The sequence below is a fragment of the Lactuca serriola genome, chromosome 5, assembly GCF_051521515.1.
Source record: "Lactuca serriola cultivar US96UC23 chromosome 5, Lser_US96UC23_V15, whole genome shotgun sequence".
Taxonomy (NCBI): Eukaryota; Viridiplantae; Streptophyta; class Magnoliopsida; order Asterales; family Asteraceae; genus Lactuca; species Lactuca serriola.
In genome coordinates, this window is record NC_136412.1 from 91,233,784 (window position 1) to 91,305,872 (window position 72,089).

The 72,089-nt window shown below is 37.9% G+C and overlaps 1 protein-coding gene and 1 long non-coding RNA gene across 2 annotated transcripts; both read right to left on the reverse strand.

The window, feature by feature from the left end:
• Positions 1-31,065: 31,065 nt before the first annotated feature.
• LOC145052766 (uncharacterized) lies at positions 31,066-33,717 on the reverse strand. The gene is made up of 2 exons (XR_013684168.1): positions 33,365-33,717; positions 31,066-32,099 (listed from the first exon to the last, which is right to left on the reverse strand). It is a non-coding gene; the product is annotated as an uncharacterized LOC145052766 (long non-coding RNA).
• Positions 33,718-37,208: 3,491 nt separating this feature from the next.
• On the reverse strand, positions 37,209-39,816 carry LOC145052767 (stress regulated protein). The gene is made up of 7 exons (XM_079000647.1): positions 39,273-39,816; positions 38,902-39,120; positions 38,723-38,809; positions 38,473-38,619; positions 38,265-38,291; positions 38,063-38,158; positions 37,209-37,552 (listed from the first exon to the last, which is right to left on the reverse strand). Exons 1-7 carry the CDS (start codon positions 39,558-39,560, stop codon positions 37,343-37,345), a joined length of 1,074 nt encoding a protein of 357 aa, XP_078856773.1. The 5' UTR covers positions 39,561-39,816; the 3' UTR covers positions 37,209-37,342.
• Positions 39,817-72,089: the final 32,273 nt, after the last annotated feature.

A 72,089-nucleotide genomic window follows, 5' to 3' on the forward strand; every position in this document is an offset into this window, starting at 1 on the left:
ACTTTCAAATCCATCTCCTCTAAAATCGGACAACAAAATTCCTAATATTGTTCTCCTTTAAACGTGGATAGAAGAACCCTCATCGACCCTAATCAGAGTTGTCCCTGATGCACACCATTGGAGCTGGAATCACTAATTTGATCTTAGTCGATCTCAGAGAAGAAATTTGAGGTGAAGAAACACGATGGGGAAGAAGCGTGAAGTGAACAGATTGAAAATTCTACACGAAGTGAAGTATTTGCGATGTCGTGTCGTCTCTGATTTGTGGAAGATAAGAAAGATGGGTTGAAGATGAAGGGTGGGGAAGAATATATGAATAGAAAAGGTCGTGTGTATGTATGAGAGAGAGAAAGAGAGAGAGAGAGAGAGAGAGAGAGCGAAATAGTACGGTAGGGGTGGGGGTGATAAATTCTTTTTCTTAATCAAAATAGCATTAAAATACTTGTAGAAAAATGAAAAAATAAATCAAAAGGGCATAACCGTCTTTTTAAGTTTTTTGGACCAAAAACCTAGAAAAACCTTGATTTTGGACCTTTCCTACAAGTTGAAAACTTTTTGGACCCTATCCAAAGTTTTTTGAATACCACAAGGAACAAATTTGCAGTTTTGTCTAGAATTAAACATATCCAAAAAAAATATTGATTTATATACAAATAAACATATTAGCTTAGGAAATCAATATTATCTTAAATTTTTTAAATAAAAGCAAAAATCATTAACCATCTCCAAATCCAAAAATAGGTAAATCTAATTTGAATGTTAATTACATTAAAAAACGGTTGTTATGGTCACTAGACTAAAGTCAACATCCTGGCCAAAGTCAACTTCCAGTTGACTCGACTCGCCGAATTGGCCCGCTAACTCGCCGATTCCATGTTCTTTCACCTGTCCCCAACTTGAATCTATTCGTCGAGTCTAGCAAGAACTCGATGAGCTCTCCTTCAATCATATCATTGGGACAATCTTCAACTGACTTGCCGAGTTCCTCCTTAAACTCGTTGAGTTCATCTTCATCCTATGAGTGTGTCTAGTCTGTGACTCGTCGAGTTGTATGAACAACTTGTCAAGTCCATCTTCATGAGTTAGGAGATTGCCTTGGACTCGCCGAGTACATTCATACACTCGTCGAGTCCCATGGTTTCCAGGTCCATAACTATGTCTATCTTACTGAGTCCTTCCTCTGGGCTCAGCTAAATCCCTTCTAAACTAAACTGGATTCCTTCGAATCATAAAAGGTTGGAAAACCAAACTCCAACACCCCGATTCCCAAGAACGACTTGCCGATTCGACTAATGTCCATGTCCAAAACTCGATTTCTGTTGTGCAAAGCTCATTCAAAAGGTAGATTTGTGCTCCTAAAGTCGATATAACACGTAAAGTCATGAACTTTACGTCCATGCATGGAACTTTATGCTCAAAATACCCAAAAATGAGGTCTATAAGATGCATAGGGCCATCATGGCCATAAGGCTTGCATATTTATGCCATGTACTCCTCCCTAGAACCTAGATATGAGATATGAACCACTTGGGACGTCCCAACATCAAGGACCAAGGTTTTTGAGCCAAAACCCTCTTAATATGGGGACAAATTGATCTAAGAGAAAGAAGACCAAGTTGTAAGCTTTATTACCAGAAAAGATGGCAAATGGGGTGTAGCTCCTGGATCTACTCCTTCTCCCTTGAATCTTCTATCTTCCACTTCTTGCACTAGCATCAAGATACAACAAACAACACTCAAAACAACCAAGAAAGCTCAAGTTCACTTATGGAGGATTAGGGTTTCGGGTGTAATGCTCTGGAGGTGATGGAGGCTGCGGTGGAAGCCTCAAAAGTTGTTTAAATAGGGTGCAAACCCTCCAATTTAGGGTTTCACCTAGACAGCTCCTACTCGCCGAGTCGGTCTTCCAACTCGTCGAGTATGTCACTTAATCATCCGACCCAGAGTTGATCCTACTCGACGAGTTGAGCCCCCAACTCCCCGAGTCCACGAGTAAAATATGAAATTTGACTTGAATTTAAGTGCATACCTGAGACCGGGTGTTACAAACCAGGTCACTAAGCATAACATAAACTCATCCTAACTACCAGGATGCAAACCAATAAACATATCATGCCATAACTAGATATAATCCATAAAGGGTTGGCCTTGGTGCCTTAGACCCTGTTGATATAGTGAGGATAACTCACCTTGCAAGTAGTGCTAAAATACTGTAAATCTCTTACTGATGTCTCGCCGGGAATCCCAAACTATTACACAATTAACACCAAATTAATACCCAAAATAACCTTCTTAACTAAATGTCCACACCATTCATTAAGTCCATTCTCTTTATTGGGTCAAGCCCCAAATACCCAATCCTTGACTTGAAAGTCCATAAATAAAGCCCATTATTGGCCCAATTTACTAAATTGGGCCTAACTCTGATGATCCATTATCACTACTGGGCCCACAATAACTTAATTACAAAGTCCAACAAAGGCCCAATTCCATTTAGTCCATAACCAACCCAAAATCCAAAGCCCATTTGATAAAGGCCCAACAGAGGACGTATGCGGGGCGTGCACAGGGTGTACTCAACAGATGTTGACCACCATCGGGGTGGTTGACCTAGTACGCTGGACGTACTAGATTTACGTTGGGCTTACTCAACAGTTTGCCAAACTTTAGATCCAAAGACCTAACATGTCTAGTATCCATAAAGTCATGAATTTTATAACTTTGGATGTCCACAAAGTTCTTAATTCAAGGTCTTAATCCATTAAGACCTAATTTCTCTTTGCATGCGACACATTCAGCTATTGGGACCTCATTTTTATCACTCAAGGTCCCTTCGAGAGTCTAGAAGGACAACCCTTTTCGTCTATATCACAACATGCACAACCTTATGGCTTTTGTGACAAGAAATGCTCCTAATAAGTTAAAATGATGAGATCTAGGCATATATGCATAATGTTTGGAACTTTATACCTTTTTAATCTTCTTGAGCACAAGCTAACTTCATATCTACGAGCTTGATCTTCTTCTCCAACACATTGATGCAATACTCTCCACTTAAAGCACTCAAGAACACACCAAATAAGCATAAACACACAAAGGAAAGGCTAGGGTTTGGGGAGGACGAATGTAAGCTGTGGAGGCTGAGGTAAGGGAGGTTTTGATGCTCATAATGTTGTTTATATAGGCCCTAAACCCTAAATATTAGGGTTTTCCCCCTGACATTAGTATGCCCAGCGTACTAAGGCGGACTTAGTACACTTAGTGTACTCTTATGTATGCGCATCGTACTCCCTCTTGGCCCAATGTTTACAAACTTTGGCCCTTAAACTTATCTTGGCTCTTCACATCTGACCCCAAGGACTACAAATGACAAGGAGATGATACAAGAGGGTTCGGGAATACCTGCCAAATCTCAAGATGTTACAAATATTGCATAATAATTATTAAAAAAAAATATGGTTATTGGTATTATTGAAATGTGTAAAAGATAAATTAAATTCAATAAATATCAATAATCGTTAAAAGGACCTTTTTGTAGACAACATTTTTTGTTTTATTAGTTGAACGAAATTCCTCGTCACATATGAGTACCTTCAAAATCATAGATAATTAGATTAGTGCAATTTGATGAAATATTGATGGGTAAAACATTAGGGACAAGACTTTTAGCTTCTTCTCTTTTAAGAAGATGAATCGTCACTTGAATCCATCGCTTTGTTTTACTGTTAATGTTACTTATATATATATATATATATATATATATATATATATATATATATATATATATATATATATATATATATATATATGTAACATCCCGAGATTCTAAAGGTAATTTCGAACCTTCTTTTAGCATCATTTGTCAGTTATAGCTCTTGGGTTTGAGAATGAAGAGCCAAGATAAGTTTCAGGGCCAAGTTTGCAAATTTGGGCCAAAAAGGGAGTATGTTGCACGTACATAAGAGCACACTAAGCGTACTAAGGTCCGTCTTAGTACGTTGGGCGTACATTGGTGTACGTTGGGCGTACTAAGTCAGGAACGAAACCCTAATATTTAGGGTTTGGGGCCTATATAAGCAACATAGTGAGCACCAATACCCCTCTTACCTTAGCCTCCACAGATCAAACTCATCTTTCCCAAACCCTGGCCTTCCCTTTTGTGTGTTTAAGCTCATTTTTGTGTTCTTAAGTGCTTTAAAAGGAAATCATTGCATCAAAGAGTTTAAGGAAGATACCAAGCTTGTAGATCTGAAGTTAGCTTGTGCACTAGAAGCTCCAGAAGGTATCAAGTTCCAAACTTTATGCTTATATGATTAGATCTCTCTATTTTGCTTTAAAAGGCCCATTTATTGTCCCAAAAACCACAAGGTGGTGCATGTTGTGTTTTGGACGCAAAGGACTGTACTTCCGGACTCTTGAAGGGACCTTGAATGATAAAAATAAGGCCCCATTAGCTGAATGTTTCCCATGCATGGAAAGATAAGGTCTTAATGGATTAAGACCAAGTATTAAGAACCTTATGGACGTCCAAAGTGAAAAGTTCACGACTTTATGGATCCTAGGCATGCTAGGTCTCTGGATCTGAAGTTTAGGCTTAAGTGCTTAAGCCATTAAGCACTTAATAAGGTTTTGGCAAACTGTCCAGTACGCCCAGCGTAAATCCAGCTTGCCCAGTGTACTGGGTCAACCACCCCGATGGTGATCAATGTTTCGATGATGTCACACCCCAAAACCAAGAACGGCGGAAACGTTCTGGAGCGGAGGACGTCATGTATAGTATCACAACAATGTAAAGTAGTAAACAAGCAACAACATCATCCATCGAATTAATAATATAATTATTATACAAGTGTGTTCTGTCAAATTTTGATAAACACTAAAGCATAAATCAAAATGAAAGATGAGACTTCAACGAGCTCCATCTTCCCTATTCCTTGCATCGGTACCTGTCTATGATGACCTGAGGATACAAGTAATTTATAAAGCGAGTATCAGCTTTGAAGCTGGTGAGATCATAAGTATTTTAGTGTCTTAATTTGTATGTAAGAATTTGTAAGTTTATGAACGGTAAGTAAGGAAAATGTATATGAAGTGTAAGTATTGAAAATGTATATGAACTGTAATGTAAAAATGTTTATAAAACAACTGTAAACGTTTGAAAAACCCTAGAAATCCCTATGATTCCTACTATTATATAAAGTGTGTCTTCTACCAAGACCTAACTGTTCTCAATGTAGTCTTCTACTAAGACTTAACTGTTCTAAATGTTCGTTTCTTGTAAAAGTGTGTAATTTTCCCAAGTGTAACTATCATTTACAAAATATAGTTTTTACATTTAATTTTTAAGTGAAATGATCACTAAAATGTGAAAAGGGGAAATTAATGTAGTACTGTAGTGTTTTATTATAGGAACTACTGTTGTACTAACTACCTTAAACTGGATTTATATTAAGGCATCATGTGATTAATTGCACCATACTATCGACTGGTAACAACGACATACGAATGGTCGTAAAACGGAATGACGTTTGGCACCTGCAGACCTGCAGGTCCGGCTGTAGCTAGCAGCAAGGTGTAGGATAGTCAATCCAGTATAGATCTATATGCAAACTCACGCTCTCCCTTCAAGAGACTCTGGCTACAACTCGGGCCATGACATTTAAGGCATGCTCCGATACATATCACAAAAATTAACGTATCCATATATATGTAATGTAATGAACTGTTCTAGCTGTAATGTACGTGCTCTCTACCTAGCAAGTATAGTAATGTACTTGTTCTAGTATCGTTGTATATGTTCTCTTTCTAGTATAGTTGTATATGTTCTCTTTCTAGTATAGTTGTATATGTTCTCTCCTAATATAGTTGTATATGTTCTTCTCTAGTATAGTTGTATATGTTCTTCTCTAGTATAGTTGTATATATTCTCATAGTAGTAAGTATTGACTCATGAATGAACTGACTCATAGTATGATATTGTGTTCTAGTAATAGTTCTAGTATCTTGCTAAACCACCCCAATGGTAGTTTACTAGTAATCTAACTGGTACGTATGAACATGGATGTATACCCTTGCTACCCAAGGGCATGGGATGAACTGGAAATGGCCTTTATGACTATATATGTACATATGTTATATAAATAATATTTAAACGACCCTCGGACGAGTACCCGATATCCCACCAGACCATATCTCAAGCGCGAAAAGGAAATAGGGTGGATAGCCTTCCTAAGTCTTTTAAACATTTCTTATATAACTATACATATAGAGGCATGCAATTTATAATATAAAAGCATAAATAAGTTTTGTAAAACCTTTGAACATAATTATTATCTTAAGAGAAGATCGAGTTGATGTCAATCGATAAAACGATTTGAAGTGAAAATAGTTTGAAGTAAAACGATTTGGTAATAGCTTGGAGTAAAACGGATCGAAGTAAAATGGTTTGAAAAGGGTCATACAGTGTGTAATGATTAGTTTAATAAGGATTTTTAAACATATAAAACATTTAAGAAAATCATTTGTAGAATTTGTTTGGTAAAACGGTTAATGTATAGTAAATCATTTGAATGTTGCATATTAATCACATGTGATTGATATCATAACTAGCATAATTCTACTTGTTAATTGCATGTGATTGATACAATCATTAGCATGATTTAGCTTGTATCCCCCCCCCCCCCATAAAACATTTTAAAGCAATTAAAACATTGATTAAGGGGGTATGAACTCACCTCTAGTGAGTGGTTTCGATGACAAAGTTGGATGAATTGCTAAGTGTGAAGTGGTGACTTTGAGTACACACGCGAATCCTATTTAGCATTTATTGTACATATATGAATATAATTAGTGTTATGAACGACTAATTAATGTATTGGGACCACTTTAGGGACTAGTGAACACTTATATTGAAGTGTTACAACCATAAATGATTGTACGAAGGGTTAAAAGGCTATACAAGGGAATGCATGGCAAAAATATACACTATATGTGTGTGTGCGGCCAGGTGTGCTGGCAGCACATGTGTGCGGCCATGTGTGCGGCCAGGTGTGCTGCCAGAAACATGGTGTTCTTGGTGTTTTTGGTGTTCTTGGTACCTTTTATAAAGATCTTCAAAGAGAATGGATGATACTTGAGAGGATTTCGAGTTCTATGCTTGAAGAAGTGAAAGAAGTGTTCAAAATGATTCAAGTGTGGTATATAAAGGTGGAGTGTGCGGTTGGGAAGGGTGTGAGGCCGCAAACATGAGTGTGTGGCCGCACACTCCATGTGTTGGAGTGTTTGGCCTGGTTTTGATTCTTACACTTCGAGTTAACCCCTTTCAACACTCCTACCTTGATTTTATCACGTTTAGAACGCTTCAATAGACTCTAAATGGTACTACTATATAGTAAAATGGGTCTAATATTGATATGAATTGAAGGATGTACGCGAGAAGTTTTTCGGGTTGTCACATCATCCCCCCGTTAAAGCGAATTTCGTCCCGAAATTAGAATCTAGACAAGGAAGTAGGTACGAATGATCGAGTCATGAGGAGGAAATTTTCTAATCGATTGGTTCTAGCGCTCCTAAGTGAAATTGGGTTCTCGGTTGGCATTCCAACGAACCTTCACTAACTGGCGACGGCGTTGCTTCCTCCGCTTGACCTCTCGGTCGAGGGTCACTACGGTTCTAACATGAAGGCAAGGATCTCGACGAGTGGACTTACAAGAGTCCTAACGGAAAGGTATGGTTTCATGATCGAGAAGCTAAGAGTATAATGTACATTACTGAGTTCGCGGAGTAGGTCTAGTTTGTGCGAGGCACAGGACCGATTCTGATAAGAATCTCAGAGGTCCTAACTATATTGGATTTAGCTTTCCACGCGATACGAAGCGTATTAAGCCATTCCCAGAGTGAGTTCTCCTAAAGAACTTGGTCACTCACTTGGAATTCCAAAGGTTCCTTTTCTTGCTTAACTTCCCAGTCAAAGGCCACCCCTTGCTAGGTCAAAGTCGTAAAGGTTTCTGTAATTTGTGAGGGATTCTGAATGAACTATGACAGTAGGTCTGTAAGACCTAGAATTTGGCGAAAGACTGTCGGCATCTCTGGTGTCGACAAATGCTCAACGGTTTTGACAAATTGAAAAAGTACTCAAAATTTCCCACATTACTATCAGTGTATCATAGAAATTCGACTCTTCAATTTCAAAACTCGTGCCTAGAGAACTTCGCTAAAATTTCCTCTATAGGAAATGTTTCCATGGGTTTTCTTCTTACTACGAGGGTAGATAAGTAAGTCATTACATGGAGAAATGACGAAATGATCCACGAAAGAAAGACGTACCCTACTCATTTAGCTCATGAAAGCTATGGGCGTATTGGTCCTATCCGAAAGGTATCACTACGGACTCGAAGTGTCCGCATCGAATTCGGAAGATAGTCTTCCGAACATCCTTCCCTAACACTCGAACTAATGATATTTGGATCTCAGATCCATTTCTGAAAGTAATTCTTTCCTTGCATTTGCTCAACCATTTCATCTATGTGAGACAGAGATAACGATTTCTAATGAAAATCTTGACGGAGTCCTCGATATCTGAGGCACATACGATGCAATTCGTCGATCTCTGGGAGAATAAGACTGGGGGTTCTCTAGGGTGAGAAGCCTAGTCTTCTTATTCTATCGTTGTGCAGTTCGTTAAGTTGTTTGTACTGTTCTGGTATCTTTGTAGGTGTTTAGACTATAGGGCGATCTGTTTACAAGAGTCATACTGGGTTCTAAGTTTGTTCACATGACGATGCGATTACTCGTAGGCTTAGGCAGTTCTCCGTCCTGAAGTTCATATTAGAATTCATACCTGGTTTCACAATCACAATTTCGTGTATACGAGTCATATATAATTAAGATTGAAAAGGTAGTCGAATAACTGATTCTTCTTTAAGCTCACATCCCATCGGGGAAAAAGAAGTTAAAGTGGAATCATCAATTCTAAACCTGTAGAACCTTGATTATATATCACTCTTATGCATACATTCCTCAGTGATAGATCAATCGTATAAATCCTTGGATTGAACCTGACGTACTGCACGAGTGGTACTTCGGGGATTTCTTCAGAAAGAAATTAACTAAGAGGTACTCCTGGCATGAGTACTTCGGTGCTTTGATATGACGGCTTCACTGGAAAAGTGATCTAGCAGAAAGAGATGTACGTATGAAGCCGTTTTTGGTGAGGATCAAATTGAATCGAGTCGTATGATAATGTCGGAATCATACAGAAACTTTAAAGACATTAGATTTGAACATAAGGCGTTTACAGACAAAACATAATCGTGCAACCATGAACAGAGTTACAGTACTTTAGATTTTCTACAGGACTATTGCTGCGAATAAGGTATACTACAAAAGAAAAGTATACGCAGCACGAGAATCCCTACACAGACAGGATCTCGCCAAAAGGTATTACTTTAGTTGCACTAGTTTTGGATAGTTTATAAGTCTATTACAACGAAACGCCTAAATTACATTAACGATGGTTCCAGAGTAGGCTCTCCTGCGGCTGTGATCCTGAGGATCTTCCCATCTGCACCCGAGTTCTTTGCTATCGGGCAATCTTTCTTGAATTGTCCAATTTCACCGCATTGGTGACAAATCAGGACAGCACCAACTTTGGTAGTAGAAGTTGTGACAACCCGAAATTTCCTTTTGTACGAACATCATCTATTCAATAGAAGCTAGTCCAGTTTCAGTGATTTTCATACTTTTCCGAACAAGTTTGTGTACATTAGGGTTTATGTTTAAGGAGATATCAGGAGAGTGGATGCTCCTAGTTTTGTGAAATTTGAGCATTCCAAGTTTGATAATGTTACAGTCCAATATCAGGAATAAAAATATTTTCTGCCAAAATATTCCAGGACTATAAATAGTTTTCTGAATTAAATTAATTCATTATTCACAATTCCAAATAAAGAAAAGCCATATTCTCTCTGATGGATCTTCGGGTTTTCATCCCAGATTGTGAGTCTACTTTACTAAATGTGTTTCAATACTTGTTAGATGCTTTATAACATCAATTAAATGTTTAGATTGCAAGATCCGGGAGTTTACCGCCCAAGAACGTTCTTGGGGAGTAAACTCCAAAATGGAACTTTAAGGCTTCCTAGTCCCATCCCCTTGATAGGCAACTTATTAAGGACCTAGTATATGATCATAAGAGACTAGAAAGCATCCAAAATCAACAAGTAATAGGAGTTTACGGCCAAGGACTTTTCTTGGGCCGTAAACCCCTTTTCAAGGGCTAAATGTGCCATAAACTACCCCTAAAGCTTAAGGACCTTAACCCTCAAATGCTTGTACCTATTTTGGACATCAAAACACTTCAAAATCATAAGTTATAGGAGTTTACAGCCAAGAACATCTATTGGGTCGTAAACCCCTTTTTCTAGGGTAAAAAGCACTCCAAACACCCCTAAGGCCTTAGGACAATTACCCTTGAACACCTAGGACTTGAATGGGGATTTAACTACATCAAAACCATCCCTAAAAGGGAGTTTACGACCAAGGAACATCTCTTGGGCCGTAAACTCCAAGTGAAGGCATAAATGTGTGCCTCTTGTCCCCTTTAGCCTTAGATAAAATCATGGAAGCTATCCTAGATGTGCAAGTGCCTCAAATGAATTAAAAGCCATCACCCCATAGGAGTTTACGGTCGTAAACTCTAGGGTATATGGACTATAGGCCGTAAACTCCCCTATGGAGCATTCTAGGGCCTTAAACTACTTCATGTATTATTCCAACAAAGCTAGGAGTGTTCTAGGACCAAAATAACACCTTAAAACACCCAAAACCACCAAGTGAGGAGTTCACTGCCATAAACCCATGAGTTTACGGCCGTAAACTCCAAAGGGTGGGGTTTGTTGGGTGGTGAACTCTTATGCAAGGTCATTTGATGCTTCAAACCCTTTTGCCTTGTCCCGTAGCAACCTAGATGCAACCATTAGGATCTTTAACACTTATGAAAAGTGTTTGCATGTTCCTAAGTGTCTTAACTTATTTGTTAAGTTATTATTTGGCTAATTAGTTATATATATGCTTATTATATGTTAACTAGGCTTGTGCGTGTAAACAAGTCTCCGTTTGCCACCTAGCACGGTATCCGACACTGCAATTCGTACAGCTCACCACAAGTGAGTTCATACCCCCTTTAATCAACCTTTGAAATGATTTTAAATGTTTTAAATACTTTATGGGGGGAATACAAGTCAAATACTTATAGTTATTGCTTCAATCACATGTGATTGCATTTAATCACATGTGATTAATAACTAGGAAAACAATGATTTTTACCACTGTTCAAACTGTTTATCAAACTGCTTTACTTTGAAATGTTTTACAAACTCTTTTACTATCCAAACTTATTTACAAACTGCGATTCAAACAAATGTTTCTTATACTTAAAATTGTTTTATCAACTTATGCCTCCAAATTGTTTTATAGATTGACATCAAGTCGATCTTCTCTTGAAATTATATTTATGTTTAAAACTTCTTATGAAAACTTATTTATTCTTTTATATATTCAATTGCATGCCCATATATGTATAGATGTATAAATAATGTTTAAAGGACTTAGGAAGGCCATCCGCCCTATTTCCTTTTCGCGCCTTGAGATGTGGTCTGGTGGGATTTCGGGTGACCATCCGAAGGTCGTTTCAATATTAGTTATATATCATATATACATATATAGACATAAAAGTACTTCCATATTCATACATGTCAGTATATCAATAGTTAGTTACCATCGGGGTAACACAGGATCATATACAGCTATACTAGAAACATGAACATATACAGCTATACTAGAAACATGAACATATACAGCTATATTACGAGAACATATACAACTATACTAGAACTAGAAATATTACATTACATATACGAGAATACATTAACAATTGTGATCCACTGTATCGGAGCATGCCTTAAATGTCATGTCCCGAGTTGTAGCCAGAATTCTCTTGGAGGGAGAGCGTGAGTTTGCGTATAGATCTATACTGGATTGACTATCCTACACCTTGCTACTAGCTACAGCCGGACCTGCAGGTCTGCGGGTGCCAAACGTCATTCCGTTATTACGACCATTCGTATGTCGTTGTTACCAGTCGATAGCATGGTGCAATTTATCACATTTTACCTTAATATAAATCCGGTTTAAGGTAGTTAGTACAACAGTAGTTCATATTATACAAAACTACAGTACTACAATAATTTACCCATTACATATTTGAGTGATAACCTCACTTAAACAATAATGTACCAACTATATTTTATTAAATGATAGTTACACTTGGTAAATTACTCACTTTTACAACAAACGAGCGTACAAAACAGTTAAGCCTTGGTAGAAGGCTACTTTAATAGAAAATATAGGTTTTTCTGAGAGATCAAACTTTTACAAACACTTACATACATTTTACAAACTTATACTTGAGACACGTTCAAACGATTTTGACAACAAACATTGACACTAAAATACTTATGAACTCACCAGCTTAATGCTGATAAACTCTTTCAAAATAACTTGTATTCTCAGGTCATCAGTAGACAGGTACCGAGGCCAGCTTTTGAGAAGATGGAGCGTATTCAAGACTCATCTCATATTATTTTGTTTTACATTATTTTGGTGTTTATAACTGTACAGAACACTCTTGTATTAAAATTATATATTTAATGCAATGGATGATGTTGTTTGCTTATTTACATTTACTGTGTTGTGATACTATACATGACGTCCTCCGCCCCAGAACGTTTCCGCCATTCTTGGTTTTGGGGTGTGACAGATTGGTATCAGAGCATTGTTTATAGTGAATCAAGTATATCAACCCATAAAAGATATACTAAACTATAAACCCAAAAGGGATTAAAACACTCTGACCAAGAGTCTATACTTTAAATAATAAAATATTTAATTAAGTATACTAGTCTACATTCATACTAAAATCGGTGTCACAATGACAAGAACAAAACTATTACGATTGTTAAATATCACAAGTGAGCTCGGGGATGTATGGTCAATCCTGGGAATGGCATAGCCTGATCAACTATACTGGTCCTAGGAGTGATTAGCATATGCCCTAGAATGGTTGTGATATGTTAACAAGTCTAAAAACTTACCAACAATACCACAAGAAGATCAGTAGAACTTAAACTTAAAATACAATAGGTGTATTTTGTGCTACTAGTTACACGTATACTATATCCTTATACCTCTCTTCTCGCGTAGATCTAAATGGTTGGATTCCATCACGGCGACCCGTACTTTCCAAATGAAGGCAATGCAGGGTGGATTGATGAAGAGCCCGAAGATGAGCATCCAATCCCTTTGGATGATCACCTCGCAGAAGGCTTTTCTGATGGATCTGACTCCTAGCCTGAAGTCAACCACCTACCGCTTGTAGGTCAAGCCCCGAACAACAACCCTCGACCAGCTTTTCCAGGTCCTACACCCATGTGGGCAAACAACCTGAACCGCTGGAGTGATGAACAGGTTCAACCCTTACCATACTTTGGGGACCGAACCTTTTACAACGTCAGCGATGGTGGCTCGGCTGACAGAGCTCTGCCTGTCATATCCACAGAATAGCTCGTAATGTCGAGCAAGGTCGAGCAGCAATCGACCGGTTCATGGAGATTGATGCCAATTCAGGTGTCAACACAGTCCGCATCCGCCGTCTTGAAGAAGACATGGAACGGACCCGGAGAACCAACGAAACCCTGCAGCAACAACTGGCTGCCGCCCGTACTGAAGTCTTAGAACTTCGAGCTCGTCAGAGAGCTTAGGACCGACACCTTCAAGAGGTGTTTCGCCAAGTGTCCGACCTCAGGGCTCGCCCGAGGAATTCCCATCGCCATTAGATGATGTCTAGTACATCTCTGTCTTTTGATTTAGGGATTAGCCTTTAAACATCTGTGCTCTAAGTAGCACTTGTCTGTAAAATATTCCTAACTTTCGATACTCTAACTAGGAATCTAGGACTGTCAGTCTTATCCTTTTGGTATGATGCAAGACCTACTGTTAGGTCGATTTTCCTTGAACTTATTACATCAGTAATACCCGTACTATTGAAATCTATCTAATCTGTGGGAAAAATTTGTACACTTGTGTATTCCTACTAATATTTCTTTTTGAGATTTCAAACACTCATTCAACTGTTGGGCTATGGTTAGTTAGTCCATGTGTCACTCTCACGTTGCTTACAAATTGATTCTTACCATCTTTCTCATCTTTATAAACTTATAGCTGAAAGATGCCTCCTCGCAAGACTCCCAGGAATAGGAATAATCCTGCACCTCCACCGCCTCCAGTCATCGATACTGCAGCCCTGAATGCTGCCGTAGCTGCAGCAGTGGCAACTGCCATGGCTCAGTATCACTCATCAGATGCTAGCAGAGGTGGAACCCCTGTTGAATCTATTCCAGTCGAAATCCATGTGCGCTCGAGAGGGTGCTCTTACAAGGATTTCACAAACTGCAAGTCGAAGCCTTTCTATGGCACCGGCGGAGTCATTGCTCTCTCGCAATGGTTCGAGAAGACTGAATTAGTCTTCGAAATCTGTTCATGCCCTGATGCGTGCAAAGTGAAATATGCCGCATGCACCTTTTGAGGGAAAAGCCCTAACGTGGTGGAACGGCCACGTTAAAGCCCTAACTCTCGTCGTGGCTAACGACATGGGCTGGGAAACGATGAAGGACCTCATGACTGAGGAATACTGCCCGAGGGGCGAAGTCCAGAAGTTGGAACATGAACTCTGGAACCTGACCATGAAGGGCACCAATGTGATCGTTTACACTGCCCGATTTAGCGAACCGGTGTCCCTATGCCCCAATATGGTTCCCACTGAAGGGAAAAAGATCGAACGGTACGTATGGGGGCTAGTGCCTCCGTACCAGGGGAATGTCTTAGCATCCAACCCTGCTACCTTCGACAGTGCCAAGCATTTGGCACAAAGACTCATTGACCATGGAGTCAAAACCCCTGCAACCACAACCACCCTAGCCATTCCAGAACCCTCCAAACCCGCTGACACTAAGCGGAAATTCTGGGGTGAAAAGAAGAAGCAACAAGCTGCCAAAAAGCAGCAAATTGTGGCAATGCATGCCGCAATAACCCCTGCTACTCCTACTACTGCTCCGGTGAGTCGGTATGTTGGAAGTTTGCCCAAGTGCAACAAATGCAACTACCACCACAACGGCCCCTGCCGTGAGATGCAGTGCTCAAACTGCAACAGAAAAGGACACACCGTCCGTTTCTGTAAGTTCCTGGCACAACCTATCAACCAATTCCCTGGCTCCGGCGCGAGCCCAACTTGCTATGGATGTGGCGGAGCAGGCCACTATAAGAGGGACTGCCCCAAAGCAAAGAATGTTGGTGAAGCAGGAAGGGTACTAGCTATAGGCCACGGGGAAGCAGTTGCCGACCCGACCATGGTGACTGGTACGTTCCTCCTTGATAACTCCTATGCATGCATTCTGTTCGATAGTGGAGCGGAGCGAAGCTTCGTAAACCACAAATTTGCTCGCATGCTTAAGCAACAACCACACGCACTTAACGAACAATTCACAGTAGAAATGGCCAATGGGAAAACTGAAAGTACAAATAGCATATACTTAGGGTGTACCCTAACTTTAGATAACCAATCATTCCCAATCGACCTTATGCCGGTCTCATTAAAAAGCTTCGACGTTATTATCGGCATGGATTGGTTAAGTCTTCATCGCGCCGACATCATGTGCTACGAGAAAGCAGTCTGTCTAAACCTCCCGTCTAATGAAACTCTTATAGTTTACGGCGACAAACCTGGGCGAGTCTTCGCATTATATCAAGTATTCAAGCACAGAAATATCTGTGCAAAGAATACCACGCATTCCTTGCTCACGTCGTCGACACGAACCTAGAAACGAAAGAACTAAAGAACATCCCAGTAGTGAGCGACTTCCCCGACATTTTCCCAGAAGAACTACCCGGGTTACCTCCGCAACGACAAGTCGAGTTCGGAATCGACTTAGTCCCAGGAGCTACCCCAGTAGCCAAGTCGCCCTACCGTTTAGCACCAGCTGAGATGCAGGAACTCTCTGGTCAACTTAACGAACTGCTCAGCAAGGGCTTTATAAGACCAAGTTTCTCACCTTGGGGAGCACCGGTCTTGTTCGTTAAAAAGAAAGACGGATCATTCCGTATGTGTATTGACTATAGAGAACTCAACAAATTGACGATCAAAAATCGTTATCCTCTGCCACGCATAGATGATCTATTCGACCAACTGCAAGGGGCGAACTATTTTTCCAAGATTGATCTGAGGTCCGGATATCACCAGTTACGAGTGCTAGAGGAGGATGTGCCGAAGACAGCCTTCCAAACTCGTTACGGACACTACGAGTTCGTGGTGATGCCATTCGGATTGACCAATGCGCCTGCAGTCTTCATGGATCTGATGAATAGAGTATGTCGACCTTACTTGGATCAGTTCGTCATCGTCATCATTGACGACATCCTGATCTACTCCAGAAGTAAGAAAGAGCATGGCGATCACCTGCGACAAGTTCTAGAAACATTACGAAAAGAGAAACTTTATGCGAAGTTCTCGAAATGTGAATTTTGGATCCAAAGAGTCGAATTCTTAGGACACGTGGTAAGCGAAGAGGGAATCCACGTGGATCCATCCAAAATAAAACCCATTGAGAACTGGTCAGCACCAAAGACGCCTACAGAAATTCGTCAATTTCTAGGTCTCGCTGGCTACTACCGCAGGTTCATTCAGAACTTCTCCCGAATAGCGAAACCTCTTACGACCCTGACCCAGAAAGGCGTGGCCTTTGACTGGGAAGAGAAGCAAGAAAGAGTGTTCCAAACGCTCAAACGAGCCTTGTGCACCGCACCAATACTATCCCTTCCATAAGGAATAGAAGACTTCGTAGTCTATTGCGATTCATCAAATCAAGGACTCGGATGTGTTCTGATGCAGCGAGGTAAGGTCATCGCCTACGCCTCGAGACAGTTGAAGACACATGAGGTTAACTACACGACCCACGATCTTGAACTAGGAGCAGTAGTGTTTGCTCTGAAGATCTGGAGACATTACTTGTATGGAACGAAGAGCACTATCTTTACCGACCACAAAAGTTTACAACATATTTTCGATCAGAAGGAGCTCAACATGAGACAACGATGGTGGGTCGAGCTACTCAGTGATTACGAATGCGATATTCGTTATCATCCGGGTAAAGCCAACGTAGTAGCAGACGCCCTAAGTCGGAAGGAATATTCTGGTCGCAAATTCAAGTCCTTATCGATAACCATCTATTCACACCTGACTAAGCAAATTCAGGCGGCCCAACTTGAGGCCATGAAACCTGAAAATGTGTCGAGTGAATCCCTTAGGGGAATGGACAAGAACTTCGAAGCCAAGGGTGACGGAGCTTTATATTTCATGAACTGGATCTGGACACCGAAACACGGTGGTTTCCGAGACTTGGTCATGACCGAGGCGCACAACATTCGGTAATCCGTCCACCCAGGTTCAGATAAGATGTATCTGGATCTTAAAAAGCTATACTGGTGGCCTAATATGAAAGCAGAGATTGCTACCTTCGTAAGTAAATGCCTTACTTGCGCAAAGGTTAAAGTCGAGTACCAGAAGCCCTCTGGTTTACTGCAACAACCAGAGATTCCAGAGTGGAAGTGGGAGCGGATCACTATGGATTTCATAACCAAGTTGCCCAAGACAACGGGTGGACTTGACACCATATGGGTCATCGTTGATAGATTGACCAAGTCTGCACACTTCCTACCTATCAAAGAAACCGATAAGATGGACAAACTTTCGAGAACATACATTAGGGAAATTGTACGGCTACATGGTGTACCTATTTCCATTATCTCCGATAGAGATAGTAGGTTCACCTCAAGATTTTGGCAATCACTACAACATTCCCTAGGAACAAGGCTGGATATGAGCACAGCCTACCATCCACAGACCGACGGACAGAGTGAGAGGACCATCCAAACACTGGAAGATATGTTGCGAGCCTGTGTGATTGATTTTGGGAAGGAATGGGATACTCATTTACCCCTTGTCGAATTTTCCTATAATAACAGTTATCACACGAGCATCAAGGCTGCTCCATTCGAAGCTCTCTACGGTCGAAAGTGCAGATCCCCTCTGTGCTGGGCTGAGGTGAGTGATACCCAATTAGCAAGAGGGCAAGCTTCCGACAGTACTCTCACCGGTCCGGAAATCATTCGGGAAACGACAGAGAAAATCGTTCAGATCCGTGAACGATTGAAAGCCTCTAGAGACCGACAGAAGAGCTACGCCGATAAACGAAGAAAACCTTTGGAATTTCAGGTGGGAGATCGAGTCCTTCTCAAAGTCTCACCCTGGAAAGGCTTGATACGCTTCGGCAAGCGTGGGAAGCTTAATCCAAGGTACATAGGGCCTTTCGAGATTCTTGCAAGAGTCGGCCCCGTAGCTTACAAACTCGACCTACCCGACACACTTCGTAACGTACATTCTACATTCCACGTATCTAACTTGAAAAAGTGTCTGTCCGACGAGACTCTTGTAATCCCACTCGACGAGATCGAGATCAACGAGAGCCTCAACTTTGTGGAAGAACCTGTAGAGATCATGGGCCGTGAGGTCAAGCAGACGAAACAAATTCGTATCCCTATCGTGAAGGTTCGCTGGAACGCCAAGCGAGGACTGGAATTCACTTGGGAACGCGAGGATCAGATGAAGCTGAAATACCCTCATCTTTTCGCTTAATTGTTTGTAACTCTTATTTGCTTAAATTCTAATTTCGGGAGGAAATTCCCTCTAACAGGGGGATGATGTGACAACCCGAAATTTCCTTTTGTACGAACATCATCTATTCAATAGAAGCTAGTCCAGTTTCAGTGATTTTCATACTTTTCCGAACAAGTTTGTGTACATTAGGAGAGTGGATGCTCCTGGTTTTGTGAAATTTGAGCATTCCAAGTTTCATAATGTTACAGTCCAATATCAGGAATAAAAATATTTTCTGCCAAAATATTCCAGGACTATAAATAGTTTTCTGAATTAAATTAATTCATTATTCACAATTCCAAATAGAGAAAAGCCATATTCTCTCTGACGGATCTTCGGGTTTTCATCCCAGATTTTGAGTCTACTTTACTAAATGTGTTTCAATACTTTTTAGATGCTTTATAACATCAATTACATGTTTAGATTGCAAGATCCGGGAGTTTACCGCCCAAGAACGTTCTTGGGGAGTAAACTCCAAAATGGAACTTTAAGGCTTCCTAGTCCCATCCCCTTGATAGGCAACTTATTAAGGACCTAGTATATGATCATAAAAGACTAGAAAGCATCCAAAATCAACAAGTAATAGGAGTTTACGGCCAAGGACTTTTCTTGGGCCGTAAACCCCTTTTCAAGGGCTAAATGTGCCATAAACTACCCCTAAAGCTTAAGGACCTTAACCCTCAAATGCTTGTACCTATTTTGGACATCAAAACACTTCAAAATCATAAGTTATAGGAGTTTACGGCCAAGAACATCTCTTGGGCCGTAAACCCCTTTTTCTAGGGTAAAAAGCACTCCAAACACCCCTAAGGCCTTAGGACAATTACCCTTGAACACCTAGGACTTGAATGGGGATTTAACTACATCAAAACCATCCCTAAAAGGGAGTTTACGACCAAGGAACATCTCTTGGGCCGTAAACTCCAAGTGAAGGCATAAATGTGTGCCTCTTGTCCCCTTTAGCCTTAGATAAAATCATGGAAGCTATCCTAGATGTGCAAGTGCCTCAAATGAATTAAAAGCCATCACCCCATAGGAGTTTACGGCCGTAAACTCTAGGGTATATGGACTATAGGCTGTAAACTCCCCTATGGAGCATTCTAGGGCCTTAAACTACTTCATGTATTATTCCAACAAAGCTAGGAGTGTTCTAGGACCAAAATAACACCTTAAAACACCCAAAACCACCAAGTGAGGAGTTCACGGCCATAAAACCATGATTTTACGGCCGTAAACTCCAAAGGGTGGGGTTTTTTGGGTGGTGAACTCTTATGCAACGTCATTTGATGCTTCAAACCCTTTTGCCTTGTCTGGTAGCAACCTAGATGCAACCATTAGGACCTTTAACACTTATGAAAAGTGTTTGCATGTTCCTAAGTGTCTTAACTTATTTGTTAAGTTATTATTTGGCTAATTAGTTATATATATGCTTATTATATGTTAACTAGGCTTGTGTGTGTAAACAAGTCTCTGTTTGCCACCTAGCACGGTATCCGACACTGCAATTCGTACAGCTCACCACAAGTGAGTTCATACCCCCTTTAATCAACCTTTGAAATGATTTTAAATGTTTTAAATACTTTATGGGGGGGAATACAAGTCAAATACTTATAGTTATTGCTTCAATCACATGTGATTGCATTTAATCACATGTGATTAATAACTAGGAAAACAACGATTTTTACCACTGTTCAAACTGTTTATCAAACTGCTTTACTTTGAAATGTTTTACAAACTCTTTTACTATCCAAACTTATTTACAAACTGCGATTCAAACAAATGTTTCTTATACTTAAAACTGTTTTATCAACTTATGCCTCCAAATTGTTTTATAGATTGACATCAAGTCGATCTTCTCTTGAAATTATATTTATGTTTAAAATGTCTTATGAAAACTTATTTATGCTTTTATATATTCAATTGCATGCCCATATATGTATAGATGTATAAATAATGTTTAAAGGACTTAGGAAGGCCATCTGCCCTATTTCCTTTTCACGCCTTGAGATGTGGTCTGGTGGGATTTCGGGTGACCATCCGAAGGTCGTTTCAATATTAGTTATATATCATATATACATATATAGACATAAAAGTACTTCCATATTCATACATGTCAGTATATCAATAGTTAGTTACCATCGGGGTAACACAGGATCATATACAGCTATACTAGAAACATGAACATATACAGCTATACTAGAAACATGAACATATACAGCTATATTACGAGAACATATACAACTATACTAGAACTAGAAACATTACATTACATATACGAGAATATGTTAACAATTGTGATCCACTGTATCGGAGCATGCCTTAAATGTCATGTCCCGAGTTGTAGCCAGAATTCTCTTGGAGGGAGAGCGTGAGTTTGCGTATAGATCTATACTGGATTGACTATCCTACACCTTGCTACTAGCTACAGCCGGACCTGCAGGTCTGCGGGTGCCAAACGTCATTCCGTTATTACGACCATTCGTATGTCGTTGTTACCAGTCGATAGCATGGTGCAATTTATCACATTTTACCTTAATATAAATCCGGTTTAAGGTAGTTAGTACAACAGTAGTTCATATTATACAAAACTACAGTACTACAATAATTTACCCATTACATATTTTAGTGATAACCTCACTTAAACAATAATGTACCAACTATATTTTATTAAATGATAGTTACACTTGGTAAATTACTCACTTTTACAACAAACGAGCGTACAAAACAGTTAAGCCTTGGTAGAAGGCTACTTTAATAGAAAATATAGGTTTTTCTGAGAGATCAAACTTTTACAAACACTTACATACATTTTACAAACTTATACTTGAGACACGTTCAAACGATTTTGACAACAAACATTGACACTAAAATACTTATGAACTCACCAGCTTAATGCTGATAAACTCTTTCAAAATAACTTGTATTCTCAGGTCATCAGTAGACAGGTACCGAGGCCAGCTTTTGAGAAGATGGAGCGTATTCAAGACTCATCTCATATTATTTTGTTTTACATTATTTTGGTGTCTATAACTGTACAGAACACTCTTGTATTAAAATTATATATTTAATGCAATGGATGATGTTGTTTGCTTATTTACATTTACTGTGTTGTGATACTATACATGACGTCCTCCGCCCCAGAATGTTTCCGCCGTTCTTGGTTTTGGGGTGTGACAGAAGTGAAGTGTCGATTAGGAGTTATGTGGACACGGGTTCTTTCCTTGAATTCCTTTTTTGGGCAATCTCTTTTATAATGCCCAAACTCACCACAATTATAGCAAACTAGGCTTGCCACAGTGGTGGAGGTAGTTCTACAGAAACGAGCAATGTGCCCTATCTTGTTGCAATTATCACATTGCAAGGCTCGACACATTCCCTCGTGGTGGTAGTTGCACCGGTCGCACTTCGGGAGTGTTCCTTTGTATGGTCTTCTCGGTACGGGGATGGCAGAGGTTTCCACTTGTTGTTGTTGCATGGCAAGTTTTCGGGGTTTCTTGCGTTCTTTCTGGGCTTGACGCTTCCGTTTCTTGTTCTTTGATTTTTGGCTTTGCGGGCCTGTGGCCATTACCGTTTGATGACTTCCTGGATGGATACCACGATTGGAAACTTCATTCCCATCAACAACATTGATTGTGCTGATAGTGCTACGGTGCGCAAGGACAGCTGTCACGGCAGCCATCATGGCAGTTGTAACTGTGGTTTGAAAGGTAGCGGCGCCCATAGGAAAGGCGGAGGTTTCGTCGTTTGACTGATTGCTTCCGGATGACGACATGATTCTGTAACACGAAAGATAAGGATTTTGTGAGCGATTCTGGTTGACCCTAGGGGTACTTCGATTTTTCAAGTAAAGAGTAAGACTATGTTCTCGGAAGTTTGACCTACATCCCTATGATGCAGTCCTAGTAATGGAATGGAAGTAAGTTCGTAGAATGGTCTCAAGACGTTTTTCGTTCAAGTCGAGGTATCGTGGGTTGGTGAATAACAAGATCCAACCACTAAAAGAGACTTGGAATGTCTCCGGAGCTAAATTACTATAGTCCAATGACTTGACTAAAGCATGATTCAGATAGACTCCAATGAAAGTATGATAAAAGTACTTGAATGAAGAATGACACAGAAGTTAGCCGACTGTCAAAATCTTTGATATTCATGACGTAAAAGTTCGTGAAAATGACCTTGTAAAGGTCTTACATCATGTCCACAGAAGATAGTTCCTGACAGCATAATGACCTAACCAAAAGTACTTACAGTACAAGATAATTTCATAGAAAAGGCCACATCGGGCAAAGACAGAAAACGATTACTTCCTAACAAGGAAAGTAAGGTAAAGCATCTACTCCTGGTGACGGTCATCCCTCTGGTGAACTCTCAGTTCAGCCAGTTGACATTCCTCATCAAGTAGGTGTCTTTCGTACACCCTCTGGCGTACTCGGAGTTCTATGACTTCGGCTCGTGATTCAGCTAGTGCTTGCAGTAGGGTTTCATGGTTTCTCTCTGCTCTCACGCGAGCATCTTCTAGACTAATGGTGCGGAGGGTATGCATTCTCGTATCGGCGACATCTTCGGTAATCTGATGTAGGGCTGTCCTGCCTTGAGTCTCATTTCGGGCCACTCTACGGACCAAGATTGGCAAGACTCTATCTGCTGGGCCCCCATTGCTCAAGTCGTAAAAGCTTCGGTCGCCATTAAATGGCATGGTTTGATCTTGTCCTTGGCTTGATGTTTCCAAGCATTCCACCCACTCAGGCGTCGGGCCATGAAAAGTAGGACGAGGGTTAGGAATTTGAAAGGGAGCTGCTTGGGGTAGGTTCTCAACCTCTGGTTCGGAATTAGCATCGTCCGAAAGGTTTTCATCATGGTGATCATTCAAAGGGATAGGATGATCATTCTCTGGTTCTTCTCCAAACCAACCAGCTATGACCTCACTCAGAAGGTACTGGTTGCCGTGTGGATGGAGTCCAGCCATGTTATCTATGCGAGAATTGGGGTAAGAAATAATTATTAGACGAACTATCTAGATAATTATTTAGAAAATCTTCATCAGTTACATCGCTATTTGTGAAGTGCATACCAGTTATATGTAATCGAAACAGGATAGGCCTTCGAATAAGTGACATTAACTCCATATTCACACAGAATAGGGGTGAATTAAATTTTCACAAATTCTAACTCTATAACATCCTAATTACATATAGCCTTAGTGTATCCACTTAGCAACTATCAACTTAGTAATGAAGATCTCGTTTTAGTTCTCAAGTATAACGTACTTATAGTAACACCAAATACTCCTATAGTATTTTAAGTTTAATGTTATGTTCTATTGTTCTCATTGTGGTAGGGTTGGTAAGATTTTAGCATTGTTGCAACCACACAATTGAACTTAGGCACATGCTAGTCAACCCTCGGATAATATAGGTGATCAGGCTATATCTTCCCAGTTTTGACCATATGTCTCTAAGCCCACTTGTGTTGCCCAACAATCGTAATTCTTTTGTACTGTCCTAGTGACACTGATTTTAGTATGAATGCAGCACGTATACTTAATTAAATATTTTATTATTTAAAGTATAAACTCTTGGTCACAGTATTTTTAATCCCTTATGTATTTATAGTTAGTATATCTTTTATGGGTTGATATACTTAATTCACTATAAACAATGCTCTGATACCAATCTGTCACACCCCAAAACCAAGAACGGCGGAAACGTTCTGGGGCGGAGGACGTCATGTACAGTATCACAACAATGTAAAGTAGTAAACAAGCAACAACATCATCCATTGCATTAATAATATCATTATTATACAAGTGTGTTCTGTCAAATTTTGATAAACACTAAAGCATAAATCAAAATGAAAGATGAGACTTCAACGAGCTCCATCTTCCCTATTCCTTGCATCGGTACCTGTCTATGATGACCTGAGGATACAAGTAATTTATAAAGCGAGTATCAGCTTTGAAGCTGGTGAGATCATAAGTATTTTAGTGTCTTAATTTGTATGTAAGAATTTGTAAGTTTATGAACTGTAAGTAAGGAAAATGTATATGAATTGTAAGTATTGAAAATGTATATGAACTGTAAATGTAAAAATGTTTGTAAAACAACTGTAAACGTTTGAAAAACCCTAGAAATCCCTATGATTCCTACTATTATATAAAGTGTGTCTTCTACCAAGACCTAACTGTTCTCAATGTAGTCTTCTACTAAGACTTAACTGTTCTAAATGTTCGTTTCTTGTAAAAGTGTGTAATTTTCCCAAGTGTAACTATCATTTACAAAATATAGTTTTTACATTTAATGTTTAAGTGAAATGATCACTAAAATGTGAAAAGGGGAAATTAATGTAGTACTGTAGTGTTGTATTATAGGAACTACTGTTGTACTAACTACCTTAAACTGGATTTATATTAAGGCATCATATGATTAATTGCACCATACTATCGACTGGTAACAACGACATACGAATGGTCGTAAAACGGAATCACGTTTGGCACCCGCAGACCTGCAGGTCCGGCTGTAGCTAGCAGCAAGGTGTAGGATAGTCAATCCAGTATAGATATATACGCAAACTCACGCTCTCCCTTCAAGAGACTCTAGCTACAACTCGGGCCATGACATTTAAGGCATGCTCCGATACATATCACAAAAATTAACGTATTCATATATATGTAATGTAATGAGCTGTTCTAGCTGTAATGTATGTGCTCTCTACCTAGCAAGTATAGTAATGTACTCGTTCAAGTATCGTTGTATATGTTCTCTTTCTAGTATAGTTGTATATGTTCTCTTTCTAATATAGTTGTATATGTTCTCTCCTAGTATGGTTGTATATGTTCTTCTCTAGTATAATTGTATGTGTTCTTCTCTAGTATAGTTGTATATGTTCTCATAGTGGTAAGTATTGACTCATGAATGAACTGACTCATAGTATGATATTGTGTTCTAGTAATAGTTCTAGTATCTTGCTAAACCACCCCAATGGTAGTTTACTAGTAATCTAACTGGTACGTATGAACATGGATGTATACCCTTGCTACCCAAGGGCATGGGATGAACTGGAAATGGCCTTTATGACTATATATGTACATATGTTATATAAATAATATTTAAACGACCCTCGGACGAGTACCCGATATCCCACCAGACCATATCTCAAGCGCGAAAAGGAAATAGGGTGGATAGCCTTCCTAAGTCTTTTAAACATTTCTTATATAACTATACATATAGAGGCATGCAATTTATAATATAAAAGCATAAATAAGTTTTGTAAAACCTTTGAACATAATTATTATCTTAAGAGAAGATCGACTTGATGTCAATCGATAAAATGATTTGAAGTGAAAACAGTTTGAAGTAAAACGATTTGGTAATAGCTTGGAGTAAAACGGATCGGAGTAAAATGTTTGAAAAGGGTCATACAGTGTGTAATGATTAGTTTAATAAGGATTTTCAAACATACAAAACATTTAAGAAAATCATTTGTAGAATTTGTTTGGTAAAACGGTTAATGTATAGTAAATCATTTGAATGCTGCATATTAATCACATGTGATTGATATCATAACTAGCATAAATCTACTTGTTAATCGCATGTGATGATACAATAATTAGCATGATTTAGCTTGTATCCCCCCCCCCCCCATAAAACATTTAAAAGCAATTAAAACATTGATTAAGGGGGTATGAACTCACCTGTAGTGAGTGGTTCTGATGACAAAGTTGGATGAATTGCTAAGTGTCAAGTGGTGACTTTGAGTACACACGCGAATCCTATTTAGCATTTATTGTACATATATGAATATAATTAGTGTTATGAATGACTAATTAATGTATTGGGACCACTTTAGGGACTAGTGAACACTTATATTGAAGTGTTACAACCATAAATGACTGTACGAATGGTTAAAAGGCTATACAAGGGAGTGTATGGCAAAAATACACACTATATGTGTGTGTGCGGCCAGGTGTGCGGCCAGGTGTGCTGCCAGCACATGTGTGCGGCCAGGTGTGCCGCCAGAAGCGTGTGTGCTGCCAGAAACATGGTGTTCTTGGTGTTCTTGGTACCTTTTATGAAGATCTTCAAAGAGAATGGATGATACTTGAGAGGATTTCGAGTTCTATGCTTGAAGAAGTGAAAGAAGTGTTCAAAATGATTCAAGTGTGGTATATAAAGGTGGATTGTGCGTTTGGGAAGGGTGTGAGGCCGCAAACATGAGTGTGTGGCCGCACACTCAAGTGTGTGGCCGCACACTCCATATGTTGGAGTGTTTGGCCCGGTTTTGATTCTTACACTTTGAGTTAACCCCTTTCAACACTCCTACCTTGATTTTATCACATTTAGAACGCTTCAGTAGACTCTAAATGGTACTACTATATAGTAAAATGGGTCTAATATTGATATGAATTGAAGGATGTACGCGAGAAGTTTTTCGGGTTGTCACAGATGAGTACGCCCCGCGTACCTACTATGTTGGGCTTTTGGCAAAAGGGCTTTGGGTTTGGGCTGGTTACGAACTAAATGAGATTAGGCCTTTGCTGGACTTTGTAAATAAGATGTTTTCGGCCAGTGAGTGATAGTGGATCATGGGGTTAGGCCCAATTAAGAGGTTGGGCCCACTTTAGTAAATTGGGCCAATAATGGCCTTTATATATGTAGTTTCAAGTCAAGGACTTGGTATTGGGCCTTGGCCCAAAAAATAGAATGGACTTAATGAGGAATGTGGACATTTAGTCAAGGGAGTTATGTTTGGTATTAACCTAGTATTCATTATGTGACAGTTCGGAATTCCTGGTGAGACAGCAGTCAAAGAGTTACAACATTTCAGCACTACTAGCTAAGTGAGTTGTCCTCACTATATCAACAGGGTCTAAGGCACCAATGTCGACCCTTATTGGATTTGCATTCAGGTTTATTGCATGATATGTTGTTGAGTACATCGTGGTAGTTAGGATGGTTGTTATGTTAGTGATTAGTGAGATCAGTATCCTGGGTATATGATGGTTTCCATGATTAGTGATCTGTTAGATCTGTATGCTTAATTGTTTATATGTATGTGCACATGTTTATTGGTTTGGGGGAAAGGGTTGAGGTAGGTCCTGATGTGTGCAGTAGGCCAAGACACCCTGGGCGGACCGGGTAGACTACAGGCCTGGGCCAAGTAAAAATCTAGTCAGGCCAAAGGCCCATCGAGCGGTCCAAATAGGCTGAAGGCCCCAAAGATGGCGGTCTAGATGTGTCGATGGCTCGGAGAGTGGTCCAGATAGACCGATGACTGGGATTCAGTCCAGTCAGACTGTTTGCTCTTTATGCATGTTGTATTTGTATTTGATATGGTTATATTTGAATGACGTTGGTATTTTGGGGGAACTAACTAAGCTTTTGGGATTACAGTTTCAGTTTATTGTTTCAGGTACTTCTGGTGATCGCGGGAAGGCGAAGGCATGATCGTACCGCTCCTCCTGCTGTTATGATTTTATGATTTGATGTTGGGATACTTTGATAATTATTATTTTAAAAAACAAACTTTGTAATGTTAAATGGTTTTAAATGGTTTGAAAAAGTTTAAATTTGGCATGAATTTTATGGGTGTTATTATATATATATATATATATATATATATATATATATATATATATATATATATATATATATATATATATATTGTGTGTGCATATTGTAAGTTTTATTATTTTATATGAGGAATGTAATAACTATAATGGGGCAACATTATCTAAGAAATGAATGCTTAAAACATTTTTAGAGGGAAATAATCAGGTTCATCAAAAAAAATTATATAAGGAAAATATAACTTTAGATTGGGTGAAATTATGGATAAAATTACTGACGAATATTATTTTGGAGGGATGTATATTTTGTAAGGTATAATACTGTGACAAAATTTGAAATTTATAAAGTTTATTGTTACTATATAAAGATAAAAGAAAGTAGGCTGGTATGTTATAAAATAAATTAATCATTGTGTTTTAGTGTTAATGTTGCTAATACAATCGAATATATATATATATATATATATATATATATATATATATATATATATATATATATATATATATATATATAGTCATATTGGTAAGTTTTATTATTTTATATGAGGAAAATAATAATTATAATGGGGCAACATTATCTAAAAATAAATGCTTGAAATATTTTTGAAGGGAAAAAATCGGGATCATTAAAAAAATTTATACATGGAAATTACAAATTTAAATAGGGTGAAATTATGAATGAAATTAATGACCATTAAGTTGGTAGGTTACGATTGAATCTGATTTTATAAAGTTTAAATTTGATAAAGGAAACGAATAAGTTATCAAAATAATTTTTTATGGATATAAGGAAAATACAAATTTAAATTTGATAAAGAAACATGTAAGAAATAAATGTTTGAAATATTTTTGGAGGAAAAATCGGATTCATTAAAAAAAATTAGATAACGAAAATACAAATTTAAATTGAGTGAAATATAGATGAAATTAATGACGATTAAATTGGTAGGTTACGATCGGAATCTGATTTTAGAAAGTTTGAATTTGATAAAAAAAAATTGTAAGTCGTCAAAATATAAAATTTTAAACGTGGGGGAACATATAAAAAATACATATAAAGTTATAAAAAGCCAACACAATAAAAAAAAATAAGATACACCAACATAAAAAAATATATCCTAATAAATAAGAATAATTTTGTCAGATATAATTTTCTCATTCATTTTACCACATGACAATTTTTGTATTTTTGAATTAACTATTTTTCACTTTTCATTATTCTATGTTTTTCAATTATTTAAAAATGTTATTTAATTATATTTTTATACAAGCATAAACATTCTAATTAGACGTTTCCTTCCATAATAAGGTTACTTAATTTAAAATATATATTGACAATCAATATACCGATTAAGTCATAGAGTATAGTTTATGGAATATTAAATGTTATATGGATTTAATTTTAGTATTAAATATTGACAACTATTTCATTTATTAAAATAAAGTCATAGGGTTTTCGGTTTCTCGTGATTTTCGAGATATGACATTTTAAAGACATTGACAGATTAGGGGAAAATATTGAAATAACAACTTTGGCTTTTTAAATAAAAAACCACATATGCACATTGCTATTAACTAAATATGTTATAAACAAAATAGAATTGCGATGCACTTGGTATCCACTGAACACGGCTACAACTCAAAAGAAATTTAGGAATTTCAAATCAAAACATTATAGATTAAAGCCAAAGTATATTGCTATTAACTAAAGCTGTTAAAAACCAAAAGTTATCAGCAAATATGTCAAATTAATAATAGTATAGTTATTGATAATTAAAAACACGAAAGGGTAAATGGTAGTTTTCAATCATCAACTACCGTGCAATCAAAACAATCATAGTAAAATTTAATTACAAAAGGCACACATATAGTTAATAAAAAGTCACTATGCTTTTCTCATGGGCATTTTATCAAATGCAAGGTTAAAAAGACAAAAATAAAAGATTAAAAAAATAATACTAAAAATTATAATCAAAATTATTCATGCATTCAAAGATCACAGTCAAATACAACACCAGTGAGAATCAAAAAATCGAATACAATTAATAAAAATTAAGAACATCATATTCAAAAGGGAATCTGAATGGCGAACGTGATGCTGCAAAAGGGTAATGTGATTCGAACGTGATGTTGCAAAGGATCGACGATATCCTGTAATCTTGTCGATAAGTTTCATATAATAGATGTGAATTGAAAGAATATACGAAAAATTGACAGCTAAGAACGTGATTTTAATTAAGAATGAACAAAATTTACTTTCAAAAATTATGATGAGGTTTAAATGAGTTAAATACATTCCTTTTATAAATCACGTTAACATTATATCAGTTAGTGAAGTTTTCAAATTTAGTTAATATTAATTTAATTTAATTTAATTTTAAGATGACATCATCAAAATGATCCAATGGTTGAAATTAATCAAGTAAACACAATGAATGGCCTTGATTGTTGAAATTAATCAAGTATAATATTGATAATTAAAAATGCTAAAGGGTGAATGGTATTTTTCAGTCATCAACTACCGTGCAATCCAAACAATCTTAGAAAAATTTAACTACGTAAGACACACATACATACATACAATTAATCAAAAGTCATTGTGCTTTTCTCATAGGATTTTATTCAAACGTGTAGAGTGCAACATCAAGTGCAAGGTTAAAAAGACAAAAGTAAAAGATTGAAAAATTAATACTAACATTTATAATCAAGATTATTCATGCATTTAAAGATCACAGTAAAATACAAAACTAATGTGAATCAAAAAATCGAATACAATTAATAAAAATTAAGAACATCATATTAAAGAAGGAACCCAGATGACGAACGTGATGCTACAATGGGTGATGTTGTTCGAACATGATTCTGCGAAGGGTCTAAAGGAAACATAATGTACGGAGAACAACACATGATTTATACATAACTTTTAACAATGATTATGGAAATGATATCCAGTTTCGAATTCTTTGATTCTTTGACATTGAACAACAATATCCTATAATCTTGTAGATACGTTTCATATAATAGATGTGAATCTACCTCTTCTAATAAACAAAACCCTTAAATGCCACATGTCCCCCTTATAGCTATGCTATTTGACACGTGTCATTTTTTTGTGAATTCTCAAATTTTTGTTTGTTTTCTCTTGTGGTCGATAAAACATCTTTGATTTAAATTTAAAAAAAAAAAACACAAACTACTATCCTAATCGAAAAAACTGGAAAGTATCATCTAAAAATGCTGAAAATTCTCTTGGATTTTAATGTACCCCTACAATTTAGGGATACATTTACCTATTTACCTTATTTACCAGATCCTATTTTTAAATTACATTTCTAATACATGCCAAACCCTACCTTGAAGATCATACTACACTACTTTTCTTTCTCATGATCATCACAACGAATTCTACAATTTTGCAATAGAGACTAAAGAAAATTCAGGTTAGTTCATCTCAATCAACACTAATCATCATATGTTTTTGTTACAACTATTTTATTTGAATGATTGAACCATTTCTTAAAACTTTTGTGTTTGACATTATTATAATCTCAAACAAGGTTGCTGTTTTCACAGATTTTCCAAGTTTATAAATCTGTCAATGTAGCAACCTTCTTTGATCATCTTAAATAAAAAAATATGCATGCAACCGAAATTCTCATTGAACCCTTTTTATAGTTGACGAAATCCATTGATTTTTTTTCCTTGATTTTCCTGCAATCATAGTATTCATTTGTTTAGGTTTATTCGATGGGAATTAATAGAATTGAACTTTCAATTTCTATCAAATATAGCATCCTACTTTCAATTTTTGTCAAACATGAAAATATATGAAAACTACTAACATGGTTATTATATATTGTTTAACATTTATACAAGTAGGATCAATTATATATTGGGATTAATGTGTAATTCATTTTCTTTTTTACAAGTTCTAACACCAAACCATTTATTACAAGTTAGATCATTCTGTAAATTTACTTTAAGAGCAACCAAATGTGACTTTTTATTTACACATGGATTATTGATTTCATTTGTTTACCTATCGCTAACATCCAAGGAATGCCATTTATGATACCTTTTTAAATCTTTTTCTGTTTATACAAGGACCATTATGTAAATTTATTTTACCAGGGACCATTTCTAAACTTTGTTTACCTTTTTGTTAATCTTTACTTTTTACAATTCCATTAATACCCTTTGTCTACCATAATATAGCATTTTAGTTTTCAGTTATTTACCTGTTATAGCATGCTTCTTTGATAGAATACCATTTATGATACTTTTTTTAAACATTTGTTTGCTAGAACTTCTTATACATGGAAAATTATGTAAATTAATTTTACTTTGGCTATATTAGTAAATTGAATTTTTCTTTCAAACAAGTAATTATAACAAAACAGTTAGCATTTCATTTTCTGTCAAATTTCTATAAAATAGCTATATAAATTTTGAATCACACTTTGCACTTTCTGTTTTATGGTTGTTGATAGCATTTAACTTTTGTTTTTTGTCAAATTTAGCATCTTACTTAGTTCCTATTTTTCTAATTTTCCTGTTTAGGTTATGTTTTATCATTGTTTAAATCCATTACTATTGTAAAATTTTACATCCATATTTTTTTAATAAACAGTTAACAATTTCAGAATTTTGACTTCTTTTCCTACCATTTTTACCTATTTTTACAAAATTTTACAAATCCAACTTAAGGGCCTCTTTCTAATAAGGATACATTTGGTATATTAGTAAATTGAAGTTTTCTTTCAAATAAATAAGTATAAGAAAACAGTTAGCATTTAATTTTTTATAAAATGCTCGTATACATTTTGAATTTTTCGCAAGAATCAAGATTGCGTGTACAAAACCAAGATTTAATTTTGCATCAAAATCAAAATTGAAACAATAAATACTACTTGTGTAACCAATTCCATCGCTTTACCCTGTGCATCTTCTACAAAAAAGAAAGCTACTGATTTTACCTGTTGTTCATCGTGGCCCAACTTCATCAGTTGAATCATAACCCATCAGTAGCGACAATTCATAGAAAAATCAGTTGTAAGGTCGCCACTGTCCACCATTTTTTCTTCATAACATTTTCTAGGGAGTTTGATCTCCTCCCATGTATCCTTCTTCCCTAATCTCTATTTACACAGTTTGTGAGGATGCTACAACACCAAGGCCGATAAGATCACCGACACTCAAAATGTAGAAATCGAATATGGATTTGGCCATTTGGTGTATGCGACAAGCCAAAGATAAGTGATAACCAGATGCGTGAATGTCGGGCTGGAAGAGTGAAACTGGATACACATACATTTTTAGGGTTATAGTCTTGAAGGGGTAAAAATGTAATTTGAAATGTGTTATGGATTATGCCTTTTTATTTACAAGTTAAATCTTTAAAAATAAGGCTTTAGCTATGAACCGGAAAAATAGCTATATAAATTTTGCAATTACATAAAAATCACTTTTTTCAAAAATAGAAATTAGTTAAAATGTTATTTAGTTGACTATAATCAATTTTAATAAATTTAAAATTTTAAGGTTGGATATGTTTTCTGCTTTGGAACTAAAAACATTAAATGTAGGTACTTTTTTATTAAACCATGTAAATACTCACATGGGTATAAAAACAAATTTTCTCATGTACAAAATATAAATATTAATATAAAAATTTTACATGATTCACGATTAACATGTTGTGCGGCAAAAAAATACAACTAATTACTTATAATTAATTAATAATAGATACTAAATGTGTTTAATGATGATTTGTTGATATATGTTTTTAAAATATAAAAATTTACATGATATACCTAATTGTTCAAGAAATTATATGGGAGGGTTAATATATATATATTAACCAAGGAACCAATTACAAAAACATTAAATACAGCATCTATGAACCATAAATACATATTTTTACATATGGTTATGTACTTTCAAGTTTAGTTACAATCCAAAATAAGATTGTATTTTTTTGACATTTTTTATTTGTTTTGTCCATATAATAATTTTAAATATATCACCCTTGGTTTTAGGGATGTCAACGGGGGCAAACGGGACGGGGATTGCATCACCCGCCTCCACCCCCGAAATTTTCCAGTTCCCCCGCCCCCGCCCCCGAAATTTCTAGCCTCCCCATCCCCGCCCTCGCCCCGGAATCCCAGGATTACCCCCGCCCCCATTTCCCCGCCCCCGTTTGGGTTGACTTTTTTTTTTTTTTTTTTTTTTGCGAACGAAGGTGTTGGTTATGCTAAAAGAAGTTATTTTTTGAGCTAAAAGAAACCATTTTGGATAAAAAATAGTTATTTATAGCATAAGTTTATATATTTAAAATAAAAATATTATAACATCTTAAAAATGTTATACTATAAGCTTAAAAACATGATGTTTAATTGAATTTTGGAAGTTCAAAATCATTGCTATTATTTATTATATTTTTATAATTAATATATATCAGCATAAATAATATATTAACGGGGTCCCCATTGGGGGTTCGGGACGGGACTACCCACCCCCGCCCGCGCCCCCGAAACTAAAACGGGGGTTAACATTGCCCCCGCCCCCGCCCCCGTCCCCGATTTTTTAAACAAATATTCCCCATTCGGGATCGGGGCCCCACGGGTTCGGGGTCCCACGGGACTTTTTGACATCCCTACTTGGTTTCTACGGGTTATAACCTAGTTGAAAGAATATACGAAATATGTCAGCTAAGAATGCGATTTTAATTAGGGATGAATGAAATTTACTTTCAAAAATTATGATGAAGTTTAAATGAGTTAAATACATTCCTTTTATTAAATCAATTAGTCAAGCTTTCAAATTTAGTTAGTATTAATTTTATTTTATTTTATTTTAAGATGGCATCATTTTGATCAAAATAATCCAATGGTTGAAATTAATCAAGAAAATACAATAAATGACCCTGTTTGTTGAATGTGATGTTATTAGACTTCTCTTTTAATATATATATATATATATATATATATATATATATATATATATATATATATATATATATATATATATATATATATATATATATATATATATATATATGGGTCCTACTAATTGGACCCTAGATTTTCTTAGGAGACCCTCTCATTAATAATTTTTTAGGTATAAATTTCCATGTATTTATAATATCAATAGTTTGTATGATTACTAAAAGCTATTTGTTCTTTTGAAACTCGTACCTATCATTTAATTACTATCATCTTTTTATTTATTATATATTTTATTCTTTTATAATTAAATAATAATATAACATGCTAACGTTTTCTATATATTTTAACATTTTCTATATTTTAATATTTTTATAAACCAAAAAATAAAAACAAAATGATATTAAATATTTAAATGAAAATAAGTATTATTAATAGAAAATTTAGTGACGATACATATATCTATAACGACCATTGTTTCATGTATGTACACAACCATACATCAATCTATAATAAAAATTTACACACCAAAGTCTCATTCTTCCATTTTATTTAAAAACAGAAAAAATAATTAATTTTTTTTATTTAAAATATTTTATTTTATAGATTTGAAAAAAACAAATATATTTTTATTTTGATATTTTTTTCTATAAACAAATCTTTATATTGAACTTTTTATTATGTAATGATTAGTTTTATTTAAAGTGAAAAAATAAAATAATCATGAGGGGTCTAATATTATGTAACGGTAATTAACAAAAATATAATTATTTTTTAATGATTAGTTTATTTTAGGAAAAGAAAGTTAAAGTAATTAATAGGGGTCTTTTAAGAATATATAAAGAGGGTCCAAATAGTTGGACCCTATATATATATATATATATATATATATATATATATATATATATATATATATATATATATATATATATATATATATATATATATATATATATAGGTTCAAATGAGAACCAAAAAATGTTAAGAACCGTAAGAAACTTTAATTTTATATGTTTATAAATATCTGAAATTAGAGGTTTTTAAGGTTCTTAACCTTTTTTGGTTCTCATTTGAACCACTCATTATATATATATATATATATATATATATATATATATATATATATATATATATATATATATATATATCTTCCTCGTTAATAAATGGAGATTTTTTTTTGCCACATGTCAATCTCTCATGAGTTTTGATACTTGTCATTTTGTAGTATTTTTAAAATAAATATTATCCACTTGTCAGTTTTTAATTTGTTTCAATTTTTAAAATTAAACTCATATACTTATATATGTAAAGTATTAAATATCATATATATGATATTAAATTGCAATAAATACGTTTCTTTTTTCCTTATTTTAAAATTATACATTAAAAAATATTTTTTGTTTACATTTTAATGTTTAATCTTTTTTTAAATCAACCCGTGTATTACACGGGTTTCACACCTACTATATATATATATATATATATATATATATATATATATATATATATATATATATATATATATATATATATAGGATTAGTTTATTTTGTTTTCACTATCTATTGTGTGCATCTATCATTGATTCTGGACCAATCATTTTAGTTATTTAAAAAAAGTAATTAATGTATATTACATGTTGAAGGTATAATGGATATTAATAACATCTTCAGCATCTAATATGAATTAATTATTTCCGAGAAATAACTAAAATGATCGGTTCAGATTGTTTCCGTTTTATGTTTGCGCCAAAGAAAATTTCAAACCAAATAAACCTACAAACCATAAACCTAACCATTGTACACCCCTATGCTATTTTCTTTTAAACTAAAAATCCTACCAAATATTTTCTGATCACCTAATCTAACAAAAATCACAAATTCAAAAGTCGTGATTTGCATTTTTAAGTATCCTCACTCGCTTTCTTCTAGTGAGCTATAATGTATACGTTACAAGTATATAAACATAGAAATATATATAATTATATACACTTGAACAAATATTTCATCTTTTCAAGAAATCCTCAAGTCAATTTCATCAATGTTTTTCTCTATGACATCAATGCAAGACCCTACGGATTTCCCCGCTGACATGGCGTTCGCGAGATGAGTTCGTGCTCTTTCGTGGCGGCGTAAAATTAGGATGGTGTTGAGTACCGCCCATCTCACTTGAGAATCCGCCTTCTTTTGAGTGAATCCCAAGCTGTTTAACAGCTTATCCAACTATAATACATAAAATGTTGTCTCAATAAATAACCTTTAAAAAACATATTTGATCAAAAAACAAAATTGCTATTTGAAATTCTTTTTCTTTTATAAATAACTGAATAAAATATAGAGTAAATTACACGAATGGTCCCTATGGTTTGGGGTAATTTGCACGCTTGGTCCCTAACTTATTTTTTTAACTCGGAAAGTCCCTACTGTTTGTTTTTGTTACGTGTTTGGTCTCTATCTTACCTAAAAAGACTATTATTTAAATAAAGAAAAATTGTGGGGTAGGTAGGGTAAGGCGAGGGGGTTGGTTTGGGGGTTTGTTTATCTAAATAAATTAAAAAATCAAAGGCAAAATAGTTTTTTTTAGGTAATACAGGGACCAAGCACGTAACAAAAACAAATAATAGGGACCTTTCGAGTTAAAAAGATAAGTTAGGGACCAAAAGTGCAAATTACCCTAAACCATAGGGATCATTTGTGTAATTTACTCTAAAATATAATTCAACAAAAGTTTACCGTGTTAACATCAGAAAGACCTCCTTCAGCATAACCATAAAGAAGGTATTCAGTTGCAACTCCTGCTAACGCTATACATGAAAACCTGTTCAACATCTGAAAACCAATAATAGATTATTTTTTAAAAAAAAAAATTATTTATATCCTGTTCAAATAAAAAAATTTATAATTTAGAAATTGGAAAACGTAATATTCGTTGTACCTTGGCTGATACTCTTCCTGCACTTATCTGCACATACAAATTTCCACCAATCAAAACCAATTCAACACTGGACTCTTTTAGAAAGAAACCTACAGAAATAAACAAAAACACATTGCTAATTCTTGAATTTAGACCTTATTTCAACAGTTTTAATCTACAAAAATTTGAATTTAGGAAGTGTGATAAGAAGAATTATATGAAAGCTTACTTCTTCAGTAAACTCAAAATCAACAAAAACAGTCCCTGCTTGAACATTGAGTGATCCTTCCCGCTGAAAAGCTTCCAAACTTGATAGTGTATATCCCTTTGGAAGTATTCCCAATAAATAAGCAATCAAGAAATGTCCAGCTTCATGCTACAAGAACAAAATCCTCAAAATGGTTATCTCTCAACAACACAAATTTGATAAAAAAAAAAAATGTGTGTGTGTGTATGAGAGAGAGAGAGAGAGGAATTACTTGAATAACTCTGTTGTGATACTTTTGACTAATGTTATGGCCAATAGTATCAAGAACTAGACTGCTAAATCCTCCAGCAAAACCCACCTATCAACAATCAATTGCATTAGGATTTAGGACTAATGTCAATTAAAGTAAATTTAAAATTAATATATATTGCAAGATTTTGGAATAGATACCGAATCAAGTGTCCAAAGGAAAAAGATTCCCAATGAGAAATATAAGAGCTCTTCTGGGCCTAAATCAAACAAATTCCAAGCAGAAATGAACCCTAACAAAGCAGCAATCTGTAGATTTCTTTCTATAGTACCCAGAGTGTTGTCTTTTGGGGATAAAAGAGCTGAAGTCTCTATGCCATTGAGTTTTAATTCGTTTAAGCTGTATAGCCTCTGGGGTACCTGTATTAAATCTTCTTATTCAGTCATCAAGAATTCAACTCTACAAGGTGAAAAACATACTGTTACTAAAAGTTGATCTGTAAATCGATGAGTTAATTTGAAGATTGTATATGGATTTGTTTAAATTTCACGGATTTCAGGTAGGTTTTTACCTGCTGAGCAGCACCAAAGCATCTCAAACCGCCTGGTTTAGACTGCAAATCCTTAACCAGAGAGAGTGCAGCTCTATCATCGCCTTTATTGAGCTCCTTATCCACTTGTTCCAATAACGCCCTTCTCAATTCGCCATTAACACCAGCTTCTGATGATGATGATAAGCTCTTTACATTATGATTATATCTCTGTCTTGAAATTGAAGTTGTTGTTCCCCATAATCTCCACTTTAAACTCCATTCTGGGGCTGTGGTGTTGAATGTGGATAACAGCAGACCGCCATTCATAACCCTAACTGAAACAATGCTCGGCTGAACTCAATCCTCACAAGATTACGTCGATGATGCTTATAAGCTTTGTAACACACAAGAAAAATGTACAACAACCAATCCTCGAGAATTTTTGAGAGAATTCCTATGGTTTTCCAATCATGAACGATTGACTGGTAGTCGTGTCGAAAATTGGACTGTGAACGCTTGGGTATTGCTTTGCGTTCTCACCTTGGCAGGCTTCCTGAACCACGAACCACTTGTATTTCTCTAATTTTGGGATATCGACTGATTTTGAGATTACGATAGGTTTGGTTATTATTTTCGTTTTCAATTTTAGGAAAAATTAAATAAGTTTTTTGTTAGAAAAATTAAAAAGCTTGGTCAAAATTTATTTATTCTTTATTTTCTGTTTTACAAAGTTAGAAAACTTCTCTAAATATGTATTTTTTATCGGAATATTTCCATGGTGGTAAGATGGTTGTGATCAAGGTAAAATGGTGATGGTTGAAAAGTTGGTGATGATGAGGACAATGTTGGTGATGGGGCAAGGATGGAGCAATAGTGGTGATGATGGTGATGACGTTGATGGTGTAGCAGCGGTGATGGTGGGGTTGGTGAAGATGGTGATTGTGTTGATGGTGTAGCAGTGTGATAAGTTAAAACTAACTTGAAGATCGATTAGATCTATAAAACAGGTAAAGAAATAAACGAATAAACAGCAAGAACACAAGAATGGATCAAAAGATGTCGAATGATTAATAAACAATCCTCAGAAGAGCTCGATAAAGAACTTCTACTGTAGAGGATTTAGGGTTTACAAGAACGATGAAGAAAATCTTTAAAGCTATCGTAATTGCTATCAATCGTTAACCTAATATGCATGCAAGCACATTATTATATACTAAACCCTATCAGCTCACGGTTAGACAGGCCCAAACCGGAGTACAAAACATGGACTATTAATCGAGCCCAATGGACACAATACATTAAAAATGCTACGCTATGCTACCCAACAATCTCCCCCTTTGCGTCAAATTGGAGCGAGATCACTTTGTCTTCTTACTTGGGCCAGCAGCAGCAGCAGGAACCTTCTTCTTTACAGTCTCAAACAGACGAGAGATAAGGGCGAGGATCGTCTGTCTGAATCGGATGTACCATTGTATCATATCGTCAAAATATTTGATATCATCCGCTGTATTTTCTTTGCACCTGTGGATGATCCCCAGCACATGCTCAAGACAAGCAGTGGTATAAAGATGTTTATCAGCTAAGGCAAAGAGACATTTCTGTCCTTCACTCCTAGTGAACATGACGGAGTTTCGCCTCGGGTCAATTTTTCCCATCTTCATCTGGTTTAGATCACTGGCTGAGCCAACAGGAGAGATCTTCGGTTTCTTCTTGAAGACAGTTGCAATCTCCTGATCCATCAGGGCGACCTCCATGATATAGCACACCAACATCCTCTTGAGATGGTCAATGATCGGACCATATTCAGCTTCATTAGTCAGAAGGATGTTGTGCAGAACAATCCAATCATGGGGGTTGAGGTTCGGTAGATCTGCTAAAGAGATGGCATGTTCGGTTTTTGCAGACCCTCTGAGCACTTTGAACCGAACGTTGATAAATCTCCCTTCAGTATATGGCTTCAGAACCCGAACGTTGATGATCTTCTGAGCGCTCCAGGTTTGGTACTGGGGTTGAGCGGCCTTCAGATAGAACTCAATCAATTCCCGATCAACCTCCGGATAAGGATGAGGGAACTCAGCAACGTTGGCGAAGGCGTGAAAGATGAACGCCTTTCGGGTTAAGGGCATGTCGAACTGAGAGTCGACGGAGTTGTAGCAGTCAAAGGAGATTACCGGTTCAAGCCATAAGATACTCGGAGTATCGATTGCCTCCTTTATCATCCTCTCTCGAGTCCAAGCAGGAAACAGAGTTTTCCTACTCTCGAGGAGGTCGTGGGCTTCTTTCTTTTTGCGTTCAGCTTCTTCAGCTTCTCTCGCCACACGAACATTATCGTCTTCAGCATTGCGTCGACTTTTGCGTTTCAGCAAGTCGGCAATGGTTTCGTTGTCTTCTTCCTCTTCTTCCTCAGTAATTTTCTTGCCTTTGTCCTTCACACCCGAACCAGAGGCTTGGCCTGTAGGAGGAGGTTCGGTTGTGTGAGTTGCCTTTGAGGAATGAGGTGGTTGCGATCCGGACTCCTTTTCTCCCCCTTGTTTCGGAGTGGACACGAAACTGGGTAGCCCTTCAATTTTACTTAGCAGATCCAGGGCAGGAGCAAGTTTCTCTGCAAGGGTACGCCTCACAGAATGGTTCAGGATCGGATCGTGCGCTTCAAGGATGTTGGATATAGCTGAGTGTACATCCGAAACACAAGTCCTGATTACCTCCCGTTCGGATCGAAGAGTGTCAAGTTGTTGTTGAGAATTGGAGAGTTGAGCACTCTTCACCTTTAGGGCAGTGGTCTTCTTTGCTAGAACGTCCATCAACGAGTTTTCAGCGGCCAGATCCTCTTGGAGTTTAGAGAGGCGCTCGTCGATAGAGGCACGAAGGGCAGAGTTGTCGTCACAGAGCGATTGGCGAAGTGTGGCAAATGACTTCAACTCCGTGGAGACAAACGTGGCCAACTGTTGAACAATTGGTTCCAACGTTGTCTTGGTAGCAGTGGCACTCTCCTGCAAAGATTGTAACAGGGTAGAGGCGTCAGAGAATAGTTTATCGACTTTTTCGGTCGCAGCCTCACAAGCTTTTGTCGAGGCATCTATGGCGGCGGTGGCAGAAGCGACCGAATCTTGCTGAGCCCTAGAGAAGGCATCAACAATCTTCTGAAGAGCGGCTTCAGAGAGAGATGATTGAGAGTTGGAGGAAGAAGCAATGAGCAAGTCGACCTTCTCATGGAGCTCCTTAAGGTGCTTCTTTGTTACCGGAGCATCCTCATCATCGTCGCTTTGCACTTGAAACGGACTGTAATAGACCGAATCAAATGTCATGTGTTCCCCGCCTAGGAAAGGGTTATCTCCGTCAGAGGCATGACCGGGAGATGGTGGTGGTGGTGAAGTTGGTGGTGTTGTGGTATGAGTAGGTTCAGGTTGAGTTTGAGCGGGTGTAGGTTCAGGTTGTTGTTGAGTGAGGGTAGGTTCGGGTGGTTGTTGGGTTTCGGTTGTGTGTATGGGTTTGGTTGTTGGCGGTGGTTCAGTTGCATCGGTATGAACCCCCGTATCAGATACGTTGGTTGTAACCTTTGCAGTAGATGTTGTTGTTGCATCGGTGAAAATGGGTGGTGGCATAGGGAATGAGGTTTTTGGAATGTTGGTAAAGGGGTTTATGGTGGGAATGGAAGTAGGAATTGTTTGAGTAGGAGAGGGAAGTGGAGAGGTATGGATTTGCATATCAAGGGTAGGTGATCTGGGTGGTGTGTTGCCCCTTGGAGGTGTGTTGCCTCTTGGAGAGTCGTTAGCCGAATCCGAACTCTCACCCTCCGACTCACTTGAAGAGGAAGCAATAATGAGCTTTCGCTTTGGTTGAGCCTTTCGCCTCTTCTGCTGCGGGGACTGAGCAGCTTTAGTAGCTTTCCTCTTTTTAGGAGAAGGGCCTTTAGCCTCTTTCGCCACCTGTTTGCCTTTATCTGCCTTTTTGCTTCTCGGAGCAGGCTTATCGGCATCGTGAATGGACTTTAGCATCTCCGACGTGAGATCCCTCGGACCAGACTTCTTGAACTCCTTGTAGGTCCGGATGATCCTGCTGTCAGCTGGAACATCAGCGTACATGGCCTCCGGAATGGAACCATTGAAAGGGAATTTCGAAGCATCTGAAACGATGATCTTCGTGGTATGAAATGTACCAATCGAAGACATCGGTTCGCCAGCGACAGTGGGAATGCTGTACTTGTCCATAACCCACTTCGTTATCAGGGTCCAAAACCTTGCATACGACACCTCAGAATGCCGTGAAGAAGAAGATAAACTTTGGATGAGTTGTTGCCAGAGAACCAACCCATAGTCGACGTTGACGCCGTTGTAAACTCCGTACAGAATGGACAGGAATAGTCGACTGGAGCCATCTGAACCTGAGCTCCTTTCTGAAAGACCCTTGAAAAGCACAGTGAACAATCCGTTCCACTGTGGCGGTAAACAAGACTTTTTGAACTTTGCGACGGAGGTGAGCGCCTCCGTGTACCCCATATTGTAGAACATATTGAAGAGGTGCCCCATCGGAATTGTCTCCGGATTAACCCTTGAAGGGTCAGCTTCAAACCCTAGCAGAGAACAAAAGCGTTGCTTGGAGATGGACGCTTTGTGATGAGAAACTTCGAAGAAGATCCTATCAACCACTTTATCGTAATGGGCAGTCGCATAGATCTTCGATAAGAACTCCATGGGCACTGATTCCACCCTAGAAAGTGCAGGTGCAATCGGCGAATACTTCAAGCATTCGATGATTGGGAACATGTAGGAGTCATAGACATGAGGGGTTAAATCGATTACGAGACACTGTTGAGGGCGAATGGGAAGAATGTGGGAAGTGGCATGCACAGATGATGAATCGGCCATTGTTGAAGAGAGTGAAGAAGATGATGAACAGTAAGGGTTTAGGAAATTCTTTTGCTTTGGGAATTTTGATTGTAGTAAAGAGGTAAATGGTAGATGCTAACGCCTTTTTATACTGGGGTTTAAGGAGAGAGAAGGATCTTCCCAAATCATCTATCGAAATACCAAGAGTTTTTCGGAGTGACTGATGCGTGACAGTTGTGGAACCGATGATCACGCATGAGAGAGAGTGTCAGATTCCGAAGAACACGCCTCCCATCAAGCGCCGTTTCTGATAACCCGTTTCAAATTCACACGCGCCTTTCTGTGCCAGAGAGGAACCGTTTCAAATTCGCACACGCGTCTGCGACGTCAGTTAGAGATTAGACGCTTCAAATTCGCACGCTTTCCCTGTTCCGCCGTTTGAAATCAAATCAATTAATCTCCCGCCTGAGTCAGCAACTTTTCATCTTATCCCTTTAATATGTAATGACATCCTTTGAATAACACGCCCACGTGGATTAATATTGACCACATCTTATAATTAATTACCAATCCAAAGAAAAAGCCTGTAATTATTAGTACCAGAATTTTGGGAAATCAAAGATTTTCGTGCTAAGGGTGTAAAAAGAAAAGAAATAAAGCAAATCTTTTTAGGAATAATTGTGATGTCAATAAAGACACGAAACAAATGATCCCGAGCACGAATCTCTTCCTTCAAAGTCAAGAGAGACCTTAAAGTGTTAGTGTGGTTTCCCGTTGAATAACGATCAAACACTTATTAAGAAGTGTTGAAAGGCTTCTTTTAATTAGGCTCCTTAGGGTGGCTTTAGCTTTGATTCAACAGTTCTAATCTTGAAATAAGATAGAAAGTGAACAAAGTACTTGTGAGACCGGTGTAGTCTGTTGAACAAGTAGGTAGGAAATGATTTTAAAGTGGCTTGGAAAATATAAAATCTCAAAAAAATAAAACTGGATCCCAAGGGAAGAAATGTTATGGTGTTTAACAATTTCATAGGAATCACACAAAAGAAAAACTTGAGATTTCATGAGGATACGTCCGTCAATTCATTAGTGAAAACTTGAGCAAATTAATTGTTCACCGTCAATTCAGATTTGGTATTGAATTTTGGGTTTCACTCAGCTCGTAGTGGCACGAAACTAAGATCATAAACACAGTTTTTGAGTAACCATAAACCTCAGTGGTAATTTCTGAGAGTCTCAAGGGTTACGTTGATGAAACGAATTTAATGGAGAAATATAATGGAGATGGTGTAAGAAAGAAAAGTACCTCTGCTGTGAAAAGTAGGACCAAGCAGAAAACTCTTATCTCATGTGAGAAGAGAGTTAGGTAGCTCACGATTAGAATAAGAGAGTAGTAGCCTAATTGGGAGGACAAGGTTTGTGTATACCAAGTCATTAAGGCTATTATTCAGAATCTGATGAGGCTTTAGGCACATACAACAGCATGCTTCTAGGGACACTTAACTAATCCAACAAATATTTCCCCATAAACGAACGAACACACATGTAAAAATTAAAGACAAAAAGCAAATGAAGAACAAAATATTTTTGGAGTTTTGATATATATAAAAAAAAATGATAAATAATAAGAAAAATAAGACTAAGAAAGAAAATAAAAGATTAAAAAAAATTTTGGAAAAGAAAAGAAAAAAAACTTTGGAACCGAACCCGAGCGTTCGGTTGGTTTCGGTTTTGAAAAAATTTTGAAAAACCGAACCCGAGCGTTCGGTTGGTTTCGGTTTTGAAAATTTTAAAAAAACCGAACCCGAGCGTTCGGTTGGTTTCGGTTTTGAAAAATTTTGAAAAACCGAACCCGAGCGTTCGGTTGGTTTCGGTTTTGAAAAATTTTGAAAAACCAAGGAATTTAGACTTTCAAAAAAGGAAATACTTATGACAATAAGATAAACGACTTTGTACATGAAATTTACAACCAAGAAAACTACCTTTGAAATGATGAGCGAGTGCAGATGATTTAACTGAACCCGAACGTTCGGTCTATTTCAATTCTGACGTTTGAGTTTGAGAGGCAGTTTGTGGTACTGACTTTGATTCCATCATACCTAGCCCTTGTAGTATTTTGTTGAATGACGCTTCAGGAAGAGCTTTGGTAAAGACATCAGCCAATTGATCAGTGGTTCTAACAAAGTGTACTTCAACGTTTCCATCTTCCACATGATCTTTGATGAAGTGATACCTCAGTGCTATGTGCTTGGTCTTGGAGTGTTGCACTGGGTTATGACAGATCCTAATTGCACTTTCAGAGTCACAATATAGTGGGATCTTTTTCATATTGAGTCCATAGTCTCGGAGTTGACTCTGGATCCAAATCACTTGAGAGGTACAGGATGCGGCTGCAATGTATTCTGCTTCAGCTGTAGACAAAGACACGCACGTTTGTTTCTTTGACTTCCAGCTAACCAACTTCCCATCAAGGAATTGGCAGCCGCCAGTGGTGCTTTTCCTGTCGAGTCCACAACCTCCAAGGTCTGCATCTGAGTAGGCTTGAACGAAGAAGCCTGAGTTGGAAGGGTACCATAGACCTAAAGAGGTAGTTCGCTTGAGATATCGTAAAATGTTCTTCACTGCAAGCATGTGAGGTTCGCGTGGGTTTGCCTGAAATCTAGCACAGTAACAAACAGAAAACATTATGTCAGGCCTGCTAGCAGTGAGATACATTAGAGAGCCTATCATTTGACGATAAAGCGTAATATCAACAGCCGGTTTATCCAGGGATGGAGTGAGCTTGGTGCCGAACACCATTGGAACTTTGACTTTTGAATCTCCCATCATGCCAAATTTTGCTAAGAGAGTCTTCGTGTAAGCTTCCTGATTAATAAAGATGCCTTCGGGTCCCTGTCTAATATTTAAACCAAGGAAAAAGTTAATAGGACCCATTGAGCTCATTTCAAATTTAGTCTCCATCAGCTTTCTGAATTCAGCTGTTAGGCTAGGATTCGTTGAGCCAAAGATGATATCATCGACATAAATTTGAACGATCATAAGGTGGTTACCTTCCTTTTTACGAAAGAAGGTTGAGTCAACCGAACCTTGTTTGAATTTGGACATCTTTAAAAATTTAGTCAGCGTTTCATACCAGGCTCTCGGAGCTTGTTTCAGTCCATACACGGCTTTATCCAAAATGTAACAATGATTAGGATACTTTTCATTCACGAATCCAGGAGGTTGCTCCACATACACAGTTTCTTCGAGTTCTCCATTAAGAAATGCACACTTGACGTCCATTTGGTAGACCTCAAAGTTTTTGTGGGCAGCATAGGCAAGAAATATTCTTACTGATTCCAGCCTAGCTACAGGAGCGAAAGTCTCTTCATAGTCAATGCCTTCCTCCTGACAGTATCCTTTCACTACAAGACGTGCTTTGTTCCTTATAACGTACCCTTCCTTGTCCATTTTGTTCCTGAAGACCCATTTGAGACCAACAACCGAGGCATCTGGAGGAGTTGGAATAAGTCGCCAAACTTTGTTCCTTTCAAATTCATTCAGTTCGTCTTGCATAGCTTGAACCCAATCGGAGTGATCAAGAGCAGTGTTAACTGTCTTTGGTTCAACTTTTGATACGAATGAGTTAAACATGCAGAATTCGACTTTTGAAAACAAGGAAGTCTGTTTTGCCTTGAGTTGTGATCGAGTCAGAACTTTTTCAGATACATCACCAACAACTTGAGAGACAGGATGATCTCTGGTCCATTTGGTGAGAGGAGGGTAGTTTGGATCAAAGGTTGGATCTAATTCAGCGTTTATCATTTCTTCTGGTTCGGACTGGCTTTCATAGTCGTAAGACATATCAGCATGCTCCCCCTCGATAGATGATCTTACAGGAATGTCTTGAGAATCTTGAGCTATAGTGGTTTCTTGTGGTGCTGAGCTTTCGGGCGTTGATGCACCTTCGGATGGTGAGGCACTTTCGGTTGGCGAAGTGCTTTCGGTTGGCCAAGTGCTTTCGGGAGTAGTTTGAGACCTTAGCTCCCCCTCAACTTGTGAGCTCGGCTGGGATGATGATGGTGGATCCTCCCCATCGACTGAAGCATTGTGTTGTGGAGGGTCTTCAGAACCTGATTCTCCTTCATTCATTCTCCTTGCAGCATCGTCGACAAGTTGCTTTAAGTGATCTACCCGGTTGTCTGCTGCACTTGCTTCAGAAAGAGTGGCCTTCTCTGGTTCATCAAAAAGCTCCATAAACTTCTCGAATAGATTAGCGATCGAGGCTGTAACTTGGCCAGTTTGAGGAAAGATTTCTTCAGCTGTGTCTTCGTTGGCCTTTAGCTTTTTGACATAGCTATCATCAAAAGTCACGTAGTAAGTTTCTTCTATTTTCCTCGAACGCTTGTTTAATACCCTATATGCTTTAGAAGTGAGAGAATATCCCAGAAATATCCCTTCGTCGGCTTTGACATCGAACTTGTTGCGGTGTTCTTTAGAATTGAAGATAAAACACCTTGAACCGAACACATGGAAAAACTTCACATTTGGCTTCCTGTTGTTGATGATCTCATAAGGAGTGAGAGTGAAGCGCTTGTTGAGATATGACCTATTCTGTGTATAACAAGCAGCAGAAATAGCATCAGCCCAAAAATATAAAGGTAAGGAAGCGAAACTTAGCATGGTTCGGGCTGCTTCACATAAGGATCGGTTTCGTCTTTCGACAATTCCGTTCTGTTGAGGTGTGTAGGGAGCTGAGAAGTTGTGACTGATTCCCTTTTCTGCCAGGAATTCTTCGAATTCTCTATTTTTGAACTCCAATCCATTGTCGCTCCTGATGTTGCGAACGACCGTCTTCAGCTGTACTTCAATCTACTTGATGAACACTTTTAGCTTGTGAGTCGCTTCAGATTTAAGCTTCAGAAAGAACACCCATGTAAAACGCGAAAAGTCATCAACAATAACAAGAATATACTTGCTACCACCGATGCTTTCGATAGATGATGGACCACACAAATCAATATGAAGTAATTCTAGTGGTTCAACAACTTTAGTGTTTATTATAGATGGATGACTTTGACGACTCTGCTTCCCCATTTCACATGCAACACACAAATGATCTCTATCGTACTTGAGCAATGGAAGACCTCGAACATGACCTCCAGTAACAAGTTTGTTGATATCTTTAAAGTTGAGATGAGAGAGTCTTCGGTGCCACAGCCAGCTTTCGTCAGATTGTGCTTTGGATAACAGGCAGATAGCTGGGTTTCCTTTGATGGGTTTGAGGTTTAAAGGAAACATTTCGCCTTTACGCTCCGATTTGAGAATAACTCTTTTCGTCTTCTTCTCAATTATTTCAGAACCCTCATCGTCGAATGAGACTTTGAGACCGGTACCTCCAACAAGATGAGATACACTGATGAGGTTGTGTTGTAGTCCTTCCACGTATGCAACCTTCCTTATCGTGAAATCACCATTTGTAATCATTCCATAGCCTTTTATGGTGCCGAAGGAGTTGTTCCTGAACTTGACGTTTCCACCATTTGAAAGAGACCTGTATTCCCTTAGCTCTTCCTTCCTTCCTGTCATGTGACGCGAGCAGCCACTATCAATGTACCATTCTTCGTCAAACTGCTCGTCACTGATAACCTGCAAAAATTAAGCAGATTTAGGAACCCAAAGCTTCTTGGGTCCACGTGAGCCTTTCACAGGAACAAGAATAGTAAGAGAGATGTCAACTAAATATGTTCTTTTTATTAGTATTGTTTCATCTTTCTTTTTGATGGTAAAAACTTTAATTTTATTGGGAGTCGATGCTTTCGGTTTTGAATCTGGTTTAACCACTGAAACCTTCTGTTTTCCTTTTTGTTCAGCTGATGATTGAGATTTTTGAGAAGGAACAGAATGGAATTTAGGACGAGGTGGAGAAGAGATAGAAGATTTTGAAGAATTAGAAGAATTAGAATGAGAGAGCTTAGATTGAGATGACTTCTTGGTTGAAGATTCAAGGTGACCCTTTTGCTTTTGATCATCAGTGGGACCGACCCTAGAGTTTTGATCTCTTTTGATTTCCAAACCAAACCTTTGCTTTCGGTTGATGTAGTTCTCTGAACCGAACTTCTGCTTTCGGTTGTAATCATTCTCAGAACCAAACCTTTGCTTTCGGTTGGAATCATTTTCTGAACCGAACCTTTGCTTTCGGTTGATGTTTTTCTCCGAACCGAACCTCTGCTTTCGATTGTTGTTGCGCTCTTTCGATCCAACAGGACTTTTCTCTGATTTTAAGTTCCTGTCTTGATGTGAGAAATAGGCACTCTGAGATTGCCAAAACTGTTTTCTTTCAGAGAGATTCTTCCTGTATCTCTGATTCCTTTTTCGTTTTTGATTTCTCATCTGCTTCGGTTGATGATGGATGTTAGCTTTCGGTTTTTGTTTTTCTTTAGCTGGTTCACTCTGAACTGATGAAGTTTCACTTGGGGATGCGACTTCTTTTGCAGGAATTTCTTTTTCCTGAGGAACATCTTTCGTACCACTAGTACTTGGCACATTGAAGCTATCAGGTTTATTCAAAGGTTCTGGCACATATCTGCCTTTGCTTTTCCATGAAGTCCTTTAAGACAAACCTACCGTTTCATCAGCATTGTCAATGGGAGCTGACCAGAAGAACTCGTCACAGCCATCAGCATTGTCTTCGTTTACAATAGCTGTGAGTTCAGCAGTCTGATGTTCGGTTACACCTGTGACCTTATACACCTGATTTGGAGTGGTTCTTACTTTTTGATATACTACTGCCTTCTCTGCAAGAATTGGGGACTTTTTTTTGGGACATACGAGCAAACTCCACTGAATTTTCAGAAATAAGATTCTTGTGGTTTTTGAGTTCGCTCTTGACAAATTCTGAACAGTCAACTGTATCCTCTACAGAAATTTCACTCATACTGTCGTCCTCATTAAGCTCAGATGCATTTTCAATATCAATTTTATTTTCTGAGCTTAAATTGGCGTTTAAAGAGTCAAATTTTTGTATGGTTTCGGTTCTTAGTTTCAGTTTATCATTTTCATCCAAAAGGTTTTTAAGCATGTCCTTATGGTCCTTGGACTTAATAAAAGATTCGATTTTGTCCAATCCATACATATACGTTGGATTAACATCCTCAGATGAAATAACACTCTCACAATTATACGCTTCAACATCAATTTCATCCTCCTTAAACTCAAGGAAGGGTAAAATCATGCGATGAATCTTTTGTCCTATTTCACAATCCAAATGAAGCTGAGTAATATTAGTATAAAGACGTTTGGCAATCAAACAAAAAACATTTCGCTGTTTCAAAATCTTTAAATTGTCTCTTTGCAAATAAATGTTTTCATCTTTTATTTTGATTAATTCCGACTCCTTCAGTTCGATCCACATCTGCCGTTCCTCACTCTTCGAAGACACCCTGCTTAATTGGTCAGTTAGGTTAGAATTGGTGACTCGAGTTTGAGTTAAACTACTATCTAGATAAGAGATTCTTGAATTAACACTTTTTAATTCTTTTTCATATGAGCATTGTGGGACTTTGAATGAAACAAAAACGGATTGTACCTTCTTGATCAGTTCATCAAGCTCGTTGAACTGTACGCTGAGCGGTTTTGCAGTGAAGCACAAGTCCTCTTGCTCCTTTGCGTCTTCAATCCCACCATCCGTGTTGTATCCCCTCATCTGAGACACGTCTGTCACCATCAAGCATTTGCCACCGCTGCTCTCATCTTTCGCCATATAAGCCTTTCCATGAGAAGGCTTCCTCACTTCATCATCTTCAGAGTCGGTTGACCAGACCTCCACGCCACCGAACTCATCATCAGCTACCGAACCCTGCACAATTAACGCATTCATAGGAGGGTTAGCAGTAGATTTCTTCTTCCTGATTTCATCTAGCTTTTTCTGCAACAAAGCTTCTTCATCCTTTTCCTCATCCTTTTCTGCCATCTTTTTGAGGACGCAATCTTTTGCATAGTAGTTCTTTCCTCCACAATAATAGCAACTCACTCCCCGAATCTCCTTCAGCCTTCGGTTCCTTCTTTGACTCTTCAGCCTTCGGTTCATCTTTGACCTTTTCAGAACTGTAACTCCCTTGCCAATTTCGGTTCTTGTTAGCGGGGAATCTCTTCTTGATGAACCTCTTGGGGTTTGACACCATCATAGCATAGTCCTCAGAAGTGAGGTCATAGTCATCCAAGTTGAGGTCTTCGTCCTCCATCACCGTTTTGCTTTTGGACAGGAGGGCCAACGAACCTAGGCTTGAAACCACATTTTTCTCCTGTAACACGATCTTTTCTTGAGATTTTAGGATGCCCACCAGTTTCGCCAAAGAATAGGATTTGAATTGCTCGTGCGCTTTAACTGTGGACACAACTGCTCTCCACTCAGATCTGAGTCCATTCAAAAACGTAACCTTCTGCTCAATAAGCTTCCTTTCGATGTCGTGTTTGATCATCTTGCTAAGAAGATGATTGAAGCGATCGAACGTTTGAGTCACAGTTTCTTCGGCTCCTTGCTTGAATTCACCAAACTCGGACAAGAGTAAGGTTTGAGTGGAGTGTTCAAGATCTTGGTCTGTAGAGTACAATTCACGTAGCCTGTCCCATATCTCTTTTGCAGTCGTGCATGAACTTACCAGCCTAAAAGTATCGGATTGAAGAGCGAATCTGATCAATCTTAACGCTTTGATATTGCACTGAAATTTATCTTTTTCGTCTTGCGCAATATCTTTAACATCTTTCAGAAGATCATTATACTCCTTTTGAGTTTTAATAATCCTTGAAGTTGCTGAATGAGAAAAAGGTCCAGGAACGATTGCTTCCCAGATGAGGTATCCATTATCCTCAGACCCTATAACATAATCTTCAAAGTGATGCGCCCAAACTTCATAATCATGGGTGTACAGGATGGGAATCTTCGTTGTTGATCCAATGCTGTTCGAAATATTAATGGGATTGGATTGCGACTCGTCCATAATTGATTGAATAACCTGTTCAAAGATCAGACTTGTAATATATCAAATTAGGGCAAAACAATAAATATCGAGATACGTCAATTATGAGATGACGGCTCAATAAATATCAATAAATGCGGAATAACCCTAATCGAAACCTTTTTCACAGAAAAGAAGTGTATCGATTACACAACCTCCTGCTCTGATACCAATTGATAAGTTAAAACTAACTTGAAGATCGATTAGATCTATAAAACAGGTAAAGAAATAAACGAATAAACAACAAGAACACAAGAATGGATCAAAAGATGTCGAATGGTTAATAAACAATCCTCAGAAGAGCTCGATAAAGAACTTCTACTGTAGAGGATTTAGGGTTTACAAGAACGATGAAGAAAATCTTTAAAGCTATCGTAATTGCTATCAATCGTTAACCTAATATGCATGCAAGCACATTATTATATACTAAACCCTATCAGCTCACGGTTGGACAGGCCCAAACCGGAGTACAAAACATGGACTATTAATCGAGCCCAATGGACGCAATACATTAAAAATGCTACGCTATGCTACCCAACACAGTGGTTGTGGCGGATCACTGATTGCGGTAAGGCCGGACAGAGTAGACCGCGGGGAAACTGCGGGATCGGTTCCCGCATGAAGACACACCACACCGTGGGTGCGGAAAAAGAGTAGCGGGAAGAGGGTGGGGCAAGAGAGTCCCTCTCTCTCTCTCTCTCTCTCTCTCTTCTAACCATTGGCTGTGCAATTTTTTTTCTTTTTTTATTCCAAACGGCTATATATATATATATATATATATATATATATATATATATATATATAGAGAGAGAGAGAGAGAGAGAGAGAGAGAGAGGGAAGAGTTATATGGAAAATGAATGATTAGGGCAACACATATTTGAACCAATGAAAACATGACAACATATCACTTCCATAATAACTTCCACAATACATTACTTGTGAAGAAAGAAATGGACACGTGTCATTTGATTATTGGTTCCGGTAGATGTTGACTTAGTTATTTGTTTTCCATAGAACTCATTCCTATATATATATATATATATATATATATATATATATATATATTCTTTTTTCTTTCCCTTTTCTTAACCTATAAATACTCAAACATTCTATCATTTTTTTAACCTATAACCTATATTTCTCTCTAAAAAATATTATTCAAAATGTCATCATCTTCATCATCCGATTCGACGGCTGTAGAGGAGGCTAAGTTTATCGGTTCGTCATGGCGAAAACGGTTGCATGCTATCAAAACCGACTAGGCGAAACATCATGTGCACGACTTAACCTAAGAAAGTCGTCGTTACATAGAAATCACGAAGCCGAACACGACCGCCTTATAAAAGATTATTTTGCAGATAACGTCATCTACGCTGTAAAGTTTTGACGTCGGTTCCGGATGAGGAAGGAACTATTCTTACATATTGTTGGCAATTTGGAAGTCTGCTTTCCATATTTCCAATGGAAAATGTATGCAAGGGGAAAAAAGGTTTCTCTCCCATTCAAAAATGCACGACTTCAATTCATCAACTAGCAGACGGCATGTGTACAGACAAATGGGACGAGTATTTTAGGATGTCAGAGCGTACCGTGTGAGAGTGTGTGTACAAGTTCTGCAAAGTGATATGTTTGGTTTTATGGCAACGATATTTGTACAAACCAACTATCAACGATATCTACGAATTGTATACGGTGCATGAAGGCAAGCATGGATTCCCTGAAATGCTAGGTAGTATCGATTGCATGCATTGGAGTTGTTAATTATGCCCCAACACATGGCATGGTCAGTACATGAGAGGCGACCACAAAGAGCCGATGATCATTCTAGAGGCTATCGTATTACATGATCTTTGGATATGGCATGCATTCTTTGGTCCAGCTGGTGCAAAATGTCATCAATGTGCTAGACCAGTCGTCGGTATTCAACGATATCTACCTTGGAAAGTCACACAATGTACCTTTTCAAGCAAATGGGGTAGCATATAAGCGTGGACACTATCTTACTGACGGTATATATTCTCCCTTGTCTGTTTTTGTGAAATTGCTTACATGTCCTAACGACCCGAAAAGGAAAAAGTTTAAAGAGACGCAAGAGTCAGCTAGGAAGGAGGTTGAGCGAGCATTTGCTGTACTTAAGAGACGTTGGCGGTCGGGGCAAAGTCATATAAGGTGAAAAGGTTACAACACGTAATGTATGCATGTATCATACTGCATAATATGATTCTTGAAGATAAAGGAAGAGCGATATACCGATACAACGAAAATGAAGTTTTGCCAAATGTCGAAGGGGTAGTCGTTGGTATACAAGAGTATAGGGTGGATAGAAGAGAAGTACACAATCGCGACATTCATCAGGCCCTTCCTGCTGATTTGGTGGAGCACATTTATAGGGCTCATATTCAGCCACCGTACGAGTTATCTCATGACGATTTGTTTGACGAATCAGACGAGGATTCTGATATGTTCGTCAAGAGTAAAGATTCCGACGACGAGAGTGACGCTGTGGAGAATGACGCAGACGATCAAGGCGATGACGAAGACGATGATTTCGATTGATGTATTTTGGTTTAAATAAAATTAGGATATTAATTATGTTTTCTATGTTGTAGGTTGTTTGATTTTTTTTTGCGTTTTTTTCTTTTATTTTTCTACTTATTTAAATATTATGGTTAATGTAATTTTTATTTTGATTAATGAAATGCTTTTTATTTTTAATTAAATTTTATGTATGATATTAATTTAAAAATTATAAATCAAAAAAAAATTTATTTAATATATAAAAAAAAAGTGAGGGAGGGGCTACCCACCCATTCATTGGCTTTTAGGTGACGGAAAAGAAAGTGAGGAAAAGAGGGGTATGACTCACCAAAAGTGAGGGAAGCTTCCCTCTCACACCCTCCGGTCTAATTGTTGTGCTTTGGAGTGAGAGTAAAGGTGTATTTATATTATAAAAAAATTTGGAATTTGAGAAAAATGGAATATAATAATATTATCAGTTTTAGGAAATACTATAAAAACCACAATATTTTCACATGTAATTGGGAAAATTCTATTATTACTTTTTTTTTTTGCTCTGACCACAAATTGAATATAGAATTATAACTCTAGCCTATTTAACAGGCTTCATGGTTAATTCCGTTAATTTTTTGCAAAATCAGGCCTAAAATTGGGTTTAAAGTTCAAATTTAGTCCCAATATGAAACATCCCAAAAATTCATGACCGAAAATTTATTTTTAATTATTAAATAAAATAATAGTTATCAAAACATCCATCCAAAAACATATATCAAAGTATCTAAAACATCACAATCAAAGTATCCATATCTAAAACATCAGAGTAAACATCTCAGGCTAAAAACATCATGGTGTGTGCAATGCAGTCATCTCGAGCTCTTCCATTTGCTACCAGAAGTACCTAAAACCAAAACTGAAAACTGTAAGCACGAAGCTTAGTGAGTCCCCCCAAACTACCACATACTATACACATAATCATATATAAACATATCATGGGCCTCGCCCCCTCATCGGGCTCGCCCAACATCGTGCCCCGCCCGGCATCGGACAGTGTCTGACATCGGGCCCTGTCCAACATTGAGCAAAGCTCGGTATACATATAAACATATCAACAAATATACATAAACTAATCACACAACATAAACATATAAACATTCCTCAGGCCCCGCCTGACATCGGACCGAAATTCGGAAGCATACAAACATTCCTAAGGCATTGCCCGACATCGGACCGTAATCCGAAAACATACAAATACAGACAAATGTAAGAATCATGAAGACATCAAGCATACAAACATTCCTCGGGCACCGCCCGACATCAGACCGAAACCCGGAAAACATATAAACCTACGTCGGACCTTAGTCCAGAATACATACAGTCATAAATACGGACCGACATTGGTGCCTTCGACCCGTTCAATAAGGAGGAAAACTCACCTAGCACTGCTAAAGTCTCGCGAATAGTTCTCTGGCTACTGGCTGACAAATCCCCGAACTGTCAATCGTCAAACAAAACCCAACATTCGGGTTTCAGTGCATAACCATAAGTCCATACTTGAGGTGATGTAAGGACCTAAAAATCAGGGGTAAAAATTTCATTTTTATTATACTAAAAGCATGGTTATCTTTTAAATCCAAGCATTCCAAAAACATTGCTTAATTAACAGTTATCAGAGTTACGTCCCAAAATCACACAATGCGGAAAACATGGGTGTGTGCGCTGCGATCAAGCCGGACCCTTACTTTCCAAACCAACGATACCTGAAACCATAAGCTTAGTGAGTTCCCCAGAGCATACACCACATAATCCACAAAACCATATAATTTGTATCAATCACATAGGGCATATCAATCACATAAGTCATATCAATCACGTAAGCCATATCAATCACGATAATTACATATACCATATTAGCTATAAAAGCTACACAAACCACATAAGCCATGCATACAACATATAGGGATGTCGTGGGCTCCCCACATGGTCTTACATCCAAGTGTCATGGGCTCCCCCTATGGTCTTTAATAAGAAAGCCATTGGCTCCCCACATGGTCTTACATCCAAGTGTCATGGGCTCCCCCCATGGTCATTACTTGAAAAGCCACGGGCTCCCCCACATGGTCTTACATCCAAGTGCAATGGGCTCCCCCATGGTCTTTCATGCAAATATCACATAAACAAATAGCATATCATATAGCATATAACCAACTAGCATACCACATATCACTACATCAACTAGTGTACCGCATATCACAAAATGGGCCGGCCTTGGTGCCTTCAACCCATTGGTATGGTGAGGAGACTCACCTCACACTGCCGAAGTCCCGCGGATAAAACTCTAGCTGCCGGTTGACAGATTCCCGAACTGTCAGCATGAAAACAACACCCAATTAATAATTGGGTTCCAATACATAACCATAAGTCAATGCTTGGGCTAAAAAGACTATTTTACACTTAACCTAACTTGGTCTAAAACCAAAGTCCAAACACACACTCTGAAAGCCCAAAAGCCCAATAATCAACCAAGGCCCAACATATGGCCCAATTTCCCGAATTAGGCCCAAAACTCTATATGGACTTAACTTATGGCCTAACCATTTATCCTAGTCAAACCATTTAACATTTTGATGGCCCACGAAGGCCCACAGCAAGTTAGTCCAAGAAATGGCCCAATAAGAACCCAAACCCAATTAGGGTTTTTCACATAAAATGACGATTAGGGTTAAGTGTTCCTACTTAACCCATTAAGGACTTAATCCATTAAGGAATTAATCCATTAAGTCCATTACTCCACTAGACCAAACTTACAATGTGGTCGGGCATAATTCAAAATTCCAAATCCAACGGTCCAAATGCGGATCCCGACAAATCCAAAATACACATTACTAAAATTAGGGTTTTCTAAACCCTAATTAGGGTTTCCAACCAAATCACAAAACTAATTAATCCAATAGTTAAGTTTTTACATTAACTAAAGTCTAATCAAGTCGGGTACCACCCACTACCACCTCGGGCAGCGGTGGTTGGCGGTGGTTCACGGCGACAGCCACCACCTCACGGTGGTGGTGGTTATGATCTTGGGCCAAAGCAACACCAAAAGCACTACAAACACACTCGAAAGACCACATCCACTCGAGATGGTGGCTAGCAGTTGCGGAACAGCGGCGGAAAATGGCGATCACCACCTCACGGTGGTGGTGATGAATTTCCTTCCGTTTCCTGGCCAAGAGAGATCCATACAACATTAAACCCATGAAATGTGCTCATACACAAATTATATCACGCATACAACCACCTTGTGCCAACCCAAAAATTGTTGCCTTGTAAAGTCAGTCCAACCAACCAAAATTCAGACTCGTTTCTACTATCTTTTAGCACTGTTTAGGGTCTGTTTGAGTGTTCTAAGCCTAGTGCATTCGAGGTTTGGGTTTTGGGATGAGTTAACATAATTTCTTCGTGTTGCATTCGAGCCAAAAACTCCATCATGATGAGTGTACGGCCGTGAACATGAGTGTACGGCCTTACACTCAAAGTGGCCGTACACCACCTCCCATATATAAGATATTTTGTCATTTTTGACCATTTCTCACACTTCCAACTCTAGAATTTCGATTTTATCTCAACTATCATCAAGCTTTTAATATTGATATTCAATTAAGTAAGTGTTTCTTCCATTGCTTAGTTGTTGCGTTCCTTTATCTAGTATCAACCTATAATTTCATCCATGAAATTCATCTGTTTGGGTTAGATCTTCAAGATCATCATCATTCACCAAGAACACCAAGAACACACACTTGTTCTTGGGTTGTGAACTCCTCAAAGACCTCCAATAGTGTGAGTATTTCCTCTATCATCTAGTTAGACATGTTAATCACTTGATTCATAGCCTTGAATCATTATTAAACTCATGAAAATCAAGAGTGTACGGTCGTACACTCTATCTACGGCCGTAAACCCTTGTTTGGTTCATAACATTGAGCCTTAAACACTTGCTAGATACTTGTTATTGATGGGTTTTTGAGCATTCTAACACTTCCTAAGTGTACATGCAACCCTAATAACCTTGGATCTATGTTTGTCTAATTATCATGCAAACTTGATTTCCAAGGCTATGATCTTATCTAGCATACATGGGGAACAATTTTAACTTAAATAATAGATAGAACTACATACCTTGTTGTTGATTTTGATCCTTGAAACCTTGTGAGCCTAGCACCCCTAGTGTGATTCCTTAAATGCTTCACACAACACCAAATGCTATGGAGTAAACTTGGAGAGAAAGTATAACACTCTAAAAATCGGCTCTAGCCCTCTTGTTTCTTGTCTAACTGATTTTGGGAGAACACATGAGCTTTATATAGATTTGACACATCTAGGGTTACACCATGTAAACCCTAATGTGTCATGACTCTTCATTTCCATGACCCATGGGTTTGTAACTCCTATGGAGCCTCCATGGACCATCCAATGGGCTCAACCCAACTTGATTATCCATGGAGCCTCTTAGCCCACTATATAAGTTATGGATGATTTACATAATCAACCCATATATTTAATTAGTTATCTTTTGATCACTTAATTAATTCTTGATCAAACTAATTAAATAATATTATTAATATATTAGAACTTATAATATATTAATATACCACAAGTGTTATTTCTCTCATTTAGTCTATCCAATTGCATGGTGCCATGCAACCCAAATGGACCATGTCGGGTCGGGTCAAGTACATACCAGAAATAGTTATTGACTTAGACACCTTATCCAACAGTCTCCCACTTGGATAAGTCTAATAACTATAACTGCAAGTATGACTTTAGGAACCGGTCGGCAATCGTAGCTCTTTTCAAGGTTTCTCGGAACTGAGAAGATGAGGGTACGCCATTTCAGATAAGGGATCATATAATCCTCTGTTCTAGATATCAGTTGGACAAACACATGGAACATAGTCTTGCTTATTGTCCAGCAGTTTGTTTCCCGATTTTCGATTTGTTTGACATAGAACTTAATTGAACACATCAACTTAGCTCTGACCGGGCCCGGTACATAGGTCAAAACAAAATCATTGAGGGCCCCAGATATCAACTTCTAATCCAAGAAGGAACAGATAAACTTCGACTCATATGCTTGTTCTACTACTTGTTAAATTACACACAAATGCACGTTTTATAACATCGAGTTACCAATGCGGTTTTGTACGTTCAATGCATAACTAACTCATAGTTAACAAGTAATATCTCTAGGTTTGAAGACTTATATGATATTACCATCTCGCGATCACTCGAGATAAATTCCATGAAGTGATACCAGCGAGCGTGGGTTGAATCCAATACTCAGAACTTATGAGCACTCATGAGTGTTGAGGCCATGTCCAACATCTTAGACCTCTGCAACCAACTCATGACAGTCTTACTTCATATCTACTTCCAACATATGAACGACTGTGGATAATTTTGAATAATATGTAAAGCAACATAAATATTCTGGAAGTCAAAACATGCAAAAGAAATATAGTAAACGATTGACAAAAGATAGTAACACTTTACTCATAAGTAAACACAACTTTTATTCATCATCAAATGTCAATTACACTTTACAAATTTCATAATTTATCTAACTACTAAAACTAATATCATCTTTCAGCCCTATACTCCTAGCATGCTAGAGATGCTTAACCCTACCCAGTCCCTTCGTGAGGGGATCTGTCGGGTTCTCATCCGATGATACCCTCTTTTCCACGAGGAGTCCTTCTTCTATACGATGTCTTATGAAATGATATTTTCTATCGATGTGTCTGGATCTCCCATGATCCCTTGGTTCCTTTGCTAAGGCAACTGCACTTTCACTATCACAGAAAATATCCATAGGCCTTGATATAGCTGGTACAAATACAAGGTCTCCAATGAAGTTCTTTAGCCACATGCCTCTTTTGCCGCCTCACTTGCCGCTATATACTCTGATTCGCAAGTTGAATCAGCCACTGTCTCCTGCTTGGAACTTTTCCAAGAGATTGCTCCTCCATTTAAGGTAAAGACCCAGCCCGACTGAGAGCGGAAATTATCCCTATCAGTCTGGAAGCTAGCATCACTATACCCTAAAACTCTCAAGTCATCACTCCCACCAAGGGTAAGGACCCAATCCTTAGTCCTCCGTAGGTACTTGAGAATGTTCTTTACCGCTGTCCAGTGAGCCTTACTAGGATTCCCCTGATACCTGCTAACCATGCTTAAAGCAAAAGCTACATCAGGTCGAGTACAGGTCATAGCATACATGATCGAGCCTACTGCCGAAGCATAAGGTATCCGACTCATTTCTGCTATCTCATCCTTAGTACTCGGGCTCTGAGTCTTATTCAGTCTAGTGTTACTCTGGATGGGTAACTCTCCTTTCTTGGAATCTTGCATGCTGAATCTCTTTAACACCTTATCCAAGTAGGTACTTTGACTAAGTCCAATTAGTCTTTTACTCCGGTTTCTCAAAATCTTTATCCCTAGAATATAGGCAGCTTCTCCTAGGTCCTTCATAGCAAAACACTTCCCAAGCCAGGACTTAACTTCCTGCAGAGTTGGAATGTCATTTCCTATGAGTAGTATGTCATCCACATATAGTACCAAAAAGTTAACTATACTCCCACTAGCCTTGACATATACACAAGATTCATCTTCACTCCTAGATGGATTTCATCAAAGCAAAGATTCCATCCGCGAGGTACTTGCTTTAATCCATAGATGGATTTCTCAGGCTTACACACTCTATTAGGGTACTCTGTGCTGACAAAACCCTCTGGCTGATTCATGTAAACATCCTCAACCAACTTTCCATTAAGGAAAGCGGTTTTGACATCCATTTGCCATATTTCATAGTCATGAAATGCAGCTATGGCTAGCTTGCTTCGCACCAGTCGGCTTGAACATGCTCGTGAGAGGTCGGAGAGGGACCATGAGACCTTGCTGCAAGCACTAGCTGAAACTCGAGCCGAAGTCATAGAGCTCCGAGTACGCCAGAGGGTGTATGAAAGATACCTTCTTGATATGGAACGACAACTGGCCGAACTAAGAGTTCACCAGAGGGATGACCGTCGCCAGGAGTAGATGCCTTACTTTATCTTTCTGGTTAAATGAAATCGTTTTCTATCTATGCCCGATGTGGCATTTTCTATGAAATTATCTTGTATTTTAAGTACTTTTGGTTAGGTCTCTATGCTGTCAAGAACTACCTTCTCTGGGTATGATGTAAGACCTTTACAAGGTCATTTTCCCGAATCTTTACATCGTGAATATCAAAGATATTGACAGCCGGCTAACTTTTGTGTCATTCTTCATTCAAGTACTCTTATCATGCTTCATTGAAGTCTATCTGAAACCTGCATTAGTCAAGTCATTAGACTATGGCAAGTTAGACCCGGAGACATTTCCAAGTCTCTTTTAGTGGTTGGATCTTGTTATTCACCAACCCACGATACCTCGGCTTGAACGACAAACATCTTGAGACCATTCTACGAGCTTACTTCTACTCATTACTAGGACTACATCATAGGGATGTAGGTCAAACCTTCGCGATCATACTTCCATTCCATTACTAGGAATACATCATAGGGATGTAGGTCAACCCTTCATGAACACACCTCCACTCAGTACTAGGACTGCATCATAGGGATATAGGTCAAACTTTCGAGAACATACTCTTACTCTTTTCTTGAGCTTCATAAGTACATCTAGGGTCAACCAGAATCGCTCACAAAATCCTTATCTTTCGTGTTAACAGAATCATGTCGTCATCTGGAAGCAATCAGTCGAACCGCGAAACCTCCGCTTTTCCTATGGACGCCGCTACCTTTCAAACGGTAATGACAGCTGCCGTAGTGGTTGCCGTAACTGCTGTCCTTGCGCACCGTAGCGCTATCAGCACAGTCAATGCAGCTGATAGGAATGAAGTTCCCAATCGTAGTATCCATCCAGGAGGTTGCCAAACAGTAACAGTCACAGACTCGCAAAGCCGAAAAGCAGAGAACAAGAAACGAAAGCGTCAAGCCCGGAAAGAACGCAAGCGATCCCAAAGGCTGGCTACACAACAGCAGCAGGTGGAAACCCCTACCGTTCCCGCACCGAGCAGACCCTACAAAGGAACACTCCCGAAGTGCGACCGGTGCAGCTATCACCACAAGGGAATTTTCCGAGCTTGGCAATGCAACAGTTGCAACAAGACGGGGCATATTGCTTGTTTCTGTAGAACTACCTCCACCACTGGAGCAAGCCTAGTTTGCTATAGTTGTGGTGAGGCAGGGCATTATCACATTAATTGTCCAAGAGAGAAGATCAACGAAAGCAACCGTGTCCCCATAACTCCTACTGAACACTTCACTTCCACCACCAATGTTGGTGCTGTCCAGATATGTCACCAATGCGGTGAAATTGGACACTTCAAGAAGGATTGTCCTATAACAAAGAACTCAGGTGCTGATGGGAAGATTCTCAGGATCACAGGTGCAGGAGAGCCTACTTCGGAAACCACGTTAATGTAATTAAGGCGTTTCGTTGTAACAGACTTATAAACTATCTAGAACTAGTGCAACTAGAGTCTTACCTTTTGCGAGGTCCTGTCTGTATAGGGATTCTCGTGCTGCGTATACTTGTCTTTTGCAGTATACCTTATTCGCAATAATAGTCTTGTGGTAAATCTAAAGTACTGTAACTCTGTTCATGGTTGCACGGTTGTGTTGTCTGTAAACGCCTTATGTTCAAATCTAATGTCTTTAAGTTTCAGTATGATTCCGACATTATCATACAACTCGATTCAATTTGATCCTCACCCAAAAACAGCTTTATACGTACATCTCTTCTTTCTAGATCATTTTTCCAACAAGACCGTCATATCAGAACACCGAAGTACTCATGCCAGGAGTACCTCTTAGTTATTTTCTTTCCGAAGAAATCCCCGAAGTACCACTCGTGCAATACGTCAAGTTCAATCCAAGTATTCATGCGATTCATCTATCACTAAGGAATGTATACATAAGGGTAATATATAATCAAGGTTCTATAGGTTTAGAATTGATGATTTCGCTTTAACTCTTTTCCTCGTTGGGATGTGAGGGTAAAGAAGAATCAGTTATTCGACTACCTTTTCAATCTTAATTATATACGACTCGTATACACGAGATTGTGATTGTGAAACCGTGTATGAATTCTAATATGAACTTCAGGAAGGAGAACTGCCTAAGTCTACGAGTAATCACATTGTCATGTGAACAAACTTAGAACCCAGTATGACTACCGTAAACAGATCGCCATATAGTCTAAACATCTACGGAGATACAAGAACAATACAGACGACTTAACGAACTACAAAGAAATAAAATCAGAAGACTAGGTTTCTCACCCTGCAGAACCCGGACTTATTATTCCAGAGATCGACGGATTGCATCGTATGTACCTCGGATATCGAGAACCCCGTCAATATTTTTCCTTAGAAATCATTATCTCTGCCTCACATAGATGATATGGTTGAGCAAACGCATGGAAAGAATTACTTTCAGAAATGGATCTGTGATCCGAATATCACCGGTTCGAGTGTTAGAGAAGGATGTCCGGAAGACTATCTTCTGAACTCGATGCGGACACTTCGAGTCCGTAGTGATACCGCTCGGATAGAACCAATACACCCATAGTTTTCATGAGTTTAACGAATAGAGTCTGTCTTTCCTACTTGGATCAGTTCGTCATTCTCCATGTAATGACTTACTTATCTACCCTCGTAGTAAGAAGGAAACCATGGAAACATTACCTTCGGAGGAACTTACGCAAAGTTCTCTAAACACGAGTTTTGAAATTGAAGAGTCAAATTTCTATGACACACTGTTAGTGATGTGGGAAATTTTGAGTACTCTTACCATTTGTCAAAACCGTTGAGAAATTGTCGACACCAGAGACGCCGACAGTCTTTCGCCAAATTCTAGGTCTTACTGACCTACCGTCTTAGTACATTCAGAACTCCTCGCAAATTACAGAAACCCGCACGACTTTGACCCAGCAAAGTATGGCCTTTGACTAGGAAGTTAAGCAAGAAAAAGAACCTTTGGAATTCCAAGTGAGTGACCAAGTTCTTTACAAGAACTCACTCTAGGAAATGCTTAAAGCGCTTCATAATCGCGTGGAAAGCTAAATCCAATATAATTAGGACCTCCGAGGTTCTCATCAGAATCGGTCCTGTGCCTCGCACAAACTAGACCTACTCCGCGAACTCAGTAACATACATCCTACTCTTCGCATCTCGATCATGAAACCATACATTTCCGTTAGGACTATTGTAAGTCCACTCGTCGAGATCCTCACCTTCGTATTAGAACCGTAGTGAACATCGACTGAGAGGTCAAGCGGAATACCAACCGAGAACCCGATTTCACTTAGATGGGCTGGAACCAATCGATTAGGAAATTTTCCTCCTCACGACTCGATCATTCGTGCATACTTCCTTGCCTAAATTCTAATTTCGGGACGAAATTCCCTTCAATAGGGGGATGATGTGACAACCCGAAATTACCATTCTGAACAAACTATATCAAGCCAATAGAAGTAGAACAGTTACAGTGAAAATTCAGACTTAGAGTATAAGTTTGGCAGTTTTCAGGATTTTACACTTAAGGAGATATTAGGAGAGTGGATGCACTAGGGTTTTGTGCAACACTGTTATCCCAACACTCTAGAACATTAGAGTTCGTTCCAGGAATAAAAATATTTTCTGCCAAAAATGTCTCAGGACTATAAATAGAATTCTGAACCAAATTGGTTCATTTGTTGAATTCCATTTAGAGAAAAGTCAAAATTCTCTCTCACGGATGTTCGGGTTTTTATCCCAAATTGTGAGTAACTCTTCCTAGTAGTGTTAGAAAGCTTTAAATGTGTTCATAACATAGATTACATAGCTAAATCATCCGATTTAGGAGTTTACACCCCAAGGTGTTCTTGGGCGGTAAACTCCCGAAACCGAGCCTAGATTGTCCCCCGTGTTTAGTAACTACCTTGGACATGTATAGGAGTGTTTTAGGGACAAGAAATCAACCAAGAAACACCCAAGTTTAGGAGTTCACGTCCCAAGAATAGCTTAGGCCGTAAACTCCCTTGTAACTTGCTCAAATGGTGTTTTTAAGGCTCCCAAGGCTTAGACCATATTTTGGACAAATACCCTAAAGTGTTTAAGGCCTTGAAAACATAAGGAAACACAAGTGTGGAAGAGTTTACAACCAAGAGTATTTCTTGGGCCGTAAACTCCTTTAAAGGGGTCAAATGACACCCTAAATCCTTCCTTAAGCCAAGAGACAATTTGGGCATGTACCTAAATGAGTTATGGACTAGTTAAAACACTTAGAACACCAAGAGTGAGGGAGTTTACGGCCCAAAAGCTTCTATGGCCGTAAACTCCATTAAATGGTGCCAAGGTGTGCCATAAACTCTTATAAAGACAAGTACAAAAGCCTAGATAGTTCCTAGTTAAAATTGAGACTTGAAAGCACCATAATCACCCTCCCAAGGGAGTTTACGGCCGTAAACTCCAAGGGAAGAGGTTCTTTGGGCCGTAAACTCCCCAAAGGAGTTCATATGGTACCCAAACACTTGTATAGCTTTGAAAAAATTCCCCACTAGAGTTGTGATAATTCTAAGCACCATTTAGAGCCTTGCTTGAGAGTTTACGGCCAGGAGTTTACTCCCCTGGGCCGTAAACTCCAATGAAAATGGTCATTTGACCTTAAACTTCCATTAGGGGCATTGCACTCCTTTGTTGCAACCCATTAGCCTCCTAGCACTTGACCAAAAGTGTTTTCCTCGCATTTAAATGTCTATACTTGTATAATTAGTGTTTAATCACTAATTATTTATATATACATGTTTTCATATGTAATTAGGATCCTTGTGTGTCTAAGTCTTCACTTGACACCAAGCACTTACCCGATCCTTCCTTACGATAACAGTCCGTTCAATTCCAGTCACTTACTGCAGGTGAGTTCATACCCCTTAACTAATGTTTTAAACTATTTTTAAATGTTTTATGGGGGGGGGATACAAGTAGAAACATGCTAGTTATTATATCAATCACATGTGATTAATAAGTAGATTAATGCTTGTTATTACATCAATCAGATGTGATTAATATATAGCATTCAAATGATTTGGCTACACATTAGCCGTTTTACCAAACATATTCCTCAAATGATTTTCTTAAGTGTTTTATATGTTTAAAAAATCCTTATTAAACGGTTTATTACACACTGTATGATCCTATTTCAAACCATTTTACTCCGATGTGTTTTACTCCAAGTTTTTATCAAATCGTTTTACTTCAAACTGTTTTACACCAAACTGTTTTCTAGGTTGACATCAAGTCAATCTTTTCTTAAATAATAATTATGTTCAAAGGTTTTACAAAACTTATTTTATGTTTTTGATATTATAAATTGCATTTCTATATATGTATAGTTATATAAGAAATGTTGAAAGGACTTAAGAAGGCTATCCACCCTATTTCCTTTTCCTCGATTTGGATGTGGTCTAGTGGGATATCGGGTACACGTCCGAAGGGCGTTTCAATATTAATTATATATCATGTGTACATATATAGTCATAAAAGGTCCTTCCAATTCATCCCATGCCCTTGGGTAGCAAGGGTATACATCCACGTCCATACGTATCAGTTAGATTACTAGTAAACTACCATATGGGTAGTTTAGGAAGATACTAGAACTATTACTAGAATGTAATATCATACAATGAGTCAGTTCATTCATGAGTCAATACTTTCTAGATCATTACTGTACATTACTATACTTGCTAGATAGAGAGAACACACATTACAGCTAGCACACATGGAACATTACAGTACATTACTATACTATTACATGATCACACTTACATGAGTACGCTTACATATACATAGGACAGACGTCACTAAGTGCTATCGCATGGAACGAGTTCAAGATCTAACTATACTGATGAATCACAACGCAATTGTGATAGTTATATCTAGTATATATGATCATAGTAATGTGGATGCTCACGGCTTGCATACATGCAGGGGTCGTGGGTAGGTCCCAAAATCCCTTTGATAGGGGAGCGTATAGTCTGGGATCTAGACATCACATTATACCTTATCCCTCAAATAAGGCAGTTGAGTACCGATGTAGTCATTTACTTCAAATGTTGCAGTACTCATAAGTATTACCTTGGTCTTAAGGTAATTGGTACGGTTGTAGTTCGGTTCTACACCATAGTACCATTTCATTCTCCCATGACATTCACTTTGTGAATATTTCACACGACGTGCGATAATGTAGAAAACTATATTTTGGCTAATAGTAGCCGGACTTTGGAAAATACACACTCTTACTAGAGACACACACAGTCACTAGATTGCCTTGGTAGAAGGCTACATCAAGATCAGTTGAGTCTTGGTAGAAGACTCCTTTTGTTCCCAATAGGAATCATAGGGATTTCTAGGGTTTTTCAAACGTTACAGTTGTTTTACAAACATCTTCAGACTTACAGTTCATATACAAATTCTTACATAAAAATACTTTTATACAAATTAAGACACTAAATACTTATGATCTCACCAGCTTCAAAGCTAATACTCTCTTTCAAAATTACTTGTATCCTCAGGTCATCATAGACAGGTACCGATGCAAGGAGAAAGGAAGATGGAGCTTGTTCAAGACTCATATTTCATTTTGATTTATGCTTTAGTTTTTATCAAAATTTGACGGAACACATTTGTATAATAATTATATTATTAATGCAATGGATGATGTTGTTGCTTGTTTACTACTTTACATTGTTGTGATGTTATACATGACGTCCTCCGCCCCAGAACGTTTCCGCCGTTCTTGGTTTTGGGGTGTGACATAAACACCCCAAAAGTTGTATAAATGTCCCATATTTATTCCTTATGCCTAGAATCTAACCTAGACTATTACCATGATGAGCTAAGGACTTGAAAACCCCCAAATACCATTTTCCTTAGGATTTTACGGTAGTAAACTCAAAGGAAAATGGTAATAAGACCATAAACTCCATTTAGGAGTGAAATGGTGCCCTGGTTCCTTCCATGGTCACATACATCAAGTAGAAAAGTTTCTAGGGACTCTTAAAGCTTCAAACAACAAATGGTCACAAAAGGGGTGAGCTTACGACTGTAAAACCAAGGGTTTACGACCGTAAACCCTTTTTCTAGTGACCACAAAACCATAAACTCCCTAATGGAATGTTCCTTGAACCCCAAGCACACTAGCCCTTCCCTACAACACTTAGATGCAATCCTTGAGACTTGTAACACTTGTATAAGGTGTTTAGCATGTCCTAGGGTGTCTTGACTTGTTTAATAGTTGTTTAAAGACTAATTGGATACATATATATGATATTATATGTTAACTAGGATCATAGAGTGTGCTCAAGACTTCACTTGACACCTAGCAATCCTACATCTTCAGTACATCCGTACCACTCACTACAGGTAAGTTCGTACCCCTTAATCAATGGTTTAAATTTTTTTAAATGATTTAATGGGGGGAATACAAGTTGAATACTTATAGTTATTATATCAATCACATGTGATTAATAACTACAAATCTAGTGGTTTTTCTTACTGTTCAAACTGTTTTGCTTCAAACTGTTTTACAAGCTATCTTACTTATCAAATACATTTACTTAAGCTTTGTTATACTTATTATCAAAATGCTTGCCTTTGTATGTATATTTATATAAGCAATGTTTAAAAGGCTTAGGAAGGCCAGCCCGCTCTATTTCCTTTTCCCTGTTGAGATGTGGTCTGGAGAGGTATCGGGTGTCCGTCCGAAGGTCGTTTAAATATTAGTTATATATCATGTGTACATATATAGTCATAAAGGTTCTTCCAGTCTATTCAATACCCTTGGGTAGCAAGGGTATACTTCCATGTTCATACGTACCAGTTACATCACTAGTAAGTTACCATAGGGGTAGCACAGGAGAATACAAATACTATTACTAGAACAATGAAACATACAATGAGTCAGTTCATTCATGAGTCAGTACATTACTATACATGCTAGATAGAGAGAGAACATACATTACAACTAGTACACGCAGAACATTACAGTACATACAGGCTAGACAGAGAAAGAGTACACTTTGATTTAGCACATTCATTACATATACATTTATGTAGTTATGTGAACCATTGAGCGGGTCATGGCACTTCTTTTCATTACCGCTTTGGTATCCCGAATCTCCTTAATTGGGGAATGTATGAGTTTGCGTATAGATCTATACTGGATTGACTATCCTACACCTTTCTGCTTGCTATAATGGGACTTGCAAGTCTACGGGTGCCAAATGTCATTTCTTACGGCGTCTTACATCGTCGTTTTACTAGAGTCGGTAGCAGGATACAGGTCGATCACATGTTACTTTGAACACCTTTTGTTTTAAGGTAGTTAGTACAACGGTAGTCACTTATTACAAATACTACGGTACTATAATATTTTACCATTACATTCACTTCGGGAATATTCACACGATGCATGGAAATGTAAAAACTATATTTTTGGTTAATGATAGTCAGAATTGGGAAAACACTCACTCTAACAAGAGACACATGCACAGACACTAGATGCCTTGGTAAAAGGCTACAGTTAGTAGGAAACATAGGGTTTTCTAGGAGAGTTCAAACATTTTACATAACATTGTACAAAACATCTTACAAAACATCTTACAAATGCTTTCATACAAACACAGACATTAATATACTTATGATCTCACCAGCTTTAAGCTGATACTCGCTTTCAAAATAATTTGTATTCTTAGGTCACCAATAGATAGGTGTATGTACCAGGCCTTTGAGAAGATGGAGTTCGTTCAAGACTCGTCTATTATTTTGATGTGTATATTTTTGGTGTCTATAACTTTGACAGAACACACATGTATGAAATTATATTATTAATGCAAGGGATGATGTTGTTGCTTGTTTACTACTATTCATTGTTGTGATACTGTACATGACGTCCTCCGCCCCAGAATTCTTCCGCCATTCATGGTTTTGGGGTGTGACATATAGCATAACATAACATATCTTATAACACTTATTATAAGGGTATTTTGGGAAATCACCGTTCGGGCGCTGGCTGATCGTACACACGGCTCGGATTTGTTTGTCTCAAAACTCTTTTTACTCTTTAAAAAATTTTACTTTATTATCAAAAATTTTCCTCAAATCCTCTGTTTGAGTTCAGATACGCCCGAAGATGCATCCGAATCCCTCAAACCAAGGCACTGATACCAACTTGTAACACCGTAAAAATTTTAACAATTTTTCACTTTTTAAAACCATATAATATCATTCACATTCACTTTTCAAAATATTGTATCAACATTATCTCAATACAAAACCCCAAGATCAAAACATGTAAACTCCAGTGTGCGTGTGTATGAATCATGTCGGTGCCTTCCTACGATCATCGCTGGTACCTGAAACACATAACACATAACACTGTAAG

What these genes read in the sequence shown, in the direction of transcription:
- LOC145052767 (XM_079000647.1), bottom strand. Translation starts at nt 39,560, where the DNA reads ATGAATGGCGGTCTGCTGTTATCCACATTCAACACCACAGCCCCAGAA. An exon ending in GCTTTGGTGCTGCTCAGCAG is followed by an intron (nt 39,121 to 39,272) that starts GTAAAAACCTAC and finishes GATTTAATACAG; the next exon opens with GTACCCCAGAGGCTATACAG. An exon ending in TCCTTTGGACACTTGATTCG is followed by an intron (nt 38,810 to 38,901) that starts GTATCTATTCCA and finishes GATTGTTGATAG; the next exon opens with GTGGGTTTTGCTGGAGGATT.